We start from the raw sequence: 72,089 nt of genomic DNA, 5'->3' as shown, positions 1-72,089 counted from the left end.
AGAGTTAGTTAGTTAGGAGTTAGTAAAAGTCGATTGATGTTAAAGACCGTTAGTTTGTTAAATACTGTAGGTTATTGTACAGAACATAATTTTTGGAAAAATGAAGTGAGTTGGTTCTTTTCTTTTCTCATTCTTCTTTCTTTTTCTCCTTCTAGATAATTCCGTCAAGTTAGCTTTGATCATCATTTCCATGGCTGTTAACAAATTAAGCATACGTGTTTTCTGAAACTTAAAATAATATTTCATTGGTTTGGTATAAAACAAAGTAAATTGAATCGATATCTAATCGAATTGACAGTACATTTGTCACTTTCTAATTTTCTTTTATGTATAAAAAATGTTTGCCATTACAAATACATTTAAATTTTAATCACGTGAGGATGTAATTGAACTGGATATTCCTAATCTATCTATCTATATATAATAATCTATCTTCTATCTATATATAATAAAAGGAGAGGCAAAGACATCATATTAAGTCAAATGGAAACATAATAAAAAGCCACTTGGCAATTTAGGACAAAATTAGTTAGCTTAGGTAATAATTAATTTTTTTATTTAAGTTTAAAAAAAAATTAAATTATGTATTATGTGTTGTTAATAATTAGTTACTCTTTTTTACTTTGAATTTCAAAATACTTAACTATCTTTTTCACGAAAATAATAATTTTTATATATTAAAAATTATTTATTCTGAAACCTATTCTATTTTAAATTTAAAGTTAACAACACATAATATAACTTCATATATTATATTAAAAGAGGGTGATAAAGATAATTTTAGGAAATTTATACTTTTAATTAATTAAAAAATTAAAGGTAAGTAAATAACACTCAAAAAAATGTCACGACCCGGAATTCCCACCCTTGGGACCGTAATGGCGCATAACATTTCACTTGCTAGGGAAGCCAACCTTAGAATAATTTTAAGCCATTTTTAACAAAACAAATTAACTAATGCCAATTAAACTGAAATACCGGTAATAAAACTGAAATAAAGTGCGAAAAAGTCATAACAATCGAAATATCTAAATACAACTCAGAACTGGTGTCACAAGTGCACGAGCGACTAGAATAATACAGATAATGGTCTGAATGAAAGTAAAACTGTCTGAAAAGAAATAAACAGCTAGGATAAGGTTGAAGTGGACTTCAGGGCTATGAACGCCGAGCAGCTGTACCTCAAGTCTTCGTCAGATGTCCGATCCGAGCAATCTAATGACCGCCGCTGGGACCGACTCTAAAGTCTGCACAAAAAGTGTAGAGTATAGTATGAGTACAACTGACTCCATGTACTCTGTAAGTGTCGAGCCAAACCTCGACGAACTAGTGACGAGGCTAAGGCAGGTCACTTATAATAACCTGTACGTAGTATAATAATAATGACAGGAAAGGAAATACAGGAAAATAAGCAGTTAATTCATGACAATAAACTCAATGCTCGAAAATCGGTAAAATCAGAAATACCAATTCTCAGAATCTCGTACGAAAACACTGAAGCCAACACCATACAACAAAGAGTACAAAACACATAAACCGTTACGATCCTCCCTTATTCCTCCATGTAAATATCAATAATATAAGTAAAAATATATTGTGGCGCGCAACCTGATCCCACCATATAATTAGAATCGATATCACAATCATCCCTTATTCCACCTATTGTAGAGTGTAACCCGATACCACCATATCAATATCAATCCTCCCTTATTCGACCTGTTGCGGCGTTCACCCCGATCCATAAACACAAATCAATAAATGAAACTAACTCAACAACCCGAATCACAAGAATTTCTACGATTAACGAATATGAAAGAAGAACCATAAGGGAAATCTCGTACCAAATCAAGAATTGCTAAAATTAATACTAAGAAGCAAGACAAGTCAAATAAATGACAACTAAACGGAACAAGTAAGTCAATTAAGGAAAGTAGCAATTAAATCATGGAAGCATGGGAGAAACTAACATTTTAATACGAGAATAAAAAATGACAAGTAGAAAATTAAGGCATAGAAAGCAATTAAAGCATGTAACAATTAAGATATAGAATAAAATAATTAATGAAATGCGGAAAAGCATGAAAACAAGTATTTTGACGGCGTATATACACTCGTCACCTTGCATACATGCCGCTACAAATGAATTTCACATAGCACATAGCTCAAGGTTTCCTAATTCCCTCAAATCAAGGTTAGACCCAACACTTACCTCGCTCTGCAAGAAAATCAAAGCTCTACCGGAGCCTTTCTTCTAAAGTCCTCCTCCGAACCAACCGAATCTAACCAAAGTCGACTTTATAACATCAAATAATGATAGAAAAATCAATTACAATAAATAAATTTAAGATCTTTACACTTATCCCAAAAAGTCAACCCCGGACTCGCTTGGTCAAAACCCGAGATTCGGACCAAAACACATTTACTCATTTACCCCCGAGCCCGATTATGTATTTAGTTTTGAAATCCGACCCCAATTTGAGGTCTAAATCACAGATTTGCAAAACCCCCCAAATTCTTCCTAAATCCCTGATTTTCTACCATGAAAGAACAAAACTTAAGGCTAGAGATTAATGGGTGATGATGGAAATGGAAGAAAATAAATTAAAGTACACTAAACTATAAAAGGGTGATGAAATTTCTCCTCCAAATCGCCTCTAGGCCGAGCTCTAATGGAAAGATAGTGAAAAATGGGTGAAATCCCATGTTTGAAATGTTTTAAGGTCTTGGCGTCAGGCCTTCTTCGCGTTCGCGAAGGGCCTGCCGCGTTCGTGATGCACAGCGGCCCAAATAGCCTACGCGTTCATGAGATGTACCCCATGTTCGCGATGGTTCTTCCCCCCTGACCATTGCGTTCGCGACCCAGTGATCGCATTCGCGTAGCACACAAGCCCAACTCCCCCAAAGCCCACAATGATTCGCGTTCGCGGAGGAACAGACATGTTCGCGAAGGGAAAGCCCCCCTCCACTTCGTGTTCGCGTCCAGTGCTTCACGTTCGCAAAGAGAAAAATCCACCCCAGCCCCAAACTACTCTTCACGATCGTGAAAACGCATGCACCAGAAACCAGCAGAAGCTATACCAACATTTTATTCCTAAGTTCAAAAATATCCGTAGCCTATCCGAAACTCACCCGAGACCTTGTGGCTCTGAACCAAATATGCACGCAAGTCCAAAAATATCATACTAACTCACTTGCATGATCAAAACACTAAAATAATGCATAGAACTACGAATCAGATACCAAAACAAATAAAATTTTTAATGAAGCTTAAGATCATGCAATTTTTCAACGGACGTCCGAATCTCGACAAATCAACTCCGTTTTGCACCAAATTTTGGAGACAAGTCATAAATACTGTAATGAACTTATACCTGCAGGTTCCAGAACCGAAATTCAAACCCGGTAGCAACAACGTCAAACTACGATCATACTTGTTAATTGTTTAAACCTTTAAACTTCTAGTTTTTAACAAATTATAATAAATCAAGTTAGGGACTTCCGAATTAGATTTAGGGCATACGCCCAAGTTCCAAATCATGATACAGACCCACTGAGATCGTCAAAATACTAATGTGGGTCCGTTTAAACAAAAACGTTGACGGTAGTCAACTCAAATGAGTTTTAAGGCACGATTTCACATTTTCATAAATTTTCTCATAAAAACCTTCTGAAAAAAGGACACGGATTGCACATGCAAATCGAGGAAGGCTAAACGAAGCTATTTATGGTCTCAAAAGACAGAAATGAAGGGTAAAACTATAAATTACCTTACGAGTTTTTCCTAAAGTGAATATTTGAGTTTTGAACATCGATTTGATGTCGGAATTTGATAATTTTGGTATGGTTGGACTCGTATCGGAATGGGTGTTCGGATTTTGTGAATTTTGTCGGGTTTTGAGGTGCGGGCCCGGGTTTGACTTTTTAGTTTTCTTTAAAGAATGAAACTTTATTATCCAGAGTTGTTTCCTATGATATTTATTTATGATATTAAGTTATTTTGGCTAGATTTGAGCCGTCCGTAGGGTGTTTCACACAAGAGGGTCATTTTAGAGTATTGATTTGGCTTCTTTGATGTAAGTATCTTACCTAACTTTGTGTGGGAAAAACTACCCCTTAGGATTTGGGTTAATTGTGCTATTCGTGTTATGTGAAAGTTGTGTACGCAAGGTGACGAATGGTTACACGGCCTATATGTGGTATTTGACCGGTTTAGATTATCTAAACTCTTTCCATGCCTTTAATCGAATCGTCATGACATGTTATATCTTTCATGGCTAATCTACTCTTACATGCTCTATTTGATGTTGTTAGCACTTGTTCTACCTCTTACATGTTATTTTGCCCTTATAATATTGGGTATGTTATTGTTGTTGTTGTTGTTATTGTTATTGTTGTTGTTGTTGTTGTTGTTGTTGTTATTGTTGTTGTTGTTGTTGTTGTTGTTGTTGTTGTTGTTGTTGTTGTTGTTGTTGTTGTTGTTGTTGTTGTATATGCTTTAGTTGAAGTTATTGCCTTCCTTATTGTCTTGTTACCTCTTAATTGTTGAGTCTCTTCCATGGCTCCGTGTTTATTTGCTACTTGCCTGAATTATTTTATTCACATCTTAGTTGTCACGTGTTTTACTTGTTCTGTTGTTTTTACTGTAGTATTTGTTGCATTCCTTTGATTATTACGGGGTTCTTTTGTTGCAGTGCACTCATACTCTTTGATTGTAGAGATTCTTGTAAATTGAGTTATTGGATTGTTATTGTAATTGTTATTTTTAATTGAAATTGTTGGTGGATCAGGTTGCACGCCGCAACAGGTAAAATAAAGGAGTATTGTGTTATTGATAAATAATACGGTGGGATCGGGTTGCATGCCGCAACGGATGTAATAAGGGAGGATTGTATTATTAATAAATGATACGGTGGGATCGGGTTGCACGCCGCAATTATTTGTGTACGTAATACTTGATATTGCTTATTGATACAATGGTGGAATAAGGGAGGATTATGATATTGATAAATGGTGATACAGTGGATCAGGTGGCACGCCACAATGGATTGTGAGTGTTGTAATTTCTATTGTTGTTATGTCTTGTGTGAGTCATGCATCCTACGTGAACTGCGGTATTACTTCAATGTGTCATTCTGTGCTTCCGTGGTTACTAGGTGAATTGATTTTCAAGATAAATTTACTGCATAGAGTCGTTATCTCATACACTGCTGAGTTGTTGGTAACATAATAATTTTAAAAAAAAGAATTATTAACATGCTTACATTATGTGCCTCTTAAGTTAAACCTCATCGTTTCATTCACTACTTTACTATTCTTAATAGCTGTCATATTTCACTTTAATTGCTTTCTCAACTTAAACACCTTACCCTATCTGATGTTTTTACTTTACTTAAAAATCGTTATTATGTTTTAATTTAACAAATTCTATATTTAATTCAGTAGCTTATCCGATGCTTTATTTTATTATAAAATATTATTTTCTTCACCCAAATGATTTCTAAAATAAACTCATTTTCTCATTTGATTACCTACTTTATTCAAGGTTGTTATTATGTCTTATTATATATAAGTAAATCTCTTGAACATTTTAATTAGCATTTGACATGGATACAATGTACATGGTGGCACGTGGGAATTTCCGCGTGAAAGTGATTTGAAAAAATGTGGGCACGAGGTGCCATACGTGGAAGATTCGAAAGTCGTGACTTATGATTTGAGATTACAAGGAGTGGTACCTCAGGTAATTCTTGTTGTAATTTGTGCATTAGGAAAGATTTGATTGATTGAGTTGTCATCCGTTTCATTATTACTCGTTTATTTTTGTTGCTATTCGTGCTTCTATTATTTTCACTATTGATTGTACATTTGTGATCCTTCTGTTGTTGGTCTTACATTGATATTCTTTCCATTGTTAGCTTTAAGTTATATCCTGCATAGGTTTATATATTTGGTAGGTGTCTTGATCTTACCATGTCACTACTCTACCGAGGTTAGGCTTGATACTTACTAGGTACCGATGTAGTGTACTCATGCTACGCTTTTGCATATTTTTATGCAGATCCAGGTACTTATGATTGAGTTGGTTTGAGACTTATGTCTGAGCGACTGGCTAATTCAAGGTATACCTTCTTGACGTTTGCAGGCTCCGAAGTCACCTTCTGTTGTATATTATTACCATTGTTTCCTATTATTTCGGGACAGTGATGTACTTATTATTTCTAGTGACTCTTAGAAAAACTTATGACTTATACTACCGGTTTTGGGGTTATGTAACTGATGTTGGTTCAGCTATGTTGTTACAAATAGTATTTAATGTATTGTAGTTAAGTTAGCTAAATCCATAAAACAACAACATGTGTTAGGCTTACCTAGTCTTAAAGACTAGGTGCCATCATGACGTCCTAAGGTGGAAAATTGGGGTCGTAAGAAGTTGGTATCAGAGCTCTAGGTTCATAGGTGCTACGAGTCATAAGAAGATTTAGTAGAGTCTTGCGGATCGGTACGGAAACATCTGCACTTATCTTTGAGAGGCTACAGAACTATTAGGAAATTCCATTTCTTTAATTCCTTGTCGTGCGACATTAATTCAGCTTGAAGCATATATCTTATATTCCTTTGCATCCACTCATGTATGATATTGTGCACTCGGTATCAGCTATGCGCCGATGGTTCGTGATGCTGTGGATGGGCTACGAGGGAGCCAGAGATGATCAAACATTGTCTCAATGTGTCGTCTAGACTGAGGATGTGGATATATTGAGAGACCAGTCAGTTGTTCAGGTGGGGGTGCTGCGGGTTCTGGCAGCTGGTTGATAAGTACGAACTTGGGAAGATTTAATTGGTTGCCTAATCATCACGATCATGGTAGGGTCATGAGGTGGAAGATGAGTTGAGGATAGTGGGTGGTATTAGAGACTATGTGGTTCTTATGGGATTTCTACTTAGTGAAAGGTACATATTATCATTCAAGGCACTGGAAGAAGCGAGTTTGACTGTCACGAGGACGGTATGCGCTTAGTAGATGATTTGAGGTATCTCATGATTAGTGTTGTACAAGCTTTGAGGGTTAGTATTGTGGATCATCGGATGTTGTGTCATATGGCTTCGCGCCATGTGGGGGAGTCCACTATCGACAATCAGATTGTAGGTCATGTGTTATATCAGTTCTAGCCTGTGATGTATATGTGGTAATGAAGGGTTCCCCAGAATCTGTATATGATTAAGATATGCGATTTGTATGGGATAATCCTGGGACTTTCTGTATTTCTGCGTCATTAATAATTCTACACTTCATCATCAGAGAGATTAGAGAAACAACTTCAGACTCACAGAAGGTCTCGTCCGAGTGGGTTTCTCGGTTGCGGCATTATGGGGTGCTTCAGAGGAAATACAGTGGTTTATGAGCTTCTGGGCTACGTGGTTCATGCTAGGATCTTCTGCATTGAGCTTTGGTTTTGGGATAATTATGTACTGATATGGCTTTCTAGAGAAATGTCACCATATTCTCTGCACCATGGGCATTGTGGAGGTGAGCGGAGTTGCTTTTACTACATTTCAGCTTTCGGGGGCAGCATATCAGTGGTGTCAGGTTGATGAGGAAGGTAGACCAGCCGATGCAGCATCACCCACTTGGGCTCATTTTTCGAGATATTTTTGAGGAAGTTTGTTCCTCAAACCCTCCGGGATGCGTGGCGCACAGAGTTCGAGCAGTTGCGTTAGGGCACAATGACGGTGTCAGAGTACGCCATCAGGTTCAGTGAGCTATCTTGTCATGCACCTACTTTGGTTCCTACAGTCAGAGAGCGACTCCGCAGATTTATTGGAGGGCTTAGTTATGATATTAGATTCAGCATGGCTCGGGAGTTGTGGACTGATACTCCATTTTAGCAGGTAATGGATATTGCCAGGATGTTAGAGCATATTCACGGTGAGGAGATGGAGGATAAGGAGACCAAGAGGTCTCGAGGTTCAGGAGGGTTCTGTGGATTTTACTCTTCAATGATGGCCCATCATAGCGGAGGCTCGGGCAGTCTGCCAGTCCAGTACGCACTTCAGACTGCTCGTGGTGCTCCAGTTAGTCAGGGTACTCATGTGGGGCAGTCATCTTTTAGTGCACCACCAGCACGAGGTTCCTACCACGGTTATTCTAGTTATCCAACACAGAGTTAGTACGAGCAGCCACGCCCGCAGAGGGGTTGTTATAAGTGTGGTTATATCAGGAACATCATGAAAGATTGTCCCAGACTCGGGAGGTGCAGATTTCATCAGAGCACTCAGGCTACGGGCTCCATTCCAGTTGCTACTCCACCTGCACAACCAGTTAGGGGTGGAGAACAGGCGGGTAGAGGGCACCCTAGAGGGGGAGGCCATCCCGTTGATATGCTTTCTATGGTAGGGCTGAGGTTGCTGCACCAGATGGTGCCACTATAGGTATGGTTCAATTTTTTATAGAGGAGCATCATTCTTATTTTGATTCGGTTCCGCTTATCAGGATGAGTCCTCCTATCTTGCTTTACATATGGGCGAGTTTCGTGATTCAGTACTTTGCTTATGTGTTTACCCATGTTGGGAGATTTTATAATGGTTGCCCGTGTCTATAATTTTATTTAGTTCACTATTGATAGCTATAAGACTAGAAGTGACTTTCTGTTACTCATTACGATAGGTTTTGATTTGATTTCTGGATGGTTTGGTTATGATTTGTGATTTAAATGCTGTAACGACCCAATCGGTCATTTTGGAACCCCGTTCCCCTAAATAAAACTTCCCGTATGTTCTTTAAATGATTTATGACTTGTGGGATGGTTGGTTCGGGATTTGGAAGTGTTTGGGTTGAAATCGGAACAATTGTTTCCTTAAGTTGGCTTTTAAAGGCCAAGTTTGACTTTGGTCAACTTTTTGAGCAAACAGACTCAGATCAGTGTTTTGATAGTTTCGGTAGGTCTATATCGTGATTTGGGACTTGGGCGTATGCCCGGAATCAAATTCCGAGGTCCCTAGCCCGAGATATGGAATTTTGATTAAAAATAAAATTTAACTTCAAATAGTGACCGGATGTCGAATTATGTGAAAACGACCCCGGAATAGAATTTTGATGATTCCAACAGCTCCGTATGGTGATTTTGGACTTAGGAGTGTGATCTGGAGTTTATTTGGAAGTCCGTAGTGAAATTAGGCTTGAAATGGCTAAAACAAGAAATTAAGTTTGGAAGTTTAACCGGGGAGTTGACTTTTTTATATCGGAGTCGGAATACAGTTCCAAAAATTTGCATAGCTCCGTTATGTCATTTATGACTTGTGTGCAAAATTTGAGGACAATCGGAGTTGATTTGATAGGTTTCGACATCGAATGTAGAAGTTCAAAATTCTTAGTTTCCTTAAGCTTGAATTGGGGTATGATTCGTGGTTTTAGCATTGTTTGATGTGATTTAGAGGTTTGACTAAGTTCGTATGATATTTTAGGACTTGTTGGTATATTTGGTTGAGGTCCCGAGGGCCTCGGGTGAGTTTCAGATGGTTAACGGATCACAAATTGGACTTAAACAACTGCTGCAATTTTGTTTCTCTTCTGCTGGAAATTCTGGGCTATGATCGAGCCCAAGATCGAGGACCAAAATCGAGGCCCAAAAATCGAGCTCCCAAGATCGAGCTCCCAAGATCGAGCTCCCGAGATCGAGCTCCCAAGATCGAGCACCTGAGATCGAGCTCCCAAGATCGAACAGGGCAAATCTGTAAGTTATAAAAACAGAGGCATTCGACCCATTTTCCATTTTTGACAAACTTGAGCTTGAGCAGAAGCGAAGTTTGGCAGATGTTTCAAGGAAAGACATTTGAGGTAAGTGATTCCAACTCGGATTTGGTCTATATATACAAATATATCATTGTTTTCACCATTTAATTAGTGTTTTGAGATTGAAATTTGGAAAATTTTAGAAATCTCATAGAAACGAATTTTTGAAATTTCGGTATCGATTTGGAGTCGGATTTGAGTGAAACTGGTATGGTTGGACTTGTAATTGAATGAGTTGTCGGATTTCATAACTTTTGCCAGATTTCGAGATTTGGGCCCCACGGATGAATTTTTATTATTTTCGGGATTTCTATTAAAAATGTAATATTTTCTTATAGAATTAATTCCTATAATTTTTAGTGATTGTATCAAATTATTTTGGCTAGATTCGAGCCAGGCAGAGTTGGATTATCGTGGAAAAGGCCTTATAGTGGATTAAATTGGAGCAAGACGAGGTAAGTCTCTTGTCTAATCTTGTGAGGGGGAAGTTACCTCCTAGGTGATTAAAAATTAAATAATTATTGCTAATTGTGGGGGGCTACATACGCACGAGGTGACGAGAGTCCGTGCGTAGCTACTATTAAATGCTAAAGTCCGGGTAATTTAGGACTCAAAGCATGCCTTACTTGTGTAGATTATATTCTTTAATTTATTTATATTAATTGATATCTATATGAATATATTGTGAATTGTTAGATAAAGATATTAAAGGATGAAAATCTCATATGCTTAATTTTTGTTTAAATCAATTAATTGTTAAAAAGAAATTGTTCTCCTCCCAAATTTATCTTATAATAAACATACCGTCCTTCCGGAGGCACATAAGAAAATGTCCTCCTTTCTTGTGGAGCGGGCCGAACGCCTCGGCAGGATAGATGCATCTATGGATCGCGCCGCACGTCCCTCGGCAGTGTACACGACACTCTGGATCTGGCCATACGTCCTCGGCAGAAATTGTGCTTAATAAAAATAATAATTACATGATACTTGGACAGTTCATTACAGCTTATAAAGTTATTTGATAAATTGGAAATATATTGAAATTAAATTGTAGCTTGTAAAGCTATTTGATAAACTGGAAATGTTTTTTTATTGAAATTGAAGGATTTACTTAATAGATTAGAAATTATTTGAATTGAAGGAATTTAATTATTATACTGAGAATTATTGGAATTGAAGGAATTTAATTACTTCTATTGGTTCAATAAATTATTGTTAATTATGTGAATCATCGTTGATGTAAATATTTCTATTTTCATGATTATTTAATATGATTGACCCATAGTGAGTGTCATAGTCGGCCATCTCGTCTCTACCTCTTCGAGATTAGGCTTAATACTTACTGGGTACACGTTGTTTTCATATGCATACTGCACTTGCTGCATATTTTATTGTGCAGGTACATATATGTATAGCGGCCTTGTGGGCGCAGAGGTGTTATAAAAATTGTGGGGACATAGGTTAGTTGCATTCTATATTACGATCCGCAGCTAACAGAATCTCCTTCAGAGTTATTATATTTTCCTGTCAAATTTGTATTCTCGACAGATACTGTATTTTATTTTAATTCCCTAGTAAATGCTCATGCACTTGTGACACCGAATTTTGGGAACGGTTGTGAATTGTTTAGAAATTTAGCTGCAAAAATATTTATCATTTACTCTTATGAGTTTTTATCTCTACAATTTTATTAAAGAAATTTTTATTTCAAAAATACTAAAATGGGTAATTAAGTTAATTGATTATGGTTGGCTTGCCTGACAGTGGTGTCCGGCGTCATCACGACCTTTTGGATTTTGGGTCGTGACAAATGCTCTACCGGTATGGGGAGTTCGTTACGTCTTGTGATTTTGTTTTGCAGAATTGAATTAGCCGGAGGTTTCGATTGATATGATGTATATTCTACTTGTGATTCAGAGCTGAGGATGTATCACTGTCACAACGCAAAATCTCACCTGTAGTGATGACACCTATCTCAATACTAGGCAAGCCGAAAATCTCAATAAACCACAATTACTCTCAAGTTTGAAAACAAATAATTAAATTCAGCGGAAGAAATCTCAAAATTTCAAATATATCACTCCCAAAACCCGGTGTCACTTAGTACATGAGCATCTAATCTAAATACAAGTCTGGAAAATACAATAAACAAGGAGATAGAGAAGGAGAGACAAGGTCTGCGGAACACGGTAGCTACCTCAAAATCTCCTAAAAATCAACTGCGCGAAAGGATCAACACCCGTTATGTCCGGAAACACTTGGATCTGCACACAAAGTGTAGGGTGTAGTATGAGTACAACCAACTCAGCAAGTAACCATAATAAACAAGGAACTGAAGATGGTAACGAGCTACACAGTTATGGTTCATTTCCAGTAATTCCAGCAAAGAATAGACATGCTATCAAATCTGACAGTTCAATGTCAAATCAATTTTTATACAGTTCCTGTTCATGTAATCCGTATATAAAAATCTTTCAAAGATTTCACCACAATGATAGATAGCAATTAAGTGCAACAATAAATGGAAATCAAGTACAACCTCTGAGGACAACAATCACTCACTGGGCTCCCAACCCTCATCACTCACTCTCCATGGGTACCCGCGCTCACTTGGGGTGTACAGACTCCGGAGGGGCTCCTACAGCCCAAGCGCTATAATCTGCAAGGACAACTCACGTGCCATAATATAAATATCTGGATCTGCACGGCCAACTCACGTGCTGCACGACCAACCCACGTTCTATAGTAAAATATAAGGATCCACATGGCCAACTCATGTGTTGCACGACCAACTCACGTGCTATAGTATAATATAAGGATCCGCACATCCAACTCACGTGCTACACGACCAACTCACGTGTTATAGTATCAATATCTCACAATCAGGCCCTCGGCCTCACTCAGTCATAAATCTCTCCAGTCTCTCGGGCTCGCAATAATCATGAAATCAGCCCAAAAAACAATGATGTGATGTATCAATAATAATAATAGAGAGTGAGATAATATGTGCAAGTAAAAACTGAGACTGAGTACATATAGAATTTAGCAGACAATTCAACAAGTACGCGACCACTGGGGGTCCCAACAGTACTATCACATAGCCTAAGCATGATTTCTAACATGATTTACAGTCAAGTTTTATCAACACATAGAAAGCATATAGCTAACAACAAATTATTCAACTTTATAGTTTCCCGAGACGGACCAAGTCACGATCCCCTCGGTGCACGCCCACACGCCCGTCACCTAGCATGTGCGTCACCTCCAAAGTAATCACATGATACAAAAATCCGGGGTTTCATACCCTCAGCATAAGATTTAAAATTGTTACTTACCTCAGTGTGTGAAATCCTTTACTCTGCTATGCCCTTGCCTCACAAATCGGCCTCTGAATGTCTCAAATCTAGTCATAATTAATTCGTTTCGGTAAATAAAATTATACAGAATTAATTCCATAAGAAAATGCTAATTTTTCACAAAAATCCAAAATTTTAGCTCAAAACTCGCCCGTGGGGCCCACGCCTCAGAACCCGACAAAAGTTACAAAATCCGAACACCCATTCCGATACGAGTTCAACTATACCAATTTTATCAAATTCCGATAACAACTCAACCTCCAACTCTTAAATTTTTGTTTTTGGAAAATTTTGCAAAAAACTTGATTTCTTCCATTTAAATCCGAAATAAATGATGAATATAACCATAGAATCATGAAGTATAATCACTTTCGGATATAGAACACTTACCTCAATCTATATGGTGAAAATCGCCTCAAAAATCGCTTCAATACGAGCTCCATAGCTCCAAATATGTTAACAATGGCTAAAACATCGAAATATAGCTACTGCCCAGGTATTTACTCTTCGAGATCGCAAAGCACAAAAATTTTCTGCCCCAAAATTGCTCTTCGCGATCGCGAAGAACAAACTCGCCAACATCTTCCAGACAGCCTCCAGTATAATGGACATAACCTTTTGTACAAAACTCCAAATTACAAATGGTTTAACTTTCTAAAAACTAGATACCAAGCGCCATAACTTTAATTTGTTTCTCCGCTCCCAATTCTTTATAGACTTCGAGATATAAGCTTCCAAAGTCAGCCCTATGCAACAGAGATTTCCAAAATCTTCCCGGACAGCTTGCAGTTTATCTATCATAACGTTTTGTACACAACTCCAAATGACTATTAGTTTACATTTCGGAAAACTAGACATCAAGAGCTACAACTTTTAATTTTGGATCATCTCCAAATTCCTTATAGATTGCGAGATATAAGCTTCCAAAGTCGGGTCAGTGCAACAGAATTTTCCTCTACGCGATCGCGAAAAGGCTTCCGCGATCGCGATTCACAGTGCCCAAACAGCAATATTGATCTTCGCGATCGCGACCATTTGTCCGCGATCGCGATGCATACCTCTGTGGCAAAAAACCAGCAACTAAGAATGGCTTAGAAATGGTCTGAAACCACCCCAAAGCTCACCCTAGCCCCTCGGGACCTCAACCAAATATACCAACAAGTCCTAAAATATCATACGAACTTAGTCAAAGCCTTGAATCACATCAAACAACGCTAAAACCACGAATCATGCCCCAATTCAAGCCTAATGAACTTTGAACTTTCAAATTCTATATCTTGTGCCGAAATACATCAAATCAATCAGGAATGACTTCAAATTTTGCACACAAGTCATAAATGACATAACGAAGCTATTCCAATTTCCAGAATCGGTTTCCGACCTCGATATCAAAAAGTCAACCCCCCGGTCAAACTTCCCAAAATTCAACTTTCGGCATTTCAAACCTAATTCCATTACGGACCTCCAAATAATTTTCCGGACACACTCCTAAGTCCAAAATCACCATACAGAGCTATTGGAATCATCAGAATTAAATTTCGAGGTCGTTTACACATAAGTCAATATCCGTCAACTATTTCAACTTAAGCTTCCAAACTAACTTCGAAATACCTTAAAACCAAAACCAATAATTCACACAAGTCATAATACCTCGTAGGAAATTATTCAAGACTTCAAATAGTTGAAAGGAGCGTAAATTCTCAAAATGACCGGTCAGGTCGTTACAATCTCCCCCACTTAAACATATGTTCGTCCTCGAACAGGCCAAGAGTTGTTCTTAACCTTCAAATCTCTATTCCACCTTACCACGCATATACCGGGGGTGATCTCACGTCACCCTATTCTATATAGGCCTGACCACATAACATAACTTAAAATCATTAATTTAACATTAGCCAAACAAACCTTGGAGCCAAATTTCTAACATCCAGAATTCTTTTCAAGACCCGAATCTCACATCTACACACCGTATAAGCCTGAACAAGCTGTATCAAGCCATAGCCATAACCTCAGATATAATCACATTTCATACAACAAAACTCACATGCTCGCAGCACCATTCCCGATCACGGTAATTACTCCAAACCAACTAAGTGCAAGTATTAAACCTCATATCAAGCCAAACCTCGTTCCAAAACCTTCGTACACTGCTGATAATAAAGGAAACATGCAAAAATCTCATGACCCCTTATCAGAGAAACAAGTCATGGAGCTCTCTCGCCCCAACTAGAACCATAATCACCTTCTAAGCCGACTTTCAATATTATCTTCCCAAATATACCGTAATCAAACCTAATAGTACACATTCTTGGTCCAATGGCCTTATATAATTAAACAAAACTATCCCACATACACGCCACATCAATATAACTCAAGACACAACTGCGCAATCTGTGTACCCAAATATGGGAGATGTCTTATGGAAGGGAACCATATTGCAAGTTCAACAAGCACCACCACAACCACAATGTTACAACCAACTCCTCAAATTTTATGAAGAGGATAACCGTAGGCGCATGTGAATAATTGTAGAGGAGGGAAATTAATGAATCAGATAAATTATCATAGAAATAAAATTTCTACACACGGCACGGACAACTCACGTGCCAATAATATGAATCGCCCAACATGGTCACAGGCCTCCAGTCCCAGCATATTATAGAGGAGCAATTAAACAAGTACACTTTTATATGATAATGAAATAATATTCTCATGCCCCTGGACTGGAATAAATAGCACGCCATAGTGCAAGCATGTGCAAGGTCTGCTATCACACTTCAAATCGACAATTTCACACAGAATTAGTAACTACCCCATTTATTTAGGGAATCATCTTCTTTGTAACCTCAAGTATAACCCAGATAGTTCTCAACAAAGGTACGAATATGGGAAACGTTATAACTTTACGCTTAACAGTCGACTCTAGGCATATAATAGCCTAGGCATTCTTCCGAATATGAATACTTGCTCTAATGCCCGCACATGGGCTCCAATCTCACATATATGCACACTTATAGTGCGTAGCTATCACAAATAATTAATGCAACTAGTGCCTCCACTAAGTTAAAATAAAATACTCACCTCAAACAGGCCATAACCCGAAACAATATACTTCTGAGAACTCCTAGTCTTCAAATTCATCAAACACATGAATCACCGTAACTGATCCCAACTCCAGCACTACAATGACTAACACATCTTCCATTCACGATCTTCCCATAAGGAATACTTTCATAATTCTTCCGTGCCACATAGCAATAATTTGAATATCAGCAGTCTATCAACTAGGTGAGTACTGCAATACCAATGAACATCCGTAAGTCAAAACACAATGCACCTTTTGAAATGCGCACCCTTCTCAGGGATTACCGAGCAGTTATACCATTCATCTACTTATCTGAAATTGACCATTCTGTCCAAAATTCGTGATCTTCCTTTCAAGAATGAATTGCCACATTGTACATGTAAATCTTAATCCTGCGCCACACACCACATCTATCATGTCATCATGTGACAAGCACGAGAATCTCATTATCAACTTTGGGTAACCAGCAAATTACATACCCGGTCATTCAGTAACTTTCATCTTGCTTCCTTCCAGGAGGAATTCATAATACACAACACGTTCCCTACACCGGTATAATATATCCGGTTCAATCCATGGTAGAAATCATTAAGAATACTTTGAAATTCATTTGCACATAACCAATCTATCAGAACTGAATCCCTCTAACTCCACCAAGCCACACAAGTTGCCAAATCCAAGAGTATTGCCACCAAACACTCGTAAAGCCCCACATCATCATATGAACCAAAAGAACCGAGCATACCATTACCATACTGATCCATCATGTTACCCATTTGTCTTATTTTCTCTGAGTTTCTTCTGAATCACCCTCAGGTTGACATTTCTCCTTGTCAAAACACTACTATCCTTACCCAAGCTCACTACAAGACATCCTAACATAAAACCACATCGCCCTAAGGCCCATAAGCTACTTTATTCTTCTTAAGCACCTTCATAAATACCCCAACCGTAACACTCACTCTGAAAATACCTTATGCAAATTTAAAATTGTTCCTCTTTCTTTTCTTATACTGAAAATGTAGAATCCATAGTCAAACAGAATTACCGTACGTCCCCATACCATCCAATGTAAGTAACTGATTCTAGTGATATACAAATTCGAAAAATTTTCAATTTCCCATATACATTTTGAATCCATTAGAACCTTCTCGAGAATCATCCATTCTACTCAAATCTAATTTACTCCGCACCAAACGGGCCAAAAGACATGTGCTCCTTTAGCACAATCAACACTCAAATAAGTAACCCTGCCTTAACACGACCAATCAAATTTATACTTCGTGTGCACTACATCATTCAAAATAACAACTTAATCATTCAAAAATTTTCATATTTTCGTAAGTGCATTATATCCCGTATTCAGGAAATTTTCTTACTCGAGTCATTCTCGAACTCCACCTCTGCAAGTCATCACTGATCCCCAAGTATACTTCAGATCAATTAACATTTTAACATATAACCATGAATTAAATTATCAATAATAGGCTCCCCCACTTGGTTCAAAGCGATAGATTAAAATACTTGATATCTCACAATACCCATACTTTATTACTGTCTTAATACCGCAGTCAGTTCAACGAAAATTCTTCTCAAAATCAAGACACACCAACCATAAAATACCTCAATCATCCGCTAATCTCGCATTCATTCTCTTAACACTCAAGTTAACTTTCTCAACCAGATTCAAATTCAAGTCTCAACATATACACCCCGCTGGCAGAAAAGAAACTCTCTATTCATATCATAAGGAACACACTTACATAAATTACTGCGCAGGGGATAATCCACCTGCTTAGTCTCAAATTGGCATATTGTCATACCCTTTCGCAGCCACAATTACTATGAAATCACTTAATCTTTTCGAGTCCAACTCATTAATCACACACGAAAATTTAATTTGCCCCAAAATTTTACAACGTGAAAGATCTTTCAAAACATTCACACTCGAGATTGTACATCACATCAAAACGAAAATAAAGCACCCAATGGCCTTCCTTTACATTTCAAGGAAACATATCTCGTCACATTCAAATCGTCTTAACACATCCCACAGTTACATCATTCTCATAAAAAAAGCCATTCCATTGTTCATCGAGCCACAAATTCCACTCGTAAGGACATTATCGGACGTATGAGTCCAAATGTACAGATTACAACTGAAGCTACCGAGCCTATGCTACGGTATAAACCTGGCCTCAAGCCCTCCAGGCTGACCTATCACCAAAACACAGAATGCACATCTTGAACCTCGTTCATAGAATCACAAGCCGGTGATGCACAACTGATACCGAGCGCTCATGTGCACATACGAATGCGTAGAAGGAATCCAAAGAGTTATGTTTCAAGTTGAATCAATTCCGCCCGATAGAATACAAGAAAGTGAAATTTTCCTAAGGGTTCGGCAGCCTAAAGAGTTATGTTTCAAGCTGAATCAATTCCGCACGATAGAATACAAGAAAGTGAAATTTTCCTAAGGGTTCGACAGCCTCTCGAAGATAAGTACAGATGCCTCAGTACTGATCCGTAAGACTCTACTAAACCTGCTCATGACTCGTGAGACCTATATCACCTAAAGCTCTGATACCAACTTGTCACGACCCAAAATCTCACCCGTCATGATGGAACCTATCTCAATACTAGGCAAGACGAAAATCTCAATAAACCCGGTGTCACTTAGTACATGAGCATCTAATCTAAATACAAGTCTGGAAAATATGGTCTATAATAGTCTGAGACCAAATACAATAAACAAGGAGATAGAGAAGGAGAAACAAGGTCTGCGGAACATGGCAGCTACTTCAAAATCTCCTAAAAATCAACTGCGCGAAAGGATCAACACCCGCTATGTCCGGGAACACCTGGATCTGCACAGGAAGTGCAGGGTGTAGTATGAGTACAACCAACTCAGCAAGTAACAATAATAAATAAGGAACTGAAGATAGTAACGAGCTACACAGTTATGGTTCATTACCAGTAATTCCAGCAAAGAATAGACATGCTATCAAATCTGACATTTTAATGTCAATCAATTTTTATATAGTTCCTGTTCATGTAATCCGTATATAAAAATCTTTCAGAGATTTCACCACAATGACAAATAGCAATTAAGTGCAACAACAAATGGAAATTAAGTACAACCTCTGAGGACAACAATCACTCACTGGGATCCCAGCCCTCATCACTCACTGGGCTCCCAGCCCTCATCACTCATTCTCCATGGGTACCCGCGCTCACTGGGGGTATACAGACTCCGAAGGGGCTCCTACAGCCCAAGCGCTACAATATGCACGGACAACTCACGTACTGCGCAGACAACTCACGTGCCATAATATAAATATCTGGATCCGCACGGCCAACTCACGTGCTGCACGACCAACTCACGTGCTATAGTATAATATAAGGATCCGCACGGCCAACTCACGTGCTATAGTATAATATAAGGATACGCACGGCCAACTCACGTGCTACATGGCCAACTCACATGCTATAGTATCAATATCCTCACTCAGTCATAAATCTCTCCAGTCTCTCAGGCTCTCAATAATCATGAAATCAACCCAAACAACAATGATATGATGTATCAATAATAATAACAAAGACTGAGATAAAATGTTCAAGTAAAAACTGAGACTGAGTACATATAGCATTTAGCAGACAATTCAACAAGTACGCGACCTATGCGGGTCCCAACAGTACTATCACAAAGCCTAAGCATGATTTCTAACATGATTTATAGTCAAGTTTTATCAACACATAGAAAGCACATAGCTAACAACAAATTATTCAACTTTGCAGTTTCCCGAGACAAACCAAGTCACGATCCCCTCGGTGCACGCCCACACGCCCGTCACCTAGCATGTGCGTCACCTCCAAAGTAATCACATGATACAAACATCCGGGGTTTCATACCCTCAAGACCAGATTTAAAACTGTTACTTACCTCAGTGTGTGAAATTCTTTACTCTGATATGCCCTTGCCTCGCAAATCGGCCTCTAAATGTCTCGAATCTAGTCACAATTAATTTGTTTCGGTCAATAAAATTCATTGGACTTAATTCCATAAGAAAATGATAATTTTACATAAAACTCCTAAATTTTAGATCAAAAATCGCCCGTGTGGCCCACGTCTCGAAACCCGACAAAAGTTACAAATTCCGAACACCCATTCCGATACGAGTTCAACTATAGTCCAAATCTTAAATTTTTGTTTGTGGAGGATTTTGCAAAAATCTTGATTTCTTCCATTTAAATCCGAAATAAATGATGAATATAATCAGAGAATCATAAAGTATAATCACTTTCGGATATAAAACACTTACCCCAATCCATATGGTGAAAATCGCCTAAACAATCGCTTCAATTCGAGCTCCATAGCTCCAAATATGTTAAAAATGGCTGAAACTTCAAAATATAGCTACTGCCAAGGTATTTACTCTTCGCGATAGCGAAGAACAAAAATTTTCAGCCCCAAAATTGCTCTTCGCGATCGCGGAAAACCAATCACGATCGCGAAGAACAAACTCCCCAACATCTTCCCGGCAGCCTCCAGAATAATGGTCATACCTTTTTGTACAAAACTCCAAATTGCAAATGGTTTAACTTTCTTAAAACTAGATACCAAGTGCTATAACTTTTATTTGTTACTCATCTCCCAATTCTTTATAGAGTTCGAGATATAAGCTTCTAAAGTCAGCCCTATGCAACAGAGATTTCCAAAATCTTCCCGGACAGCTTGTAGTTTATCTACCATAACCTTTTGTACACAACTCCAAATGACAATAGGTTTATGTTTCGAAAAACTAGACATCAAGGGCTACAACTTTCATTTTTGGACCATCTCCAAATTCCTTATAAATTGAAAGATATAAGCTTTCAAAGTCGGGTTAGTGCAACAGGATTTTCCTCTACGCGATCGCGAAAAGGCTTCTGCGATCGCGAAAAAGCTTCCGGGATCGCGATTCACAACCCCAAAGCGATGGCGACCATTTGTCCGCGATCGCGATGCATACCTCTGTGGCCAAAAACCAGCAACTAAGAATGGCCTAGAAATGGTCCGAAACCACACCAAAGCTCACCCGAGCCCCTCGGGACCTCAAACAAATATACCAACAAGTCCTAAAACATCATACGAACTTAGTCGAAGCCTTGAATCACATCAAACAATGCTAAAACCACGAATCATTCCCCAATTCAAGCCTAATGAACTTTGAACTTTTAAATTCTATATCTTGTGCCGAAATACATCAAATCAATCCGTAATGACTTCAAATTTTGCACACAAGTCATAAATGACATAACGAAGCTATTCCAATTTCCAGAATCGGATTCCGACCTCGATATCAAAAAGTCAACCCCTCGGTCAAACTTCCCAAAATTCAACTTTCGGCATTTCAAGCCTAATTCCACTACGGACCTCCAAATAATTTTCCGGACACACTCCTAAGTCCAAAATTATCATACGGAGCTATTGGAATCATCGGAATTAAAATTTGAGGTCGTTTACACATAAGTCAATATTTGGTCAAATATTTCAACTTAAGCTCCCAAGCTAACTCCGAAATACCTTAAAACCAAAACCAACAATTCACATAAGTCATAATATCTCGTAGGAAATTATTCAAGACTTCAAATAGTTGAAAGGAGCGTAAATGCTCAAAACGACCGGTCGGGTCGTTACAATCATGACCCCAAATTTCCTCCGTAGGAAGTCGTGACGACACTTATTCTATAAAACTAGGTAAGCATATCAACATGCGGAATAATTGAAATAACAACTTAAAATCTCAAAACCTCAACAAATGCATAAATAAAATATGTAACTCAAAATGTACATATCCCAAAACCTAGTGAAGTATAAGTCACAAGCTCTAGTAATGGTACTGAACAATCCTATACATCACTGTCTAAAATAATATAATGAAATAAGGAACAAACAAGATTGAAGGGGACTCCGAGGCCTACGAACGCAGGCAGGTGTACCTTGAAGTCTCCAAAGCAACCTCAACTCACTAATTCCGGGACTGATAGGAAGTACCTGGATGTGCACGAAAAGATGTACAGAAGCGTAGTATGAGTACATCACAACGATACCCATTAAGTGCCAAGCCTAACCTCGGTAGAGTAGTGACGAGGTCAGGTCAAGGTCCTACCGGAGATAATAAGAAACAAAGCGAAAGATATAATGATATACTAATAAAGACAATGAAAGTGAAACAATAAGGAATTTACCAAAGTTAACAACACAGAATCAAGGCAGTAATACAATAAGGAAGGAAAATAATAATTTACACGTTAGGGAAACAAACAACCAAGACAAATACAACAAATAGAGAAAGATCAACAAAGGCCACTCTCGAGGTACCGCCTCGTAGTCCCAAATCATAAAAGTAACTCACAGTCTTTCCTTACATCACCGCGGGAGCCTTCACATTTAGTTTTGAAAATCCTTTTTTCCGAAATAGCGTCCCGCGTTTTAGCCCATCTTATCACACCGCATGGATTCTAGTAGTTCCCTTACTAGCCACGAGTATCAAGCCCACCTAATCTCACCGCATGCGTTTCAACACCCAGACCTTATACTACCGCATGCGTATCAATATCACAATGTATCATAAATCGCACCTCAAGTTCCCAATATCATAATTTTCCATAAAAGCCAAACAATAACAGAATTTCACAATAAAAGCCCACGGCTCAACCACAATGTACACAAAGTCTTAACAATAACAACCGGATAGTAACTCAATAAAATGATATTTCACTACTTACACTTTGCCTCAATAGGAACCACGACCTTTGCAACTCAATACCAAATTTAACAACCAGATATTCCAAGAGTACAATTTCAAGTAAAGAATTCGACAATTAAGTAATGAATACGGAATAAAGGAAACAAGTATTTCATCTAAACATGTAGGACAATTTACAAATAAGAGATAAGACAAGTAGACATGTGAAATTAGACTAAATATGATGACTATAACATGTTAAGTAACTTAATTAAAGCATGAAAGGAAACTACATAGCTAAAAACCAAAAATTTCAAGATTTAGCCCTTGTACGCACTCGTCACTTTGCCTACACGGCTTTCACATATCACAATTATCACAATAATACCAAATCCTTAGGGGACTTTTCCCCACACAAGGTTAGACAAGTCACTTACCTCAAACCACGCCAAGTTAATCAATAGAAGGCCTTTCCCTCGATTTTCCAAATACGAACGGCTCGAATCTAGAAAAAAACAACTTCATACTACAAATACAACTATAGGAAACTAATTTAAACAATGAAATTACGATCTTTGCAAAGAATTGAAAAATTGACCCAAAAAGTCAACCCAGGCACGCGTCTCGGAACTTGACCAAAATTACAAAAATGAACACCCATTCGATATTGACTCTAACTATACAAGAATTATTCAATTCCAACCTCATTTCGCTTTTAAAAACTCAAATATTTAGCCTAAGGAGTTTCTACCAATTTTTCCCAATTTCCAACTCCAAAGCACCAATTAAATGATGAAATTATCAATAGATTCATGTGAATTAATCAAAAAGGAGTTAGAATTCCTTACCCCAAAGTCCTCTCTGAAAATCCCTCAAAATTTCGCCTCACACCAAGCTCTCTAAGTCCCAAAATGAATTATGAAATTTAACCCTCGATCAAGCCCTTTTTCTGCCAAGCAACTTCCGCTTCTGCGGCCCTTGGGTCGCTTCTGTGATGCCACACCTGCGGAAAAACCATCGCAGGTGCGGAAAACACTTAAGTCCAAAATTTTCGCTTCTGTGGACCATGGCTCGCACCTGCGAGCCCGCTCCTGCGGAGTATTTCTGCTTCTGCGAAGGATGACCGGGCGACCCTCTTCCGCATCTGCGACCACATCTCCGCTTCTACAGATGCGCAGATACGGTCCACTCCTCGCATCGGCGTTCCCAGCTAGGCTATGCCATTTTGCACCTGCGATAACAAGCTCTCTTTTGCGAGTCCGCACCTGCGGCCAGTCCCTCCACAGGTGCGATGACACCAGAAGCTGGAAAAGTTCAGCAACTCTACAAGTCCAAATTTCGATCCGAATTCAAATCGAATCACACCCGGGGTCCTCGAGATCCCGTCTGAATATACCAACCAGTCCAAAAACACCTGACGGACCTATTCGAGGCCAAAAATCACATCAAGAAACACAAATTCTATGAATTGCAACCCAAATTCAAGCCTAAGCAATCATGAACTTCCAAATTCTGAACCCGATGCTGATTCATACCAAATCAACTCCGATTGACTTCAAATTTTGTACACAATTCATAAATGAAATCACGAACCTATTCCAACTTCCGAAATTGGGATCTAACCCCGATATCAATAAAGTCCACTTTTGGTCAAACTTTACAAAATCTTCCAACTTTCCAACTTTCACCAATTTACGCCGAATCGACCTACGGACCTCCAAATCGATACCTGGACATGCTCCTAAGACCAAAATCACCCTATGGAGGTTTTGGAGTCATCAAAACTCCATTCCGGAGTCATCTTCACACAAGTCAACCTACGGTCAACTCCCATGACTTAAACTTTCCAACTTAGGGACTATGTGTCCTATTTCACTCGGAAAGTCACCCGAAACCAAAACCAACCATCCCAGCAAGTTACATAACCACAATATTTCATAGAGGAAGTAGTATTTAAGGGATCGGGCTAAAATACTCAAAATGACCAGCCTGGTCGTTACATCCTCCCCCTCTTAAAACAAATGTTCGTCCTCGAACGAGTATAGAGACATACCTGAAGTGGTGAAAAGATGAGGATAACGGCTACACATATCATGCTCGGTCTCCCAAGTCTCCTTGTCGACTGTTTGACCCCTCCACTGTACCTTCACCGAAGCAATGTTCTTCAACCTCAACTTTCAAACCTACCTGTCCGAAATGGCCACCAGCTCCTCAACATAAGATAAATACTTGTCCAACTAGACTGAGCTAAAATCCAACACATGAGACGGATCGCCGTGATACTTCAGGAGCATAGAAACATGGAATACTGGATGAACTGTAGCTAGACTAGATGGTAGTGCAAGTCTGTAAGCCACCTCTCCAACCCTCTCAAGAATCTCAAAAGGTCCGAGATACATAGGGCTCAACTTTCACTTATTCCCAAATATCATAACACCTTTTATGGGTGCAACCCAGAGCAAGACCCGCTTCCCAACAATGAATGCAACGTCGTAAACCTTCCGATCCGCATAACTCTTCTTTCTGGATTAGGCTATACGAAGTCGAACTTGAATCAATTTAACCTTTTCTAATGCATCCTGAACCAAGTCTGTTACTAATAGCCTATCCTCACCCGGCTTGAACCAACCCACCGAAGACCGGCACCGCCTACCTGGATGCTCGATTGGTAACTATTATTGTAGGCAAACTACGCGAGCGTCAAGAATTGATCCCAAGAACCCCCATACTCCATCACACATGCGCGAAGCATATCCTCCAATATCTGAATAGTGCGCTCGGTCTGTCCGTCCGTCTGAGGGTGAAATGATGTACTAAACTCCACCCGCGTGCCTAACTCATGCTGAACGGCCCTCTAGAACCGCAATGTAAACTGCGTACCCCGGTCAGAGATGAGAGACACCGACACGCCATGAAGGCTGACGATCTTGCGAATATAGACCTGAGCCAGCTGCTCTGAAGAATAAGTAGTCATTACTGGAATGAAATGAGCTGTCACGACCCAAAACCACGTGACCAGCACCCGGCACACTACCCGACCCGAGCGAACCAAACCATGTGATGCACCCAAATCATATGCATGAAAACCAATTTAACTACGAAAGCTCCTTGAAAATCATATACATTTTCAAGTTAAATGATAAAATATTTGCCAATTCAAAATCACACATGATGTTTTTCATGATAATAACAATGAGACTAAGTAAAATAAATATACTTTCATGTATGTTATGTACAACCCCGTTACTACAACCTTTCACAACTATCTGTGGAGCCTCTATACCAAAGAATATAATTAAACACTTGGGTTAATACCCGACTAGCATAAATTAATAAAATAAAATGATAGCTACCACGAAATAGGAGTGGTGCCTCACCATATACCTCAGGAAGAGAGTCATCCTAGCCCTGACTGCATGTCACGTATCATACCTCATCCTGAAACATGTAAATAAGAAATACCCTAGAGGGGGCCCCCTAAGGGCTGAGTACACCACAACGGTACTCAATAAGTGTCTTAGACTCTCTCTAACTTAAGTTCTTGGGACAAACTTTATAAAAACTAATGCACCAATATTTGATCTAAAATGATAAGAAATTTTATCAATTCATGACCCTTGTCATTTTAAATAACAACCAAGTGAAATATAACCTACAATATAAACTTTTAAAACATTTACATCAATCTAAGATTTTGGATAAAATTGTACAAAATCATTCTATTTGCTTTAAGTCATTGAAATCACTTTCGGCTCCTTAGGCCTAAACACAAGAAAATCATCCTTACCTTTCAATGAGAGTACTATACTATCATCGACATAAGAAGGTCAACTAGGTTATGTACCTAGCGTCAAGTATCATATACCCTACTTGCTCAGGTTGTCTCATCGTAGTGCCGTACGAATTGACTCAGCCATGCTAATAATAGCACAAAATAGTACTCTCTCGAGAGAGAGCACTCTGCCGTAGTCTATACCATAAAGTGGCCATCTACGCCTACACCGACACGTGTAGTTTCATGACAACGAACATAATATATCCGAAGTCAATCTTGGTGAACACAAGTAACTCCCAAAACATTTGATACTTCAAAATAGATTCATAGCATAGTAGCTTCAAAGGATCTATTTTTATCAACTCATAGCATTTATAGAAAATCTAAATCATTTGAACAAAAGTTAAATAAATAACCTTTACATGCTAAAGCCCTTAGCAATTTAACATCAATCTTTAAAAGATACCACATGTGCTAGTCTATTTGTCAATTTCCAAAAGAAGTACTTTCTACGAAAACTTATCTTTAGCACTCAAATATGTATACTCTTGTCAATACGTATGTTTTGATAAAAACTCATAACATTTACCTTGAGTGACATTCTGCCAACAAGGTTAAAAATAAAATTTTATAAAACGGCATGACACTACATATGCAACATAATATTCTAGTACATGGAGACATCCATACTTGTTTGTCCCCACAAGCACGAAAGCACATTTGCAAGCAACTTAAGTATTAACTTGAAACATGCTTTTAGAGAAAGTCCCTCAAGAAGAGTAAGTTTTAATCAACTTACCTCGCTTTCGCTTTATTAACATTCACAAGCTTTCAATCTTTCTCCATCATTCCAATGTTGATTAAAATGCTCAACATCACCAACAAGTCGATATCTACAATTAGATATCCTAATTATATCAGAATATGACCTAAGATATTGATCAACATTCATATATGGCTCATAAGTTGTCTACAAGCCTCCAACAACTCAAACCGCCAAATAGTTTTACATGCTAGATCATTCAACTTCATTCTTATGTTTTAATACCCATTCAAAGTCATTAATGATACTACATTAATTGTCCAATGCCACCAAATTACTATTCATCGTCTTGCATGATCAACACTTGCGAAATATACAATTCGGGTGATTACTTAGCTGATCATTTCCATCTTTTGCTAACAAATAATTCCATAGGTACATTGTATTCATAAATTTTATCGCCAAGAATACCATTCATCTTCTCCCTTATTTTCTCAAAAGTATTATTCATGCCATGAACTGGAGTTTTATAATTCAATATTTCAACCATTAAAACTTGTAACAAATGATTCAAATACTTCTAACTACTCATAATAAATGAGTTTGAAGCATTGGAATTACCTCTAGTAGATAAATATTGAAAAATCACAACTTTGATGATTTTAGTGTTCTTGAGGATTTGATGATGAAATCTAGCATTTGGATGCAAGAATATGTTAGAACTCATGTATATTGAGTAAGAATCAACCCAAAACATCATAAACAACTTACCTTAGTTGGTTGGACATGATTTGAGCTCAAAATCGCCCCTTCACCTCAAGAACCCTAACCCCCAAACAGTAGAAACCAAGGCTGGTGCATGCCTAGCCTAAATCACTGAACAAGACCTCATACTCTGACACAGTCATAGAAACCTGGCACAACTGCTCAAACTCTACGCGCCATGCATCTCTGAGACTTTAGGGGACATACTCCCTCAAGAACATATCTAAGAACTAAGTCCAAGTGAGTGACACTGCCTCGACCGGACTACCCAACTTATATGCTCGCCACCACTGATAGGTCGCTCCTCTAAGCTGGAACATAGTGAAAGAAACCCCACTAGACTCCACAACACTCATAGTACGGAGGATACGGTGGCACTCCTCAAGAAAACCCTTGGCATCCTCTGACGCTGAAATAGAGCTATCAGCTGCACTGGTCCGACCTTTGGAACCTGGTCAACCTGGACCCGCTGCTCTGGGGTACGGGCGACAGGAGTCTGTGCTCCTCCCCCGGCTGAGATGTCGCAGGAGAAAGTGGTATAAATCTTGCCTAATCCAAGGTGCTGAACATGATCGGAAACGAGGCGAGGGTCTCCTTAAGGGCTGGTGCGGTAATAGGAGTCTCAGGTGCCTGCCCTCCAACTGCAGCTACTGGTGGCTCCTCTGTAGAAAGTTGTGCGGGTGCTTTTGCTGCACCACGTGGACGTCCTCGGCCTCTATTCCGGCCCGGACTCGGCCTCTCGCGGCTCTAGCAGGGGAGCGGGTGTCTGGTCATCCGATCCAGTTGTACGTGTCCTCACAATCTGTGAGAGAATAGAAAGATAGAAATTTAGAGTTCGAAGTCAAAATCTCGCATGATAAGGAATCAAAGAATTGACTCTTTTCCTAACAATTCCATAGCCTCCCGAACATAAGTACAGACGTCTCCGTACCGATCCGCGAGACTCTACCAAACCTACTTGTGACTCATAACACCTACGAACATAAAGCTCTAATACCAACTTGTCAAGACCCCAATTTCCCTCTGTAGGATATCGTGCTGGCACCTAGTCTTTAAGACTAGGTATGCCTATCAATTATGCGGAATAACTGAATATAAATTTGAAAATCAAACCTCAACATATGAAATAAGTAAAACCTGCAATTCAAAATAGTTATAACTCCCAAAACCCGGTAGAAATAAGTCACAAGCTCTAAAGAGAAATGTTAAATATCTCTATACATCATAGTCTAATGAGAATGAGGAAAATAACATAATAAAGACAGAAGGGGACTCCGAGGTCTGCGGACGCTGGCAGATATACCTCGAAGTCTCCACGCACGGCTAGCTCACTGGTACCTGACCTGGTGGGAAGTACCTGAATCTACACAAAAGGATGTGCAGAAGCGTAGTATGAGTAAACCACAACGGTACCCAGTAAGTACCAAGCCTAACCTCGGTAGAGTAGTGACGAGGTAAAATCAGGGCCCTACTGGAAATAATAGGAAACACAAGGTGGAAGGTATAATAATGTGATGAATGACAGAGAAGTGTAACAATATAAATTCACAAAAGATAACAACACGGAATTCAAGAAGACAACTATAACACGTAAGGAAAACAAGAATTTTAGAGGTTAAGAAACAACAACAATACAACACATAGAGGTAAACAACAACGGTACTCCCGTGGTACCGCCTCGTAGTCCCAAAAGTAAATATCTCACAATGACATGGTAGAAACCTCATGTAAACAATGATAATTGCACGCAGAAACCCTGTGCCATAATAACACACCGCAGAGCAGAAACCTCGTGCCATAATAACACACCGCATGGTAGAAACATCGTGCCACAATAACAATCCGCACGACAGAAACCTCATGCCATAATAACACTTCGCACGGCATAAACCTCGTGCCACAATAACACTTTGCACGGCAGAAACCTCGTGCCACAATAACACTCTTCACGGCAAAAAATTCGTGCCACAACCAAATAGTTATCTCAACAAAAGACAGGAAAACAACACATAACAAATGGAAACAATGAAATTGCAGCAAGGAATGCTACAGTTAGAGAATGAATACGCAATCAAAGAAAAACAGGTAATTCAACTAGGCATATTGCACAAACTGCAAGTAAGAGATAAGACACGTAGACATGTGATATTTGGCTAAACATGATGACTACATATACTAGAGTAACTCAACTAAGGGAATAAAATGAACTATTTAGCAAAAGCCGAATTTTCAACATTTAGCCCAAGTACGTGATCTCGTCCAAATCACACCTCAAAACAAGGATATGAAACGGTCGATTGAAATTGTAGTAACCCAACAAAGAGTCGGGATTGAATCCTCATGGAGTTTATATGAGAGTTAGGAGTATATATTCTAGTACGTGAGTTTGAACTATCTTAATTTACACTTCCACAAATTGATTTTGTTTCTATTTCTATTTTTAAAACTAAGATTGCAAAATTAAGAAATAAAACTAAGATAATTGTTTTTGTTGTTTTTCAAGTTTGTAAAAAGCCTAGGGTTATGACCATCGCCTAGGTGTTCGCATAATAGGATATAAACCTTAATGCTTATTTTGTTGATCGGGGTGTATTATATGTATCAACTCTCAATTACCCACTCAGTACCTCTCGGTCAAGGAGTAGTTTTGCCCAATTTGGCTTTCTCAAGTCCAAATGGGTATCACAACAAAATGGTTGATAAGAGCTCAAGTCGGGTTATTACTATATCTAGGTTGAACCCTTTAATTGAGTTGATCAATCTCTCGATTGACCCAATTTCTTGTTAGCCAAGTTTTCCTAGACTAAGTTTCTCTTTATCAAGTGGAGACTAAGTCAATTAGGCATGAACTAATATTTGCAACCATTAATTCCATAAATTAAAGCATGAACTAGGCTAAATAATAAACATCCTATCATAAACAAGTACTAAATTAGATACCCATAAGGTTTACACACTAGGGTTGGGTCACAACCCTAGTAAACATCTAGCTACACATGCTTGAAATTGACAAAATAGAAGAAGAAATACTAATTAAACTCATATTGGAAAGTCAAAATGATAAAATCTATGTTAAAATATCCCAAAATATAGAAAAATTCTAAAAGAAGCAAAGAAAAATGTCTACAGGACTTGTTGATATACAAAAGTTAACCTAATTTTGTGAAACTCATCTATTTATACAAGGCTAGAAATTTCGGACAAAAATGCCCTTTGGGAGGTTCTGCGGCCGCATAATTCCATCTGCGGTCCGTAGAAGTCTTCATATTTGTAGGAGCTGGGATTCTGTGGCCGCACAATTCTCCAATGCGGCCACGAGGCATTTTTTCTGCGGTCTGCATATTTATCACTGCAGCTGCAACCTGGTCTTATGCGGTCCGTATCTTTACTTCTGCGGCCGTAAGGCACTCCTTCTGCGGCCCCACAATTCTTGTGTGGTCCGCATTCTTGAGGGACTTAGAATTTGAAAATTTTCACACCCTTTGAAGTTCATCTCCAGTTCTTCATTTGCGGCCGCACAATTCCTGTGTGTTCCGTAGTTTGCTAGGAAACCCTGTTGGGATTTGATTCATTGTTTGCGGCCACAGATGGAATTCTGCAGTCCGTACTTTGCAAACTATTGTCCCTTTTGTTGCCTTGTGTTTTGATTACTCCTTTTTGAGTCGAATTTCATCTTGAGAGTCCGACTTCCAACATTCCTGCAAATTTTGCATATTTCATCTTTTTCGGGAACATAATTAAATGCTTTTAGACTAAAATAAAAGCTAAAAGGCGCTAATAAGTAGTCAAAATCCCCATTTATCAACTCCCCCAAGCTTAAGTTTTTACTTGTCCTCAAGCAAATAAAATAGTTCCCACCTCCAAAAGTTAAGGGCCATTCTAGCCAATCAAAAGTGAGCCATTCACACATCAATTGGGACCAACAATTGCCCACACTACTTATGTATTATCAATAAGGCGACCAGTTAAACTTTTATGCATATGTAGTTCTAACGTGACACTTGAGCATCAAGAGTTGACTTTATTCATCAAGGAAGCTCGCTCTTTCATGTAGGTCATTGGGGATCCCAAACTCCTCCTCCTCTACTCTCCATTTGCCTAGCTCACTTAAGAATTTTAGAACTCAATCCAAAGATTTGTGAAAGGTTCACTCATCTCTCTCAAGAGAATGTCGCAAGTACAGCTTCAAGTACCATAGGGTTTCCCCTCATGTAGATCGCCACTAATGTTAGCTCACTCGGCTTGAAATCACGTAGGGCTTTTTTGGGATGTAATGAAGGCTTTTGGACCAAGGTTGGATACACTATGATTTGAGTGGATTCACCTTTCCTTAAGCACTCCATTGTTTTATTCTCGGCTCATGCTTTGCCAATTCCTTGAAGTACTTTCTTTTCCTTGGGGAACTATAGAGACTTAACATCACTCTTTCTTGATCATGACAATCATTTTCTCCCTCCTTGATTTATCCATGATTTGTATCATTACTTTTCTTTGAATCCCTTCAACTTTTCCACTTATTCACTTTCTTTTTGTTCTTTCCTTTTCTTTCCTTTCCTTCTCATCATTTTTTTTCTCTTTTTGTTCCTTGATACCTCTTTCAAGTTCCTCGTCTCTCCCCCAAACTAACGTTTTTAGCCAATTGTTTCACAAGAATGTTAAGGAAAGCTCGGGTGCTAAGAGAGGGTCAAGACAAAACGGGTAAAGGCTTGTAACATGGTTATCAAATGAGAAAGGCTCGAGGCTCAAATAGGTTGACTAAGGATAACAACATTGGTAGGCAATGGAAAAATTTAAGCGGATCAAGGAAAGCCTACAATCACTTCTCAAGCCAAGCAAAACTTAAAATTTTGCCTTGAAACACATTCGGGGAAAGTTCTAGACCATTCGCATGGGTACTTGGACTAGCAACAAAAACACTTCACCCCTTACGCAACTGGATTGTTAAAGAAGATAAAGTCGAGGGCCCACAACGACCATATTTAAGATTGAAAATCACTATGGTTCGACTAAACCACTCGATGATTGGCTAAGTCAACACAAGAGTCACAAAGTCACTAACTAGAGCTATTTCTTTCAAAAACCTTGTTTCTAACCACAAGCACGTAGTTAAGTATGTTGGTACCAAGTGAAGCATGTTTGACTCTTCGAGCATGACTTAATTAGGTCTTTTCATTCATTACTACTACTATTATTGCCTAAACACCAAAAAAAATAGATTCAGCCCCTTAAGAAGTTTGTCACGCCATCCATCGTTGGGAAGAGTCATCCGGTTCACACAAAAATTACCTTTGGAAAGAATCGTGGCATTAAGAAAACCAAAGGCTTATTATCCACTAAAACATAAAAAGAAGCTACTAATTCAAAATGAAGTTACTAAATAGAAAAGAAACTACTAAATTAAATACTAACTAGTAAGAGAACCAAACATGAAGAAGTTACAAACAAAAACTATTGAAAGCAATACGAATATAAACAATGAGAGAAGATATATACATAATGAGGGAAAAGATAAGAGAATATATACAGAATAAGGAAAAAGAAGAGAATACTGTCAGTTATTACAAACCAATTGTCTCAGAATCATCAAGTTATATCAAATGAACTCCACCCCCCCCCCCCCCAAATAAAAATAAGAATTGTCCTCAATGGTTAACAAAATAAAAAGTAAAGGAAGGGTAAGAGTGAAGAAAACTCCCTATGGCTCCTTCGCCATCTCTGTGTCCACAACAACATCACCATCCTCAGTCTCCTCCAACTGGATCTCATCGTCCTCAACTCTGGGAGTGACTGGGTTGGTGAACATCTGACGCACTACATCATCAGTGTCACCAGTAGAGTCTGGCTCCTCAGACTGGCCAACTGGTGCTGTAGGTGTTGTGGGATCTGGGCCTGGATGGTGTGGGTCAATCAGCATATCAAATGGAATATCTCTAGCTGCCGCAAGCTTGGTAACCTATCTCTGGAGCTTGTCCACTAACTTCTTGGATGCCTGGTACTTTTTTATCTTTTTCACTTCCATGCCCAGTTCTTCTATCACTGACCCATACTGCACCAATGTAGCCATAATCGTGTTCTAGTTCTCCAGAGCTTCTTCAATGTTTCTTCCATTGTTGGGGGCATCTGAGGTACCAGAATAGAGGACTGTGCTGCAACAATACTGGATATGTCAGATAGCTTTGTAGTACTTGTCTGCATCCAGTTGTTGAGGCTCACCAATGTCTGGGAGACTCGCAGCGCAGAGAGTGGGGCAATAGGCATCGACACCGGCCTCAAAGCCGAGGTAGAACCTGTAATAGGGGTTGCTAAAGGCACTGAGGCTGGAGGTGGAGGCATAACTACTGGACTAGATGAAGGATCGACTGAAGTGGATGGAATGTCAATTGCCTCTGCAGCTACCATCGATGGCTCATCAGACTGGCTTATGGTGGTAGACGGCTGGCCCTTTTTCTTAGAGTTTTGTCCATCCATCAACGAGTACCATGAGAATGGATTCTTCGCATTTGTAAGATACTCAGTAATGGTGTTGGGATATGGATAGGATGTGTCAGCTTGCCTGGCGACCACCAAGATGTTGGAAAACATCACGGAACCCACATTGATCGGGTACCGGCCATGATGATGGCGACTAAAACTATCCCCGGGATCGAAAGACTTGTCTCATTCTGACACAGGCCAAGTCGGCTACATACAAAAGCCTGCCATCCCTTTACCTCAAAACACAAAGTGTTTCTGTGAATAGCCACCCCTGCTGTGATCCATGGTGGTGCTACCCTAGGAGCTGCTAGAATTTCAGCTAGCCACGGGTGAGCTACATCTCTAAGTACCAACTTCTCTAAATATTCTGTGGGCTCGACATCATCAAACCCCAAGCAGGTGTTCAATGTGTGCTGGTCAAAACGCACCTTGAAGTTCTCACTTTAGTTACCTTTGTTCCTTCTCTTAATATGCGCCACATTGGCATAGAATTCCCGTACACGAAATTCCTTTTCATCCACCATGCTCTAGGTGAACCACATCCATCCCTTGCACTCTCGGAACTACCTCAAGACTGTAAGGTTGTACTTTTCTAGATCTTTAATTTGGAATTGTCGCTCAAGAGTGAGCGACATCACCGGCCACCACCCACGGAAGCTAGAGAAGGCAGCCAAACTGACGAAATTATCCTCCCACGCCTCTTTCTTCTTCGACCGCTCAAGGCCGGCAACTGTAGTATCTCCCCTCGGCCATCATCTGAGATATCCTGAACTGACGTCTCTGGTGCCTAGGGGCAGGTGTAGTGGAAGGCTTTGAAGCCTGACGGGCACTCTCCGAACCCTCGAAGGTGCTATATGATGAAGACGGATCATCCCTGAGATGATATCTCCTTGGTGGCCTTGATTGGACAGCTAGCTGCTCATGTACAGAGGCTGAGTTGCACTCTGATGCTTCCCGAGATGGGGAATAAGAAGTGGTCTCGGAAAGGTTTATACCTCTCCCTCTGCTAGCTGATGTCTTCTTTCTAACTTCAAGTTGTTGGGTACTAGGTAAGGGTCTCTTCCCTCGTCCCCGGGAAGGGCCACCCCTTCCTTTTGAAGTATCACCTCGTCCTCTAGATCGAACCATGTTCTGTACCAAGCAAAGGTGATTATTAGTTGGAATTCAATTTCAGACACAGAAAAAAATGCAAGGGCACACCAGAGATTGCAGTGAAAAACATTGTAGAAACATGCTTGCAGGGTAGGGAAGTGCGGTTCGCAGAATTGTCATTGCGGTCGCAAAATGGGCATTGTGGACTGCACAACTTTCCATTGTGGCCGCAGAACTGGGTTGCGGTCTGCACAATTTGCTTTGCGGCCATACTTGAGATGTCACCAAAATGCCAACTCTCTGATGACAGAGAATTGATCGTTTTGGGGGCGCACTCAATTTTCTGCGGTCCGCACAATTTGCTCTGCGGCTGCAGAACCATGCCTTACTATAGTGCCCTAATCTTTAACTTCTGCGGACCGTACAATTTCTTATGCGGCCGCAGATTCTAACAATTATGAACAGACAGTTATTTTTCACCTTGGGCTTCAAAAGTCTGCACAATTTTGACATGGAAACAAAATTTAAGCATGAAAATAAACTTACCCATTCCCCTTAGAGCATTTACCAGTCTACCCACTATATATTTACCCCACATGGTTGTTCAAATAGATTCAATCAGACAAATTGTCAAAAATTTCTCTACAAATCTAAAAATTCAAAGAAATTAATCAAGATGATGATGCATACCAGATATGAATTTGTGCAAGAGATGAGTGATCACATTTGCTAAGCTTGTGAGCAGCTAATTTAAAATGAAATTTCAAATTTGTGCACTTTGTGAGCTTAGAGAGGGAAAAAGTAAAGAGTTCCCTATCTTTTGTTATTTATAGTGAACGGGTTCTGGCAAAGTAAGAGGGCTTGAGTGTGGCCGCACAATTCCCATTGCGGTTGTAATGACCCAACCGGTCGTTTTGACTTTTAGAACCCCATTCCCCTAAATAAAACTTCCTATATGTTCTTATAATAAATTATGACTTGCGGGGATGGTTGGTTCGGGATTTGAAAGTGTTTGGGTTGAAATCGGAATACTTGGTTCCTTAAGTTGGCTTTGAAAGGCCAAGTTTGACTTCGGTCAACATTTTGAGAAAATGACCTCGGAATAGAATTTTGGCGATTTCAACAGCTCTGTATGGTGATTTTGGACTTAGGAGCATGTTCGAAATTTTATTTGGAAGTCCGTAGTTAAATTAGGCTTGAAATGGCTAAAATAGGAATTTAAGTTTAGAAGTTTGACCGAGAAGTTGAATTTTTGATATCGGAGTCGGAATCCAGTTTCGAAAAAAATTTCATAGCTCTGTTATATCATTTATGACTTGTGTGCAAAATTTGAGGTCAATCGGACTTGGTTTGATAGGTTTCGACATCGAATTGTAGAAGTTGGAAATTTTAGGCCAAGGATCGAGGTCATGATCGAGGCAGAATTATAAAGGAGGGCATTCGTCCCATTCGCCATTTTTGACAAGTTGGAGCTTGAGAAGAGGCGATATTTGATAGATTTTCAAGGAAATACATTGGGGTAAGTGATTCTAACTCGGATTTGGTCAATATACACGAATATATCATTGTTTTCACCATTAAATTAGTATTTTGAGATTGAAATTTGGGAAAATTTTAGAAATCTCATAGAGGTATTGATTCAGAGTCGGATTTGAGTGAAACTGGTATGGCTGGACTTGTAATTGAATGGGTTGTCGGATTTTGTGACTTTCACCGGATTTCGAGACGTGGGCCCCACAGACGATTTTTGAATTAATTTCGGATTTTCATTGAAAAATGTAGTATTTTCTTATAGAATTGATTCCTATAATTTTTTGTGACTGTATCGAATTATTTTGGTTAGATTCGAGCAAATCAAAGTTGGATAATCGAGGAAAAAGGGCCTACTAGTGGATTAAATTGGAGCAAATTGAGGTAAGTCTCTTGTCTAATCTTGTGAGGGGAAATTACCCCATAAGTGATTAAATTAAATAATTGTTGCTAATTGTGGCGGCTACGTACGCACGAGGTGATGAGAGTCCGTGCGTAGCTACTATTAATGCTAAACTCCGGGTAGTTTAGGACTCAAAAACATGAATTACTTGTGTAAATTGTAGTCTTTACTTAATTAAATTATTTGATATATTTATATATATGTTGTGAATTAACAGATAAAAATATTAAAAGATGGAAATCTCACATGCTCAATTTTCTGTTTAAATTAATTAATTGTTAAAAGGAATTGTTCATCCTCCCGAATTTATCTTATAATGAATATACTCTCTTTCCGGAGGTACATAATAAAATGTCCTCCTTTCTTGTGGAGCGGGCCGAACGCCTTGGCAGGATAGATGCATCTATGGATCGTGCTGCACGTCCCTCGGCAGTGTACACGACACTCTGGATCGGGCCGAACGACCTCGGCAGAAATCGTGCTTCATAATAATAATAATTAAGCGATACTTGGACAGTTTATTGCAGCTTGTAAAGCTATTTGATAAATTAGAAATTTATTGAAATTGAATTGCAGCTTGTAAAGCTATTTGATAAATTAGGAATTTATTGAAATTGAATTGCAGCTTGTAAAGCTATTTGATAAATTGGAAGTTTTATTGAAATTGAAGGATTTAATTAATAGATTGGAAATTGTTGCATTTGAAGGATTTTTAATTATTTCTACTGGTTCAATAAAATTAATGTTAACTCTGTAAATCATGCTGATTTGAATAATTATAATTTATTCCATTTATTATTTATAACCCTTAGTGAGTGTCAAAGTCGGCCATCTCGTCTCTACCACTTCAAGATTATGCTTGATACTTACTGGGTATACGTTATTTACGTACTCATGCTACACTTACTGCACTTTTGTGCAGGACCTGAGGCAAGTACTAGTGGGGGACCTATCGTCTTACACCCACGTTATCCAGGGGCATAGTGGTGAGCTGCCTTTCTGAGCCATTCTGCAGCTACCAGTGTCTCTCCTTGTATTTTTAATTCTGTCTATTTTCATTTCAGACAGTATTTGGAGTTTTGTATAATCTACCACTCGACATATACAAGATAATTTCCCAAGACCCGGAATATCACTAAGTCACAAGCTGCTATAATCTATGTAGCTCTATACAAAAGTCTGAAGATAATAAAGAAAATCTCTAGCCGAGGGAGTATAAAGGAACTCCGAGGATCTGCGGACGCAAGCAGAAGTACCTTGAAGTCTCTTAGAATCAGCAGCACACACTAACTCCGAGGCTGATAGCTCGCACCTGGATCTGCACACGAAAACATGCGGAGGAAAGGGCATGAGTACACCACAATGGTACCTAGTAAGTGCCAAGCCTAACCTCAGTCGAGCAGTGACGAGGTCAGGTCAAGGCTCTACCGGAGTAAATATAATAAATTAAGCAGTAAAAGATATAAGTAAAATTTACGGTAACACAGTTAAAGAAATTCTTGAAGATTTAGCAGTTAAGGGAGTCCTCGGCTCAGAACAAGGTAAACACAGTGGGGAATCTCCTGGGATACCATCCCGTAGTTCCAAATGAATATGAAGTATAGGGGGATCTCCCGGAATACGTCCGTAGTCCCAAAGTAAATATGCGGTGCTGGGGGATCTCCCGGAATACGTCCGTAGTCCAAAAGTAAATATGCAGTGTTTGGGGATCTCCCGGAATACGTCCGTAGTCCCAAAGTAAATATGTAGTGCATGTGGATCTCCCGGAATACGCCCGTAGTCCCAAAGTAAATATGCAATGCTGGGAGATCTCCCGGAATACGTCCGTAGTCCCAATTTAAATATGCAACGCAAGATGAAATGGCAGGTATGACATCGAGTTATACAGTTTATACTGAACACATATAAGGAAAGTAGGGACTTAACTAAGCATGGCACACAGAATGTCAAATAGGTAGTTAAAACACGTAAGCATGCTTCTCTAGTCTAAGTTTAACAATTAAACGTATTAGTGCAATTTAATAAGGAAAAACAGTTTATGATTTTGAAAGGAAAAACAATATTTTTGCAATAATAGCTCAAGTACGTACTCGTCAGCTCACGTACATGGCGCCCACACATCAATTAATATCAAACATCTTAAAGGAAAGTCCCCAACACAAGATTAGGTAAGCCACTTATCTCGAACCTCTCAAATCAACTCGATATCACGTTCTTTCCACGAGTATCCGAGTCCAAATGGCCCGCATCTATTCAAATTAATTGCATAATATAAATATAACTACAAGTAACTAATTTAGCTAATTAATTCGAAGCTAAAGCGTGAAATTAGGAAAAACGCCCAAAACGTCTCCTCGAGCCCATGTCTCGGAATCGCGTAAAAACTACAAATTATGAACACCCATTCACTCAAGAGTTCACTCGAACAAAAATCATCTAAATCCGACGTCAAATTCCCATTAAAATCTCAGATTTTCAATTGGGGAACCTTTTCCCCCATTTCCAAACTTCTACCCTCAATTTCCTTAATTAGATGAGGAAAACAACAATAAATTAATGTATTATGACCAAAATAGAGTTAGAATTAGTTACCCAATAGTTCTCCTTCAAAATCTCTCGAGAAATCATCTCCCACCGAGCTCTAAATTGAATTGGTGAAAAATGAGGGATGAACCCTCGAAGCTGCCTCATCAACCCAGCAATTTTTGCACCTGCGCTCATGGGGCCGCATCTGCGGTCACGCACTTGCGGAAAAATCATCGCAGGTGTGAAGGTCACTTATCCGGGCTGGGTCCGCACCTGCGCGCTTTAGTCTGCACCTGCGGATGCGCTTCTGCGCTCAATCATCCGCTTCTGCGGAACCTTGGGTCCTTCTCACCTCCGCATCTGCGACTGACCTTCCACAGATGCGGCTCACTCGTCGACTCTGCGACCACTGATTCCCCGGCCTAAAAGCGTACGTGCGATCCAAGCCTCGATTCTGCGAGGCCGCACCTGCGGACTCCCCACCGCAGGTACGAAAACACCAGAACCAGCAAAAATAAAAAATTCCTCTAAGTCCAAGCTTTCACCCGTTAAGCATATGAAACACACCTGAGGCCCCCGAGACCTCAACCAAACATACCAACCAATCCTAAAATATCATATGAACTTAGTCGAGCCTTCAAACCACGTCGAACAACAACAAAATCATGAATTAAGCATGGATTCAAGCCTAAGAATTTAAAATTTTCCAAATTCTACAAATGACGCCGAACCACATCAAATCTAGTACGAATGACCTCAAAGTTTACACACAGGTCACAAATGACAATAGTAACCTACATCCACTTTCGGAATTCCATTCCGAGCTCGATATCAATATTTCCACTATCAGCCGAAATCGCCGAAAAACTAACTTTCGCCAATTCAAGCCTAAACCTACTACAGACCTCTAAAACACATTCCAGACGTGCTCCTAACCCTAAAATCACTCAACGGAGCTAACAAAGTCGACAGAATTCCATTCCGGATCCCTATTCACACAGTTCTAACTACGGTCCAAACTTTAAGGCTTAAACTCACAATTAGGGACTAAGTGTCCCAAAACTCCATGATTCCATATCCAAACACTCCAACAAATCCCAAAAGCAGAAACAAATATGGGAAAAGTAGATATTAGGGGATCGGGGCCCTAATTCTCAACATGACCGGCCGGGTCGTTACACGACCTCGGCAGAAATCGTGCTTGATAATAATAAAAATTACGCGATACTTGGACAGTTTATTGCAGCTTGTAAAGCTATTTGATAAATTGAAAATTTATTGAAATTGAATTGCATCTTGTAAAGCTATTTGATAAATTAGAAATTTATTGAAATTGAATTGCAGCTTATAAAGCTATTTGATAAATTGGATGTTTTATTGAAATTGAAGGATTTAATTAATAGATTGAAAATTATTGTATTTGAAGGATTTTTAATTATATCTGCTGGTTCAATAAAATTATTCTTAACTATGTGAATCATGCTGATTTGAATAATTATAATTTATTCCACTTATTATTGATGACCCTTAGTGAGTGTCAAAGTCGGCCATCTTGTCTCTACCACTTCGAGATTAGGCTTGATACTTACTGCGTACATGTTGTTTACGTACTCATGCTACACTTGCTGCACTTTTGTGCAGGACCTGGGGCAAGTACTAGTGGGGGACCTATCGTCTTACACCCACGTTATCCATGGGCATAGTGGTGAGCTGCCTTTCTGAGCCATTCTGCAGCTACCAGTGTCTCTCCTTGTATTTTTAATTATGTTTATTTTCATTTCAGACAGTATTTAGAGTTTTGTATAATCTACTAGATGCTCATACACTTGTGACACCAGGTCTTGGCACAAACAATGGTAGAATTTGGTGTCTTATTATTTTTCTTGGATTTAAATTTTATCGATATATGTTTAATTTATTAGTTGGCTTTCCTAGCTATAGTGTAGGGCGCCATCACGACGTATAGGTGAAATTGGGTAGTGACAATATGGTATCAGAGCACTAGGTTCACTTAGGTCTCACGAGTCATGAGCAAGTCTAGTAGAGTCTTAGGGATCGGTACAGAGACGTCTGTGCTTATCTTCGAGAGGCTACAGGGCTGTTAGGAATACTTCCCTTTTTGATTCCTCATCGTGTGATTCGATTCCTTTGAGGCTTATTCCTATATTTCCTTCCTATTCAATCTTATGCGATGTGAAGCGCTTGTTATTAATTGGGGATCGAGGAAATTTTTAATGGTACTACAAATATAGTGCAGGATGCTTCTCCTTGTGTAATTAATTGGGCTATTGTTGTCGCCTTACGAAAGGCCGCTCTATCGTTTCAGTTCAGTAACAATACTACCTAACATTTTGAGATTTGGCATTGATTGTTATGACGATTCATGCGTTATTATCGCACAATGTTTATGTAATGGTAGAATGCCTGTCTATGTGTCAGGGCATTAAACGACTTGAAAGAATGTTTTTCCCAGTACATGATTCAGAGATTCCATGTGTTTATTTCCAGTAGAGAAAAGGCAATCAGACTATGAATGTTCAAGTTTGGTGTTGATGGAGTATCGAAGCCTGATATCTTCAAGCATGGTAGAGTTCTCAATTTTGATGTAGTGTCATCGCCTTGTTAAATACGTTAAGGTTGGCAGGTTTTATAGTTTTCTTCAACTCGCCTTCATGGCGGGGTGATAGGAATTGGTATAGGGGAAGCAGTTGTTAGAGATCGCGGTGTGCAGTGGTTCCGGGTCGAAGCAGTGTTCCTAGTATTGATGGCTCAAGAAGGATGATCCTCGGAAAGGTTTAAAGATGGTAACGACCTATTGGTTAGAGTTCTACAGAGACGGATGTTTTAGTTGAGGCAACAACTGGACAACTAAGGATGAGGAAGAACATGTGGAAGGTGTCTTGTGGTGGTTAAGTTCCTAGGAGGCCAAGTATGAGAAACAGAAGTCGAGTAGTTGCTTAAAGGAGAGTGGCAAGGTAGCATATGAGTTACGTGGTAGGATAACTACATGTTGAGGTGATTAGGGATTTAGGATAGATAGTGACTAGGACTATGGACTTAAGTTGTAATATTAGCTGCTATATTGAGGAAGAGTGGATACAACAGGAGGGAGTTGCTTGATATGAAGAAGGATACGACATGACTTTGGATTGGAATGTATTGTCGCACCTTTAGTTGACGTCCATGAGGAGTGAACGGACTAGTACAACTGGTGAATGAGCTCGGACTCAAGATGATCTACTGATTTCGTAGTAATTGCACCCAGTGCAGCGACGTTAGAATATGTCGGCATGTAATTTCCACAGGTGGGTTATCTCCTGCGAGCAGGTTAACGGTCGCGTGGTGTTGACGAAGCTTCTGCAAAGAATTCTACTGGCTACCCGGTAATAGATTTAATACGTAAATGTGGCTAGTGGTTCGGAGTGTTTATTAAAGGTTAATAGAAGTATTTCGAGAAAATTTGGCAAGTTGCGTGTGCAGGATCATGTCAGCGATGAAGAAAGAATCTCGGTGGATTCCGGAATTTTGTAATCGTAACTTCAAGCTAAGTGGGAGATCCCCACCATCTATGATTGGATTGCGTAGTGTCAACTTGTGTGGTTTCTGGTTATCGGTGTATTGGTGGGTCATTATGACTAAGAAAAGAAAATATCGGTGGTAATCTGAGCAAATGATTTGAGGAATGTGTGCCATATTTGGCCTTATCGATTCATATTCAGGTTTTTGGAAGACTCAGAGTTTATGCTTTGTGTAGATGTAATGTACAGGGAAAGTGAGACAGTCGGGTATTTCCTTGAGAAAGTGTCCATGTGCTAACAGGTCCTTGGAGTTGATCATGTTTGGGAATAAGTCAGAGCAAGTGACCCTCGATAACGGTCTTAGAGGGTTCAAAAATTTAAAGTATGGTGCCTAAGGATCTCGAGTCCGTAGTATGGTTGAGTATCGAGCTTTTGCAGCAGATTATGAAACAGGGCTGGGAGTACTCTACATTATCTTCCGGTTATGATGTAGCATTAGAGAAATGGAAGGAAATAACTTCAGATTCATAAAAGAAGTATCAGAATGGGTGTATCAGTTGAAGATGTAAAAGTGCGCACAAGGAGGAGTAAGAGATGATTTGTGGGTTTTGAAATAGCGTGGTCTCGTGAAATAAGGTCACTCGGGATGAGTGCGGATTTGAGTTTATGATGTAATGAATGGAGCTAAAATTATTTCTAAGGCAAGTTGAGAATAAATTGAGGAAAAAAAAGGTTGAATCGGCTAACAATGGTTGAATCGGCATGATGGTGGTAATGATCAGTTCCTTTAGCGCATAGAGTTATGCATGTAATTAGTGGCAGTACGTGCGAGGCTTGGCGGCTGCCGTAATTGATTTTATTTGGAGGAATTCAAGTATTATGGCATGCTATGTATAAAGGGATCCCAGAAGAGTTATAGTGGTTTAGACCACTACTTGAGGCTGGTATTTTCTGCGGATATAGGAATTCAGTCACGTGTTGCAATGATTCTCTTAAAATGAGTTAAGTAGAAAGTTTCTATATGATGAAGTGTTTACCCTATTAGTAGTTCGGGAGTTATGATAGAATTCTTGTACTCATGCGCATTGTATGATTTAGTGCACTATGTAGCGTGGAATTCGAAAGTTGAGGATTCAAGATTTCGGTTCGGTGTTGACAAGGATGTCATGAGCTCGGATGAGAAGGAAAAGGATTTAGATGTTTAAAGTAAGACGGTATTATTTTCGGCATAACCTAAGGTCGATGTCAGGTGTAAGAGACCTTGTGTATTGATTTGTGGATTCTTGATATGCTTCACAACATTAGAATAACTGGTAGCATGGATGTGCAAACTTGTTACCTGGTGCGGAAGGTCGTGGGAGCATGTCTCACGGAAAGATTGTGTAAGAGTGGCATGTAGTCACTTAATTGAGTGAAGATTGAAACCAAGTATGAAGATTGTGGCGATATCGCTAATTCGAGAATTTATGCCTGGAGGGCGCTCGGTTCATTTGGTTGTGGACTGCGAAAGTTTGTTTCGGTTATGATGGTTGTTCTTGTGTGTTATGGGAAAAGGGCCATTTTGGATCCTTGAAGGGTTATTAGCCTAGTATGGTGCGATCAGAATCGGCTTGAGGTCTGTGGATGGATTTAAATATGAATATGGGCTCTATATCAGGCCGAATGTGTTCATTTAGCATAGCGCTCCTTATGGAGGATTATTCGAATGTTGGATGTCATTTCATCATCGGTTATTACACGTAATAATATATTGTGCCGTGTGAGTTGTGAAATGGCTTGATAAATTTCTTATGTGTTGAAGTTCCGCGTAGCGATGGTGTTATGTGAGCAGGATGGCTCTCGAGATTCAGATCATATATCGCACCTTCGTTGTGCTTGAGTTTTGTAGCGTATGGCATTGTCGGTCCTTCCAAGGATGGTATTAGGCACTTAGCGTGCTTGTGTACGATATTCGGATATTTTGTAGTAATGAGCATTCTTGCTCGGTAAGAATTTCCTTATAGATTCCTTTTGTACGGATCGGGTGGCACGCTGCCACGGGTATGTTTTTTGGATCGGGTTGCACGCCACAACAGTGTGATGTTGAGTACAGTCCCCTATATTCTATTTTGTTTGTTTGTGTCCCATTTTTTGAGGAAGGTTCATGACACCTTTTCAGTTGTCTAATTAGCCGAGTGGGTTGAGTAATCCTTTCCAGAATTCATTTTTCTTATATATCGCAATCGAGTCTGTAGCTTATTACCTCATTGTGGCATCATATGAGGCTTTTGGATCGTGTCTGAGGTGGCTTATTTCCTGAGCAGCTTATACTGGGTGAGACGAGATTATTGGATCCAGGATCAGTGCGATCGGATTATATGAAGTATAATAAAGAGCAAATACCATTATTTGGTTCATAATGAGGCAATGGTTCTTGTCAGAGGGAGAAACTCAATAATTTGTTGACTCGGCAGTTGGTTATGAATTTCTACACATTTCTTCAATCGTGGAAGCATTTCAAGAGTTGGAATAGGACTTATATGTATCATGAGGTGTGTTGTGAACATCAGATTCATGGAATTTTGGCTATTGTTATTGGAGGATGTTATTATGGTCATGTGAATGATGCAGTGCATGGTCTAAATTCAACAAATGTATGCAAACCTGTATAGGTGCATCGTGTAGTGATTGATACGGTGTACATAGGTTGGAAACAGGCATGGTGGAGAATTCTGGATGTTAGAATTTGGCTCTAAGGCTTATTTGCCTGAATAAAAGGGAGAATCTTCAGATTGGCTCGAGTTAATATGCTCAACTGTGTGTGGAAGGAAGAGTAGGTGCACGAGGTGTTGAACATTGATTTTGGATTACTCCGAAACACTACTTAGCACGTTCGAGGACGAACGTATATTTAAGTAGGAGAGAATGTAACGACCCAACCGGTCGTTTTGACTTTTAGAACCCTGTTCCCCTAAATAAAACTCCCTATTTGTGCTTATAATAAATTATGACTTGCGGGGATGGTTGGTTCGGGATTTGGAAGTGTTTGGGTTGAAATCGGAACACTTGGTTCCTTAAGTTGCTTTAAAAGGTCAAGTTTGACTTCAGTCAACATTTTGAGAAAACGACCATGGAATAGAATTTTGGTGATTCCAACAGCTTTGTATGGTGATTTTGGACTTAGCGTGTTCGAAATTTTATTTGAAAGTCCATAGTTAAATTAGGCTTGAGAGGCTAAAATAGGAATTTAAGTTTGGAATTTTGACTGGGAATTTAAGCTCTGTTATGTCATTTATGACTTGTGTGCAAAATTTGAGGTCAATCGGACTTGGTTTGATAGGTTTCGACATCGAATGTAGAAGTTGGAAATTTTAAGTTTCATTAAGCTTGAATTGGAGCATAATTCATGGTTTTAGCGTCGTTTTATGTGATTTGAAGTTTCAAATAAGTTCGTATGATATTTTAGAACTTGTTGGTATATTTGGTTGAGGTCCCGAGGGCCTCGGGTGAATTTCGGATGGTTAACGGATCAAATGTTGGACTTAAAATAGCTGCTGCAATTTTTCTCTTCTGCTGGAAATTCTGGCCCAAGATCGAGCCCAAGATCGAGGTCATGATCGAGGCCCAAGAGCGAGGCCCAGGATTGAGACCCAAGATCGAGGCCATGATCGATGGTCATGATCGAGAGCCATGATCGAAGACAAAGGCTCGAGGGATATGATCGAAGCCATGATCGAGGCCGAGGATCGAGGTCATGATCGAGGCCGAGGATCGAGGTCATGATCGAAGACCCAGGCTTGAGGGCCATGATCAAACCACGATCGAGGCCGAGGATCGAGGGCTGCCTGGGCAGAATTATAAAGGAGGGCATTCATCCCACTCATAATTTTTGACAAGTTGGAGCTTGAGCAGAGGCGATTTTTGATAGATTTTCAAGGAAAGACATTGGGGTAAGTGATTCTAACTCGGATTTGGTCAATATACACGAATATATCATTGTTTTCACCATTTAATTAATGTTTTGGGATTGAAATTTGGGAAAATTTAAGAAATCTCACAGAAACAAATTTTTGAGATTTCGGTATCGATTCAGAGTCGGATTTGAGTAAAACTGGTATGGTTGGACTCATAATTGAATGGGTTGTCGGATTTTTTGAGGTTTATCGGATTCTGAGACGTGGGCCCCACGGGCGATTTTTGAATTAATTTCGGATTTTCATTGAAAAATGTAGTATTTTCTTATAGATTTGATTCCTATAATTTTTTGTGACTGTATCAAATTATTTTGGTTAGATTTGAGCCAATCAAAGTTGGATAATCGAGAAGGGCCTACTAGTGGATTAAATTTGAGCAAATTAAGGTAAGTCTCTTGTCTAATCATGTGAGAGGAAAATTACCCCATAGGTGATTAAATTAAATAATTGTTGCTAATTGTGAGGGCTACGTATGCACGAGGTGACGAGAGTCCATGCGTAGCTACTATTAATGCGAAAGTCCGGGTAGTTTAGGACTCAAAAGCATGAATTACTTGTGTAAATTATAGTCTTTACTTAATTAAATTATTTGATATATTTATATATATGTTGTGAATTGTTAGATAAAAATATTAAAAGATGGAAATCTCACATGCTCAATTTTCTGTTTAAATTAATTAATTCTTAAAAGGAATTGTTCATCCTCCCGAATTTATCTTATAATGAATATACTCTCTTTTCGGAGGCACATAAGAAAATATCCTCTTTTCTTGTGGAGCGGGCTGAATGCCTCGGCAGGATAGATGTATCTATGGATCGTGCCGCACGTCCCTCGGCAGTGTACACGACACTCTGGATCGGGCCGAACGACCTCGGCAGAAATCGTGCTTAATAATAATAATAATTACGTGATACTTGGATAGTTTATTGGAGCTTGTAAAGTTATTTGATAAATTGGAAATTTATTGAAATTGAATTGCAGCTTGTAAAGCTATTTGATAAATTGAAAATTTATTGAAATTGAATTGCATCTTGTAAAGCTATTTGATAAATTGGAAGTTTTATTGAACTTGAAGGATTTAATTAATAGATTGGAAATTGTTGCATTTGAAGGATTTTTAATTATTTCTACTGGTTCAATAAAATTATTGTTAACTTCGTGAATCATGCTGATTTAAATAATTATAATTTATTCCATTTATTATTGATAACCCTTAGTGAGTGTCAAAGTAGGTCATCTCGTCTCTACCACTTCAAGATTAGACTTGATACTTACTGGGTACACATTGTTTACGTACTCATGCTACACTTGCTGCACTTTTGTGCAGGACCTGAGGCAAGTAATAGTGCAGGACCTATCGTCTTACACCCACATTATCCAGGGGCATAGTGGTGAGTTGCCTTTCTGAGCCGTTCTGCGGCTACCTGTGTCTATCCTTGTATTTTTAATTCTGTCTATTTTTATTTTAGACAGTATTTGGAGTTTTGTATAATCTACTAGATGCTCATATACTTGTGACACCAGGTCTTGGCGCACACATTTGTAGAATTTTGGTGTCTTATTATTTTTTTTGGATTTAAATTTTATCGATATATGTTTAATTTATTAGTTGGCTTGCCTATCTATAGTGTTGGGCGCCATCACGACCTATAGTTGTGCAGCAGCAGGTTTTGTTGCGGACCGCAGAATTCGTGTTACGGCCGCAGATCGACCATTTCTCTGACGGACCAACTTCAGAGAGTTGACATTTTTCACGTTCAACTTGTGCGGTCCGCATTTCTTTCCACACTTATTCAATTTTTGCACAATTTTGTAAAGTACACTCATCCCTACAACACACTTCAAATCCAGTTAGCACAAAAATAACACCTATCTACAAAAGAAGAAAAGAAAAGAAAAAGAAACATGGTTTGCCTCCCAAGAAGCGCCTGGTTTAATGTCGCGGCACGACGCAAATTACCATCATTTGAAATAGATCACCGCCACAACATGGCCATTATCAACCTTTCCCAAATAGTGCTTCACTCGATGACCATTGACTCGAAATACTTCATTGTTTTTGTTCTTCAAGTCCAATGCACCAAAAGGTGTCACACCCACAATTTCAAAGGGACCACTCCATTTAGATTTCAGCTTTCCGGGAAACATCCTCAACCGTGAGTTGAATAACAACACAAGATCGTCCACCTTGAACTCCTTGTTCCGAATGTATTTGTCATGAAGGTACTTCATATTCTCTTTGTACAAGTGCGAACTTGTATAGGCATGGTACCAGAACTCATCCAAATCATTCAAATGTGCAACCCTCAATTTTGCGGTTGCATCCGAATCAAGATTCAACTTCTTTAAAGCCCACATGGCTTTGTGCTCAAGCTCCACCGAAATATGACAAGATTTTCCGAATACCAACCGGTATGGAGACATTCCGATAGGAGTTTTGAAAGCAGTCCGATAAGCCCATAATGCATCATCAAGCTTCTTTGACCAATCCGTCCGATTAACATTCACTATTTTGGACAAGATACTCTTTATCTCCCGGTTGGAGACTTCCACTTGACCGCTAGCTTATGGATGATAGGGAGTTGTAACTTTATGCGTGACACCATACTAGCTAAGCAAAGTGTCAAAAGCCTTGTTGCAAAAATGTGATCCCCCATCGCTTATGATTGCCTGCAGAGTACCAAACCTTGTGAAAATATTGTTCTTCAAGAACGCCACCACACTTCTCGCTTCATTGTTGGGTATAGCAATGGCCTCAACCCATTTAGAGACATAATAAACCACGACCAAGATGTAGGTGTTTCCACAAGAACTCACAAAAGGACCCATGAAGTCAATACCCCACACATCAAAGATATCAATCTCCAAAATGGTAGTGAGAGGCATTTCATTCTTCTTCGAGATTCTACCGGCCCGTTGACATTCATCACATCTTTTCACCTCATCACTTGCATCTTTGTAAATAGTGGGCCAATAGAAACCACAACATAGCACTTTGGCCGTCGTTCTTGCTCTGCCATGGTGACCACCATAAGGCGAAGAATGGCAAGCTTCAAGAATATCACTTTGCTCTTCTTTCGGTACACATTTTCTAATTACCCTATCCGTGCAAATCCGGAAAAGGTATGGCTCATCCCAATAATAATCTTGACAATCTCGTTTGAGCTTCTTTCTTTGATTTGAAGAGAACTCATCTAGGATGATTCCACACACAAGGAAATTTTCTAGATCCGCGAACCATGGCATCTCCTTCATTGAGATAGCCAAGAGTTGCTCATCGAGGAAGGAGTCATTGATTTCAAGACCATCATGCGGCCTCCCCTCCTTCTCCAAACGAGACAAGCGGTCCGCCACTTGATTTTCACTCCCTTTTCGATCTTGGATGTCAATATCAAACTCTTTTAACAATAGCACCCATTGCATCAACCAAGCTTTTGAATCTTTCTTGCTCATAAGATAGCGAAGTGATGCATGATCCATATGAACAATAACCTTTGCACCCATCAAGTATGGGTGGAACTTCTCAATGGCAAACACAATGGCAAGGAGCTTTTTCTCCGTAACGGTGTAGTTGACTTGGGCACCATTCATGGTAATACTAGCATAGTAGATCGGATGAAAAATCGTGTTGATGCGTTGCCCCAAAAAACCCCAACCCCAACCGCACATGAGCTCAAAAGTGATACTCCAATTAGGAGCGATGATAATGGGAGTGGTTGTCAACTTGAAATTTAGCAATTCAAAGGCTCTTATGCAATTATCATTGAAGTGAAACTTCGTATCTTTATCTAAGAGCTTTTACAAAGGGTTCACCACTTTAGAAAAATCCTTGATGAAGCGCCGATAAAACCCCGCGTGACCTAAGAAACTCTGCACGCTTTTCACCGAAGTTAGAGGTGGAAGTTTAGAAATTACCTCAATCTTTGCCTTGTCGAGTTCTATGCCATTCTTTGAGATCTTTTGGCCAAGGACAATGCCCTCCTCGACCATGAAATGGCACTTCTCCCAATTTAGTACCAAGTTCATTTCTTCACACCTTGCCAATACTCTATCCAAATTTTCCAAGCAATCATCAAAGGAATCCCAACAACCGAGAAGTCATCCATGAAAACTTCAAGGTAGTCCTCTACTATGTCCGTGAAGATCACCATCATACACCTTTGAAAAGTCGTCAGTGCATTACATAGACCATTGGCATCCACTTGAAGGCGAAAGTACCATAGGGACATGTAAAAGTTATTTTCTCTTGATTCTCCGGAGCAATAAGGATTTGGTTATAGGCCGAATATCCATCCAGAAAGCAATAGAAAGCACGGCCAGCCAACTATCAAGCATTTGGTCAAGGAAGGGAAGTGAAAAGTGATCCTTTCTTGTGACTTTGTTTAGCTTGTGATAGTCCATACACACCCTCCACCCGGTCACCATTCTTGTGAGAATCAACTCATTTTTGTCACTTGTGACCACGTCATGCCCCCTTCTTTGGGACACATTGCACCGGAGAAGTCCATGAACTATCGAAAATGGAGTAGATAACCCCGTCATCCAACCACTTGATAATCTACTTTTTGACCACGTCTTGCATAGCCTCATTGAGTCTTCTTTGATGTTAATAGATGGTTTGGCATCTTCCTCCAAGTTAATCTTGTGCATACAAAATACGGGGCTTATTCCCCGATTATCCGCCAAACTCCACCTAATAGCATTCTTCCTCTTGTGGAGCACCGCCAATGTAGAGTCAACCTGCACATTAGTCAAACAAGAGGAAAAAATAATCGGTAAAGTAGAACAAGGGCCAATAAATTCATACCGAAAATGTGGAGGCAATGTCTTCAACTCCAAGGTAGAAGGCTCTTCAATTGAAGGCTTTGTAGGGGGAGTTTTCCTATTTTCAAGATCCAAGGAAATATTTTGGGATGCATAGTTATACGACCCCATCCCTTGCAAATAGTTCACACATTCCATGAATTCATCCATCTCGTCATCATCAAATTTGAGCAAGATGGCCTCCAATATATCACCCACATTAATCGTGGCACTTGTGTCATCAACAATCACATCGGTCACCAAGTTCATGAAAGAACACACTTCATTTCGATTTGGTTGCCTCATAGATTTGCACACGTGGAATACCACTTTTTCATCACCCACCCAAAAAGTGAGTTCTCCGGCTTCCATCACCTTTTCATCACCCACCGTGTCACTTGGTAGTGCCCCCTTGGGACAAGAATTTAGAGCTTGAGAGATTTGCCCATTTGCACTTCTAGGTTCCGGATTGATGTGTTGTGTGAGGCAAGTTGGGCATCAAAATCGGTATTTTTCTCCATTATTTGATTAAACATGTTCTCAATATGTCCCCTTTCATTGTTGGAAGAACTAGGATCATGAGAAGGATAAGGAGGCGGGTTGCTTGGTTGTTGATACATCGGGGGCCTTTGAAAACCCGATCCCCAATTTCCTTAGTTGTGACCTCCCCAATTGCCTTGGTTATTGTTGTTATGCCAATTCCCTTGATAATTGCCACCACTCCAAATTCCTTGATTGTTGTTGTTATTGCAATTGCTTTGATTGTTTCCACCACTCCAATTACCTTGGTTGTGAGAATTCCAATTTCCTTGATTGTTTTGAGGTCGCCATTGTTGTTAGCTTAGGCATTGGAAGTTGTTTCTTTGCCCTTGAAAGTTGTTCATATATTGGACCTCTTCTTCTTGGTCGTTATAAGAGTCATCTTGATCAAACCCACTCTTCTTGCACAAAATCGTCCACTCTTTGTTGCACTTGTGGACCCTTTGTTCTTCGTTTGTTCACCATCATGTTTACTCCCACCATTGCATTAACTTGCCTCGGGTTTTGCACTTGTTGAAATTGAGCCTTTGCCAATTGGTTCATGGTGGTGGTCAATTCGGCTATGGCTTCTCATGGTCATGCAATTCTTTGTGAAGGTGAATCATATTAGGATCACCTTGTGGAACAATAGCCCAGGATTGCAATGCCAATGAGGTATCTGCCATCTCATCCAAAATATCGCACGCCTCTTCATAAGGCGTAGTTGTAACACCCTGGAAAATTTTGAAGTATTTCAGTGTAAAGCCCCGTAAAATTTCGCAAATGAATTCAAAGTTTTGTGGTGCCGGAGTAGGCTTATGTGAGAAGTTGAATAAAATGTTGGGCAGAAGTAGGCATTTCTGCGGCCTATTCTGCGACCGCAAAACCACGTTGCGGACCGCAGAATGGTCGCAGAGTGGGTCAGTTTTCTAGGTCATTTTGACGTCAAATTTCGCGGTCATTATGCGACCGCATAACCACTTCGCGGGCCGCAATCTTATCGCATATCCCGCTTTAGGAGTTTTTGGATGGAGGTTCTGCGGTGCACTATACGACTGCCGAACCGTTCTGCGGTGCATTATGCGACCACAGAACAAGTCTGGGGATGCATAGTGACGGCAGAGCGGGTCAGTCACGCCTAGTTTTGGAGGACAAATTATGCGGCCGATATGCGGACTGCATAGTAATAATGTGATCGCATATGCGATCGCAGACCTTGTTTCGGACCCTACTTCATTAAAATAGATGTAAAGGGCCATTTTTGAGCAAACCTAATACTTTGGAGTGAGAGAGTTCTTAGAGTGGGGGAGTAACCTTCAACCTATTATCCATCAATTCTTGCCCAATCATTGAGGATTAACAAAGGAAGTCTTCATCCCAAAGGTAAGAATCTATGCCCTAGCTCTTAATTTAAATATTTTACAAAAAATGGGGTAATTAGGGAGACAATCATTGGGTGTGGGGGTTGTTGTCTTGCATGCATGTATTCTTGAAGTATGTGGAAAGGTCGTGAGCTAAAAAGGGTAAAGAATGGGTTGTGGCACCCTCCATAAAAGGACCTTAAAACATTGATGCACACCTAGTTTTTGATAAAATGCTCAAATGAGCTAGAACCATGATCATCCTCCTAATTTTGATTCAATTTGTTACATTTTCAAAATAGATTGAAGTTGCTAAGATTTCCGGAATATTGTAGAGTGTAAGGAAGCTCAATTGAGGTATGTTGGCTAAACTTTCTCTCTTAGAATCGAATTCCATAATGTGCCCATGAGTTTCAAGGTATGGGTTGCGCATTAAAATGTTATGGCTTTGAATCGTATTTCAAATGAAAGCTAGTATGCCAAATTGTGTGCGAAAATCTCAATATTCTTAAGACTCTTAATTGCTCATATGTGTACCTAAAGTCTTGATTGAAAATGTCTTATTGTTGATAATCTATGAAGATGGTTGGAAATGAAATAATTGAATTGGGGGTATAGTGTGTGGCCAACGTGCCAAGAATTTAAGTTATGATTGTGGCTAATAGTGAAAATGATTTGAGAGAATGCGATAAAGAATATGAAATGAGCCTCGACTCAAACGTTTAAAAACGATTTCGAAAATAGAATTGCCTAAAAGCTTTTGTACTCAATTCATGCCCATAAGAGGATGCTTTAATTAATGCTTTGCTTTAAAAATATATCCAGTGTGATTCGAGTTCTTACATAATCAGGTGTTTAAATTGTATATTGTCATTTCTGGGAAGGAGTATTGCGAGAATAAATGGTGTATTAAAAGCTTATAATTTTGATGATGGTGATCTTTGAAATTGAAAGAGGTAAAAGTGTGGAATATCAAATACGACCACCGTGCCAGGAATGAAGAATCTTATGCATGGCCAAATGAGCCAAGGAAATATTGTTGTTGTGAGTGTCTGGAAATACTAATAAGAATTTATACAATGTGAAAATGTTGAGGTGAGTACAATTATATTTATGTTACCTTGTGTGCAAATAAAATAAAAAAATATTTTTGGTAGCATCATTAGTAAAACCGATGAAGGGTGGGTCATAAGGCCCCCACCTGAAACTACATGTGCCGGTGTAGGGGTGGATTGTGATTATTCCCCTTATTTGAGATGAAATTGAAATATTGGAAAAATTGTGATATTATTCCCCTTAATTGGGATGAAACTGGTAACAATTGTGGATTGAAAAAGTCAACCCACACGGCATATGTGGGAAGTCGGCCTAACTGATCGGGTGGAGATCGGACGCCATGTTGCGCACATGGTGGTACTACTCTTGGTAACAACTTTCTTTCGCATCACTCATCAAACCACATCATTCGTGGGGAGATGGCCTAGCCGATCGGGTGTGATCGGACACCGTGTTAACATAGACGGTGGCATATCGGTGCTAATGATCTCCCAACCAAAATTTGTATATGAAGTTCGTATTTTGAAAATTATTATGTTTTAACCGGACATTTGGAGATTGATGATTGTGACTTGTCGTTTCTATGTGTTGTATTTTCTTATATGCTTATTCTATTTTGAAAGTGGACTTTTAGCTTTACATACTAGTACTATTCGACAGTACTAACGTCCCTTTTGCCGGGGGCGCTACATCTTTAATGGATGCAGGTGGTTCTACAATAGGCAACATTGATCGGTGATAGCAGTACACTCTTTTCAGCTGATTTGGTGAGCCCCACTTTATTTTGGGGTCATATATCTTTTGTTTCTCATGTACTATATTTTGAGGTATAGCTGGGGCCTTGTTGCTGACATTTCCATATTACTCTTCTACTGTACTTAGAGACTGCGTAGACAAGTTGTGGGTTGTGGTTGATGTTGGGAATTGAACTAGAAATGTTCGTATTTAGAAATCATATTTTTCATTAATTCTATAAACTCGTAATATTTTGGAAATCATGAATGAAGCTATTAATGGGGATGAAATGGAAGTTGTTAATAAAAATCTTTTCAGTGTTTGATTAATGGTGTACATCTCCTATTTATTCATGGATAAGTTTGTGTAGAAGGAAATCTAACAGGCTTGCTCAGTCGGGTTCTCTTGGTTGAGCGTCGGTCACGCTCCCCGAGTTTGGGGCGTGACAGTAGTCATGAAGTTCCCACCGGCAAGTTGATTCACTACACATTGGTTGGTTGTGTTGACCCCCCTATAGAAGGTTTGTTGAATCATGTTCTCTGTCATATCATTGTTGGGAAACTCTTTAAACATTGTTCTATATTGTTCCCATATCTCGTATAGTGGTTCATTGGGCTCTTGCTTGAATGCTAGAATTTCATCCCGAAGTATAGCCATGTGCTCGGGAGATAAGTACATAGAAATAAATTTCTCTGCCAATTCATCCCAAATATGAATGGAATGGATTGGCAAACGTTCCAAACAATCTAAGGATTTCCCCCGTAGAGAGAAGGGAAAAAGCCTTAGCCTCAAAGCATCCTCAGAGACATTTGTTTGTTCACTCCTCCAACATGTATCCATGAACCATTCAAATGTTTATATGCATTTTGGCCAGGAGCACCGGTGAAGAACCCTCGTTTCTCTAGCAAGGTGAGCATCACGTTGGTTATTTGAAAGTTGCCCGCCCTAATACGGGGAGGGATTATTGCACTTGAATATCCTTCATTCGGAAACACCCAGTGTAGAGCCGCTCTTGGTGGAGGTGGGGGTGGAACGGGCACATTGTCTTGAGGCACTCAGCCTTGTCTATTGTCTTGACGTTCAAGAGGAACCTCATCCTTTTGATTATCCTCAACGTCGACATCCCCTAAAGCAATGTTTTCGAGCTCATTGTTTGTCATGGTTGCACCTACAATTTCCCAACACGTTAGTAACACGGAAGGAAAAAAAGCTTTTCCAAAAACACACTCAAATATATAGTAAACACCGTTTTTAGCTCCCCGGCAACGGCACCAAAAAACTGATCTCGTCCAAATCACACCTCAAAACAAGGATATGAAATGGTCGATTGCAATAGTAGTAATCCAACAAAGAGTCGGGATCGAATCCACAGGGAGTTTATATGTGAGTTAGGAGTATATATTCTAGTACGTGAGCTTGAACTATCTTAATTTACACTTCCACAAATTGGTTTTGTTTCTATTTCTATTTTTAAAACTAAGATTGCAAAGTTAAGAAATAAAACTAAGATAATTGTTTTTGTTGTTTTTCAAGTTTGTAAAATGCCTAGGGTTATGACCATCGCTTAGATGTTCGCCTAATGGGATATAAACCTTAATGCTTGTTTTGTTGATCGGGGTGTATTATAGCTATCAAATCTCAATTACCCACTCAGTACCTCTCGGTCAAGGAGTAGTTTTCCCCAATTTGGCTTTCTCAAGTCCAAATGGGTATCACACAAAATGGTTGATAAGAGCTCAAGTTAGGTTATTACTATCTCTAGGTTGAACCCTTTAATTGGGTTGATCAATCTCTCGATTGACCGAAATTCTTGTTAGCCAAGTTTTACTAGACTAAGTCTCTCTTTCTCAAGTAGAGACTAAGTCGATTAGGCATGAACTAATATTTGCAACCATTAATTCCACAAATTAAAGCATGAACAAGGCTAAATAATAAATACTCAATCAGAAACAAGCACTAAATTAGATACCCATAAGGTTTACACACTAGGGTTGGGTCACAACCCTAGTAAAAATCTAGCTACTCATGCTTGAAATTGAAGAAATAGAAGAAGAAATACTAATTAAACTCATATTGGAAAGTCAAAATGATAAAATCTATGTTACAATATCCCAAAATATAGAAAAATACTAAAAGAAGCATAGAAAAATAGCTACAGGACTTGCTGATGTCAAAAGTTAACCTAATTTTGTGAAACTCGTCTATTTACAAAAGGCTAAAAATTTCGGACAAAAATGCTCTTCAGGAGGTTCTGCGGCCGCACAATTCAATGTGTGGTCAGCAGAAGTCTTCATATTTGCAGGAGCTGGAATTCTGCGGCCGCATAATTCTCCACTGCGGCCGCGAGGCATTGTTTCCGCGGTCTGTAGATTTATCACTGTGGCCACAACCTGGTCTTCTGCGGCCGCACAATTCCTGTGCGGTCCATAGTTTCCTAGGAAACCCTGTTGGGATTTGCTTCATTTTTTGCGGCTGCAAATGGAATTCTGCGGTCCGTACTTTGCAAGCTATTGTGCCTTTTATTACCTTGTGTTTTGATTACTTCTTTTTGAGTCGGATTTCATCTCGGGAGTCCGACTTCCAACATTCTTGCAAATTTTGCACATTTTATCAGTTTCGGGAACACAATTAAACGCTGTTAGACTAAAACAAAAGTTAAAAGGCGCTAATAAGTAGTCAAAATCACTAGTTATCAGTACGCACCCGTCACCTCGCGTACACAGCCTTCAGGTATTGCAAATACAATAATAGTACCAAATCCTAAGGGGAATTTCCCCCACACAAGGTTAGACAAGTCACTTACCTCAAACCTCGCTCAATCAATCAATAAGAAGACCTTTGCCTCGATTTTCCAACTCCGATCGGCTCAAATATAGCCAAAATAATTACATACGATAAATATAACTATAAGAAACTAATTTAAATAATGAAAGTACGACTTTAACAAAGAATTGTAAATTCGCCACAAAAAGTCGACCCGGGCCCACGTCTCAGAACCCGACCAAAATCAGAAAATCCGAACACCCATTCGATATCGAGTTCACCCATACCAAAATCAAAACCTCAAAATTCAGCTTAAGGATTTTTCCACCTTTTCCCCCCAATTTCTCACCTAAATCCTTAATTAAATGAAGAAATTAATGATAGAATAGTGGAAATTAATCAAAAACGAGTCAAGAATCCTTACCCAAATGTTTCCTCTGAAAATTCCTCAAAAGTTCGCCTCAATTCGAGCTCTCTAGGTCCAAAAATGGAGATTGAAATCAAACCCTCAAGCTTAGCCCCTTTTCTGCCCAGCGATTTCGCATCTGCGGGCTCTTAGTCGCACCTGCGAGCCCGCTTCTGCGGAGAACCTTCCGCTTTTGCGACCATAGACCAGGCCAGCCTCATTCGCTTCTGCGATCGCACCTCCATATCTGCGGACGCGCAGATGCGGCTCTTACCTCGCACCTGCGATCCCAGCTGGGCCAAGCGAGCGTTGCTCGTGCGGCCAAATTCTCACTTCTACGGGACTCTCACCTCATCTGCGGTCTTAGTTGGGCAGGCCACAAACCGCTTCTACGGCTCGATGACCGCTTTTGCGGTTCCGCACCTGCGATTGCACCAGATACAACAATGTTTCAGCTTTCCCACAAGCCCAATATTATTCCGGATTCAATATGAATCACACTCGGGGCCCCCGGGACCCCATATAAATATACCAACAAGTCCTAAAATATCGTACGAACTTAGTCGAGCCTTTTAAATCACATCAAACAATGCTAAAAAACACGAATTGCACATCGATTCAAGCCTAATGAACTTTAGAACTTCTAACTTCTACATCTGATGCCGAAACCTATAAAATCAAGTCCGATAGACCTCAAATTTTTCACATAAGTCACAATTAACATTACGGACCTACTCCAACTTCCTGAATCGAAATCCAACCCCGATATCAAAAAGTCTACTTTCATCAAACTTTCCAAAAATCATCCAACTTTCGCCAATTAACGCAGAAATGACCTACGAACCTCCAAATCAACATCTGGACATGCTCCTAAGACTAAAATCACCCAACGTAGCTATTGGAACCATCAGAACCCCATTTCAAAGTCGTCTTCACATAAAGTACGGTTAATTCTTAGAACCTAAACTTCCAATTTAGGGACTATGTATCCTATTTCACCCCGAAACCAAAACCCACACCTCCCGGCAAGTCACGTAACCACGGTATAACACGGAGAAGGCAATAATTAGGGGGGGCAAATACACTCAAAACGATCGGCCGGGTCGTTACAATTGGTGGCTCAACAGAGTTGTATTTAGGAAAAAAGTTGGAATGCCTGTGTGTAGGAAATTTAATCTGATGAAGTTTAGGGTGATATAAGAGATACAATGTGGTGTTTTTTATTAGTTAAATGATTTTGTTTTCAAACACTTATTCCTCTTATGGAAATTTAATGGTGTTACTTTCCAAATTTTTGTCTTTGCACAAATAGAACAGGTTGTATCAAGATGGTGTGGATGGTACGGTCTTTTGTGTCTCTACAGTACACCATCTGATACATTTATTTTGAGATGATATTATTATCAAGTATATGTATCACTAAAACAGCCGGACCTTCTTAGCACCATAGTCATCTTGCTAATCCAGAGGATGGCAGATCTTTAGTTTTGTCTCTGTTGTGCTATTCTCTATACTTTTGTTTCTCATTTAGTCAGTTTGCCAAATAAATGCACATTTTATCCCAAATTATTATCGTCTCCAACATCACCCATATGTTTATCTTTACCCATAGCACATTGAAACTAATTTATTGAATTTCTATCATGTAGTTTCATAGTTTTAGGCAAACTTAGATATAGTAATGACTTTCATGTTGGGTCTGGGCAAAGCCCAGGCTTACCTGTCTAGTATACACGACTATGATCTCTCCAAATTTGTAACGACCCAACCGGTCATTTTGAGAGTTGTAGTCCCATTTCCCCATTTACTATTCATTCCGTGCTTAATTGTTGTTATGGGACTTGCTGGGGTAGTTGGTTAGGGTCCGGGAAGGTTTCGTAATGAATTGAGATACTTAGTCTCAAGGTTGAAAGCGTAAGTTGAAAAGGTTGATCGGATGTTGACTTATGTGTAGACGATTCCAGAATAGAGTTTTGATGGTTACGTTAGATCCGTTGGGTGATTTGGACTTAGGAGTGTGTCTGGATTGTGAATTGGAGGTCCGTAGTCGAATTAGGCTTGAAATGACAAAAGTTAGAAATTTAAAAGTTTGACCGAGAGTGGGCTTTGTAGTTAACGGGCTCGGATTGGGGTTCTGGGAGTTGGAGTAGGTCTGTGGTGTCATTTATGACTTATGTGCAAAATTTGAGGTCAATCGGACGTGGTTTGATAAGTTTCAACATCAGATGTAGAAATTAGAAGTTCAAAGTTCATTACGCTTGAATCGATGCACGATTCGTGATTTTAGCATTGTTTGATATGATTTGAAGGCCCGACTAAGTTCGAATCATATTTTAGGACTTATTGGTATATTTAGTTGAGGTCCCGAGGGCCTCGGGTGGAGTTTGGATGGTTAACAGATCAAGATTGGAAGTTGAGAGGCTGTTGAAGCATTCCAGTTATGGTGCAATCGCACCTGCGGAGTGGTAATCGCAGGTGCGAGCAGGGGAAACGCAGATGTGGCCTGAGTTGGGTGTGCAGGGATTGCAGGTGTAAGGGAATTGCCGCACCTGCATGGCTGCATATGCGGCGACTGGAGCGCAAAAAGGGAGTTTGGACTGGGGACTGTGGAGCGCGGATGCGGAAGGATTTTCGCAGGTCTGACTCACACCTGCACATAGATGATAGCAAAAGTGGAGGCAGTGAAGCCTTGGCAAAACCGTAGAAGTGGGAGATTTTTCGTACCTGCGAGACTGCAGGTGCAACTAAATGAGCAGAATATTAAATCGAGGGTTTCGTGGATTTTCTTCATTTTTGAACATTCCAAGCTCAGGATTAGACGATTTTGAGAGGGATTTCGAAGGGATTCTTAAGGTAAGTCACTTGTGGTTAAATTTACTCAATAATTATGTTTCCCCGTTGATTTTTTCACCTAGATTGTATGATTTTGAGGTATAATTTTGGGAGTTTAGGCTAGGGATTTGGAGAGTTTAAATTGGGGATTTCGGTGTCGATTTGGTGTTGAATTTTGGTAAATTTGGTATGGTTGGACTCGTGGTTGAATGGGCTTCCGTATTTTGTGACTTTTGTTGGATTCCGAGACGTGGGCCCGGGAGCCGGCTTTTGAGTGGACTTTTTGACTTTTTAATTAAGAACTTAGTAATTTTATGCGGAATTGATTCCTTTAGCTCGTGTTGATTGTATCAAACTGTTTGTGACTAGATTCGAGGCATTTGGAGGCCGTTTCGCAAGGTAAGGGCTTGTTGGAGTAGAGTTTCGTACGTTTGGAGGTATGTAACATTTCTAAACTTGGTTATGAGGGTAAGAAACTCCGAATTTCGTGTTATGTGATTGGTGTTGAGGTAACGCATGTGCTAGGTGGTGGGCATGTAGGTGTGTGCCGTAAGAATTGTGACTTGGTCGAATCTATGAAACTGAATAGTTGATTAATCTTGTTGTTACCCGTATTTTTGCCATGAGTTAGAGCTATTGAGCTGTCAGTTATTTTAGAAATCATGCTTAGGCTACATGTTGGTACAGTTGGACCCTCAGAGGTCGTGTTACATATTGAATTATTTGCGCTAATTGCCATTTGTACTCGGTCACAACTATTATTTGCATATTATGTCTCGGTCTCTGTTGTCTTTTACTTGATACATCATATCATTATTATCATGATTCTGGTGAGCCCGAGATACTGGAGAGATTAGTGACTGAGTGAGACCGGGGGTCTATTATGAGTGATGTTTATGGGATTAGGCTGCACGCCGCAGCAGATTTTATTGATTCATAACAGGATTTGGCTTATAATAGCGCTTGGGCTGGATCGGCCCCTCCGGAGTCTGCACATCCACAACGGACGCAATTGCTAGAAGTTATTTATATTTGGGCTGGATCTGCCCTGGTTTATTTGCATTTGGGTTGGATCTAGAATTAAATATTTGTCAAAGTGGACTCCATGATGGCCGGTGTATTCCTCCAGTGTATCTCAACCTCCCCAATGTTTCATGTGCTTCCCAAAAGTCATGCTCTTCTTGAACCTTATCAAAATTAAGGTTGAAGGAATTATAAGCAACGTAATGAAATTCAATTTCACATTCCTTGTCCATTATTATTCTAAGGGATTAGTATGCAATGGAACTTTGTTACATCACTTATTTAAAGAATTCTATTAATTGATTTCAAAGTCTTCAATATTAGTAAATGAAGTGTTTAGTATTATTCTTTTATCTGATACATGATTATTTCTTTTAAGTAATTAAATTGAAGAATGCCGACTCAATCAAATTAGATATATATTGAGAAGAAACTAAAGATGGATGCCTATTAGAAATAGGAGTATTTTTTCAATAATGTGATTAGGACAAGTGTTTTTCCCCCTTTAGTTTATAAATGTGCCTTTCTAAATTCAATGAGGATTTATTTGCTTCCGCATGATCTTCAAATTTGTGGAATATTTTGTTTTGGGCATTTTTTTTTTTTTTTTTTTTTGCTTCTTCCTTTTTATTTTTTGGCATTAAGTACTCATTTTTTAAGATGTTACTATATAAGTACGACTTCATATGCTATTTAATATTTACGGAACTTGAACATGTCGCTTAAAATATAGAATCCTCACAGTATAGCTGCCTTAACAAATAATAGCCTTCAAATATGTACTTTTGTATAGTAATATTTAATATACACATTTTATACATAATCAGTTAGTTAGAAGCCCAATAATAAAAATTGGGTTTGTAATATTTCGCAAGGCTTCATCATTTTTCTATGGAAATGAAAGTATTCATTCATGATGTTTTTACATTTATAAAATATAATTATCATAGTGATTGGACAAGAAAATTCTCAAGTAGGTGAACAACATCTTATAATAATATGATGTGAGAATTAATATTGATTAGAAATTCAACTCTTGTCTTATATATATTCAAACATTAAATCTCCATACAATATCATTATATCATATCTGACTAAGTCTTGGTGGATAGAGTTACTCGGTACCTATACTGGTTTGAAGGTAGCAGGTAATCCGTAAAATTAGTCGATGTGCGCAAAAGCCAGCCCAAAACACCACTGTTACTTAAAAAAAACACAATATTTGCAGAGAAAGACCACTGTTTTCTGTACAAAAATGATGCAACACTTAATATGTATGTGTGTGAGACCTAATATCAATTTGCTCCTTTTAAAGGAGGAGGATGCTCTTCTGCAATAAACAAATTCTCTCATGTTTTTGATATAGTTTCGCTATGTAGTTGTATACCTTTTATTGTTAAGACCTTAAAATATGTCCTCTTGTGTCTGTTCCTATAGTTTGCTATTGTCTTCACTAAAGCAATTTAGTTTTTCTTAGTTTTATGTGATATACCAATAGAATTTTACCTTTGTGATAAATTTTACTCATTTTGCAGTCACACCTAGAGATTGCTGTGAGATATGATATTTGTATACGGTCTTGCCCGATTTTGTATGGTTAATCGAGACCGAGAAGGATAGAGATCTAGCGAGATCGAAGGAAGCCTGCTAAGTCGAATAACAAAAAGCCGAGGAATCCGTGACCGGACGAGGATTGTGGCGGAGATCTCGACATGTATCAAGTCAAGACCGGTTGATTAGCCAATTAAGAGATTTTCTTCTGTAATTAGAATTGTATCATATGTAGAACTCCTCTACTATATAAAGGGGGTTCCAATCATTTTGTAAGGGGGACATTTACGCATAACAAAGCAATATATTACGTTTTCTCTCTTAAGCTCTCTTATTTAGTTGTTCAGTTCTTGCTTTTCAATAATATACTCAGTTGGTTCGAGGGCGACCTAGCTCGAGGGTCAAAGTTGCGCGTTACATTGGTTTGCTTCATTTTACAGTTAATTTCTAACTTCAATTCTCATTTTCTCAGTTTGTGCCAAGTAAAATCACATATCCTTAAAACCACTTACAAATTTAATTATTATCTGATTTTAAGTGTAAATATTTTGGCGCCCACCGTGAGGCTAAGGATAATAGTGATTGCCTGGTGCTAATTTTCATAACACACACTGCATTACACTTGTTCTTGTAAGCGTTTTTGCATTTGGGCGCAATTGCTAGAAGTTATTTATATTTGGGCTGGATCTGCCCTGGTTTATTTGCATTTGGGTTGGATCTAGAATTAAATATTTGTCAAAGTGGACTCCATGATGGCCGGTGTATTCCTCCAGTGTATCTCAACCTCCCCAATGTTTCATGTGCTTCCCAAAAGTCATGCTCTTCTTGAACCTTATCAAAATTAAGGTTGAAGGAATTATAAGCAACGTAATGAAATTCAATTTCACATTCCTTGTCCATTATTATTCTAAGGGATTAGTATGCAATGGAACTTTGTTACATCACTTATTTAAAGAATTCTATTAATTGATTTCAAAGTCTTCAATATTAGTAAATGAAGTGTTTAGTATTATTCTTTTTATCTGATACATGATTATCTCTTTTAAGTAATTAAATTGAAGAATGCCGACTCAATCAAATTAGATATATATTGAGAAGAAATAGGAGTGTTTTTTCAATAGGAGTGTTTTTTCAATAATTTGATTAGGACAAGTGTTTTCCCCCTTTTAGTTTATAAATGTGCCTTTCTAAATTCAATGAGGATTTATTTGCCTCCGCATGATCTTCAAATTTGTGAAATATTTTGTTTTGGTTTTTTTTTTTTTTTGCTTCTTCCTTTTTATTTTTTGGCGTTAAGTACTCATTTTTGAAGATGTTACTATATAAGTACGACTTTATATGCTATTTAATATTTATGGAACTTGAACATGTCGCTTAAAATATAGAATCTACACAGTATAGCCGCCTTAACAAATAATATCCTTCAAATATGTACTTTTATATATTAATATCTAATATACACATTTTATACATAATCAATTAGTTAGAAGCCCAATAATAAAAATTGGGTTTGTAATATTTCGCAAGGCTTCATCATTTTTCTTGTTTACCCGAAAAATTGGATAGAGTTGAATTTATACATAGTTCTAAGGATATATGATATAGCTTAATACAAACCGTAAGGATAAAAGAAAATATCAAATATGAATTACAAAGAATGTAAAATAAACAAAGTTGTAAAGAAGAAGATTTTTAGGACTAAGCAAGATGGATCAGTATTTTAGGCTTAAAAGAGTAACTCTTGAATATAAGAGGATGTGGTGCTTGAATTACAATGTGAGCTCTATCTCAAAAAAACTGCCTTCAGAAATGATAAACCTCGCCCTTTATAATAGAGGGATCTTACTTTAAATATAATTAAAAAAACTCAGTGGGAAGTCCATGGTAGATCAGCTTTTTCACAATTCCTGCTAAGATTCTCTCCTCTAGTGGGATTGCAACAGCTTTTGTCTGCGAGCTCGATCTTGACTCGAGCTCTCGATCTTGGCTTAAGCTCGATTCTGACTCGGACCCTTGAATTGATTCGGAGTCAATGTTGGTCGGTCTCTGGATTTACTTTGCATCATAGTTTGATTTGGATTCGAGCTTGATAATGATATCGAACTCGAAATTGATTGGACCCTTGGGTTCGAATCTTGTTTGTACCATCTTCGGAACCCATCTCGAAGTCTCACCTCGATCGCTTATCTTTCGAACTCAATCAGATGTACGAAGGCCGAAATCTATTTCGACCGTATACAGATAGTCCCTTTGTTTCTCACGAAGAATGTGGTGAGAAACAATATGATTTTCCAATGGCTCGATCGGATTATAAACTGACATTTCCATCGGGCTCGATCATGACGCACGTGATATCTGTCCCATCGATTTAGTATTTCAAGGCATTTAATGCATGTCAGATAAATAACCCTGATACTGAACCGCCATCGCTTAAACCTATAAATAACCCTTCCTTTCATCATTTACCACTTTTACATCTCCAATCTTCCAAATTTCCCAAGTCCATTTTCGTATTCTCTGACTTGCCCGCAAATCTGTGATTTCCCTTTGCAAAAAGCCCCTCTTCAATTTTACCAAACCTTCGTCACTTTCTTCTATTCCTCACCTTTGAGTTCGAAAATGGCGAAAACATCACAAACCATTCCTCAGAAAGAGAAGGCTTCGTCTTCACAGTGTGCCGCTGATGAGAAACCGGCAGAACCACAGCCTGAGGAATGCATTCCTGGGCCGTGTGTTCTTACTTCTGATTTTAAGGTCGATAAAGGCTCATCGGTCCCTGGACGATGTAAGCTAGTATCAAGGTACATGTGTTCAATAACCGAGAAGCATCTCAAACAGCTAAAGAAAGATTGCAATTGGGATAAAAAAGAAATAATAATTCCTACTTCTGACGAAGATATCACCACCTACGTGAAATGGTTTTTGAATGTGTATACTTACCCTTTCACGTTAGGTCCCCTCGATTCCGTTATTATAGACGTATGTCATCAATACCAAATAACCCTAGGCCAGGTCCATCCTTCCTTTTGGCGGATCGTTATCTTGATCCGATACTTTGTGAACAAAATCGAGGGGATGCTGTTCACCCTCGACCATCTTATCCGATTGTACAGTCCTCGAATTTTTCAAGGAGGGTTAATAAAACTTCAGCGTCGGGCTACCAAGGCTCTGTTCTCGAGCATTGATGAGGATAGGGAGCGGGGCTGGATGAGCAGGTTCGTTCGAGTGAGGACTTCGGACCTGATTCCGACCGAAAAGATGCCATTTCCCGAGGAGTGGAATATGAAATGTAAGTGTGATCCTGTTGTTACTTCCTTCTATTTTTTTTCTTTCATTTCTTTTCTCATCGATATTCTTCTTTTTGTGATATAGCGGTTCCCTGGATACCCCGAGCAGTTCCCAATCTCAAGAACTGGGTACGATCTCTTGTTTCGACCTCCACATATGCCGAGCGCTCATGGCGTGATTTGTCAAGGGGTCGGTGGGAGGCCAAAAATCATGGTAAGCCCTTTTCTCGTACTCTTTGATAATTCGAATGAGATGCTTTCCAAATATTTTAATAAAATTTTTCATATGTAGGTTTGGGCAAAGATGCGGTTTTGAGCCCCTTGAGGAAGAAACTTTGGCCTCCGTCCTAAAGCCGGTGAAGGAAAATAAAAGGAAAAGAGCCTCCATTCCCGAAGATCCAAAACCGAAGAAGAGGACGGCTCGTAAGCCGAATAAGAATGCCATTCCTTTGACCGTGGAATCAGTTTTGTGTCTAAGGGATTTAGACGAAGAAGAAGAAGAAGAAAATGATGGGTCTGCGCTGGCAGCCCAAACAAAGAGAACCACCGATCCCCCATCGGCAGCTAGATCGATGATGCTTCATGAGGCTCCGCCTCGAACTGAGGATATACCGGAGAAAAATTCGGGTAGAATCCCTGAATTATCGGAGATCGAAGACTCATCCCAGAGGAGCCAACGGATGGAAGATATATCTGAAGGCCCCCCTCTTGAATCCCTTCAAACCGAAGAGAATGCTCCAAGTGATTCATTTGGGGCAGCAGCAATCGAAGATTCTCCCACCTTTCCCAATTTTTCCGCAGGGGTGATTCGGGAAGCCCAAGCTTTGGGGGCCCTCGATCTAGACAGGCCTCATGATGGAGAGGATCCCTTTCATGACCTGTTTACCGGTATTGGAGACGTTGCCGGTACTAGTGATGAATCGAATATTTTTCACGGGGTGCAGCAGGCTTTGAATCAGGTAAGCCCTAAAATTATTTTGTCGGTACTACCTTTATGTTTACTTTTCGTTTCTAACTTCGTTTCTTGTTTCTTTGCAGGCAGCGGTAGTTCATCGAGAAGCATGTTCTCGGTCCCAAAATGAACTGCGTCGATACGAGGCCGACCTTCAACGGGTTACTAAGGAGAGGAACTCCCTAAAACATCTCTTAGGGCAAAGGGAAGAAGAAATAAAAGACCTCCGAGCTGAGTTGGCCAAGGCTTACCAAGATCAGACCGATTTGTCTGATCAGGTAATGATACTTTTAAAAGCCTATGGGCTTGATACCGGAATGATGGCTAATTTTTCGGTCTCACAGTTGTAGCAAAAAATTAAGACGATCGGGAAGCTCCGTGAGGAGGTCGACATGATAAAAGCAGAGTCTTTGTAGTGGAAAGAAGGTATGGACCGCTTTGCTGCTGAGAAAGAAACTGCTCGAGCCCAGTTGTCATCGGCCGAAACCCAACTTCAGAGAATGAAGGAAAAAGGCCCGGTTCAAGCAAGAAGAATAGAGGAGCTCGAGGCTATGTTAGCCTCTGTACTTGCCAAGGCCGAATCTGATGCCGAAAAGGCAAAGGCCAATGCGGATGCACTCGTGGCCGTCTACCAGGCTGATGCTAAAGCTGCCCAGGTCCAAGCAAGAGAGGCAGCCGAGACCACCGATACTCAAGCACATTGGGTCGCTGAACTTAGTAAGTGCCGATCTCGGAGGGAAACCCTCGAGGAGATCCATGCTCGTGGCTTCGACCTCGCTAAAGAGATAAAAAGGACCAAAGAACTCGAAGCTAATGGTGAAGCCTTGGTTTCCGATGATAATGATGATGAAAATGATAATGATGATGGGAGTAAGATTGGATCCGAGAATGGGGGAGTCTGATAGAGAAGAGACTGCTCCTGGGGATGATCAAGAAGCTTAGTCCTTAATTTTTATGTTGTAATCAATTACTTAAACTATTTTGTATATAAAAATATCCCCTTTTTTGCCGACTCGCTTTTGTTTTGTTTCCTGTCTTGTGAAGACCTTATTCATGCCTTATGAATGTTTTCGCAAGGATTTAAACAATTTAATCAAACTTGAAGTGATGTATCCCTTAGGCTTATTAGTTGAGTTAATGATTCGAGCTCGAAGAAATATAACCCGTAGGCATAATGGTCGAGTGAGTGCTTGCTCGAACTCGAAATAAAAGTAGCCCGTAGGCTTAGTAGTTGAGTGAATGATTCGAACTCGAAGTAATGTAGCCCGTAGGCGTAATGGTCGAGTGAGTGCTTGCTCGAACTCGAAATAAAAGTAGCCCATAAGCTTAGTTGTCGACTGAATGATTCGAACTCGAAGTAATGTAGCCTGTAGGCATAATGGTCGAGTGAGTGCTTGCTCGAACTCGAAATAAACGTAGCCCGTAGGCTTAGCAATCGAGTGAATGATTCAAACTCGAAGTAATGTAGCCCGTAGGCGTAATGGTCGAGTGAGTGCTTGCTCGAACTCGAAATAAAAGTAGCTCGTAGGATTAGTAGTCGAGTGAATGATTCGAACTCGAAGTAATTTAGCTCGTAGGCATAATGGTCGAGTGAGTGCTTGCTCGAAGTCGAAATAAAAGTAGCCCGTAGGCTTAGTAGTCGAGTGAATGATTCAAACTCGATGTAATGTAGACCATAGGCGTAATGGTCGAGTGAGTGCTTTCTCGAACTCGAAATAAAAGTAGCCCGTAGGCTTAGTCGTCGAGTGAATGATTCGAACTCGAAGTAATGTAGCCCGTAGGCGTAATGGTCGAGTGAGTACTTGCTCGAACTCGAAATAAAAGTAGCCCGTAGGCTTAGTCTTCGAGTGAATGATTCGAACTCGAAGTAATGTAGCCTGTAGGCATAATGGTCGAGTGAGTGCTTGCTCAAACTCGAAATAAAAGTAGCCTGTAGGTTTAGTGGTCGAGTTTATCTTAATTCTGTTTGCATAATAAATCCCCAAATAGAGGAATTTCTCTTGGATATAAGATATTGGTAAAGAGGAGAACTTTCTTTACATGTCATTATACATGTGATCATGTTTCGCGTCTGGGTTTGGGCCAATTACATGAGCATGGTTCGTTGTGACCATTTGGCTTTTACAAATTTTTCTATTGGAACCCCGTTGTTGCGAAATAACTTTCTTGCATCAGAAATTGATATATTTGAGGGATAATGCCCCCCAGTATTCGAGGTCAACTGTAAAGAGGCCTCGGATACTGTTGTAAGTGCAACATGATCATTGGTTGCCTCATTAAAAACCTTGCCGAAAAACCCATTTGGGATAAAACCGGTCTAAGGAAAAAAGAGTGCAACGCGTGATTTAGACCTAAGGCTTCGTATTGAAGGATCCATCTTAGCTCCTGATCGGACTTCTGTAGGGGTTAGTTTTGAAATGTAAATGAATATGGGAGTACCTTAACAGTAGTATTATTTTAGATGTGACATATTCCAATTGCTTGATAGTTGTTTGCCGTTTATAATGCCGAGCTTGTATGATCCCTTTCCGACGTTCTCGAGAACCTGATATGGTCCTTCCCAGTTCGGTCCTAGTTTTCCTTCATTTGAATTTCGGGTATTGAGGGTGACTTTTCTTAGTACTAAGTCCCCGGGCTTAAAATAGCGGAGCTTGGTTCTTCGATTATAGTATCTTTCGATTCGTTGCTTTTGGGCAGCCAATTGGACGAGAGCAGCTTCTCATTTTTCGTTCGATAATTCGAGGCTAGTGTTCATAGCCTCATTATTTTTCAGTTCTATTGTATATCGAAATCTGGCACTGGGTTTGCCGACTTCGACGGGTATCAAGGCTACGGACCCATATACTAAGGAGAACGGGGTTGCCCCCGCACTAGACTTTGACGTTGTTTGATATGCCCAAAGGACTTCGGGTAGGATTTCTCTCCAGTTTCCTTTTGCGTCGTTCAGCCTCTTCTTTAGGTTTTGAATGATAGTTTTGTTTTTTGATTCGGCTTGTCCGTTCCCACTGGGATGATACGGTGTTGATACTATCCTTCTTA

Source organism: Nicotiana tomentosiformis, chromosome 4 (genome assembly GCF_000390325.3).
Source record: "Nicotiana tomentosiformis chromosome 4, ASM39032v3, whole genome shotgun sequence".
NCBI lineage: Eukaryota > Viridiplantae > Streptophyta > Magnoliopsida > Solanales > Solanaceae > Nicotiana > Nicotiana tomentosiformis.
Note: the sequence above shows the minus strand (reverse complement) of the source record.